Source organism: Alosa alosa, chromosome 10 (genome assembly GCF_017589495.1).
Source record: "Alosa alosa isolate M-15738 ecotype Scorff River chromosome 10, AALO_Geno_1.1, whole genome shotgun sequence".
Classification (NCBI taxonomy): Eukaryota; Metazoa; Chordata; class Actinopteri; order Clupeiformes; family Clupeidae; genus Alosa; species Alosa alosa.
Window position 1 is genome coordinate 16834581 of NC_063198.1, and position 72089 is coordinate 16906669.

General features: G+C 40.8%; 4 protein-coding genes and 1 long non-coding RNA gene across 7 annotated transcripts in view; 1 reads left to right on the forward strand and 4 right to left on the reverse strand.

Annotated features, from left to right (window-relative positions):
* Positions 1–1067: 1067 nt before the first annotated feature.
* Positions 1068–11588, reverse strand: LOC125301493 (protein phosphatase 1 regulatory subunit 12B-like). Of its 3 annotated transcripts, none has more exons than XM_048253958.1 (7): positions 11201–11582; positions 4599–4615; positions 4251–4368; positions 3402–3506; positions 3141–3191; positions 2841–2891; positions 1068–1803 (listed from the first exon to the last, which is right to left on the reverse strand). In XM_048253958.1, exons 1-7 carry the CDS (start codon positions 11291–11293, stop codon positions 1717–1719), a joined length of 522 nt encoding a protein of 173 aa, XP_048109915.1. In that variant the 5' UTR covers positions 11294–11582; the 3' UTR covers positions 1068–1716. The 3 variants fall into 3 exon arrangements, with proteins under 3 accessions (XP_048109915.1, XP_048109917.1, XP_048109916.1); XM_048253960.1 differs by lacking the exon at positions 11201–11582 and adding an exon at positions 6014–6372; XM_048253959.1 differs by lacking the exon at positions 2841–2891 and having other exon boundaries at positions 11201–11588.
* LOC125301494 lies at positions 6498–7939 on the forward strand. Its single transcript, XR_007194755.1, has 3 exons — positions 6498–6695; positions 6986–7116; positions 7734–7939. It is a non-coding gene; the product is annotated as an uncharacterized LOC125301494 (long non-coding RNA).
* Positions 11589–13344: 1756 nt separating the features above from the next.
* zgc:66479 (uncharacterized protein LOC327541 homolog) lies at positions 13345–16463 on the reverse strand. The gene is made up of 4 exons (XM_048253963.1): positions 16096–16463; positions 15073–15563; positions 14666–14813; positions 13345–14497 (listed from the first exon to the last, which is right to left on the reverse strand). Exons 1-4 carry the CDS (start codon positions 16357–16359, stop codon positions 13730–13732), a joined length of 1671 nt encoding a protein of 556 aa, XP_048109920.1. The 5' UTR covers positions 16360–16463; the 3' UTR covers positions 13345–13729.
* Positions 16464–18989: 2526 nt separating this feature from the next.
* On the reverse strand, positions 18990–38009 carry LOC125302304 (immunoglobulin-like and fibronectin type III domain-containing protein 1). Its single transcript, XM_048255436.1, has 21 exons — positions 37883–38009; positions 37237–37376; positions 33425–33524; positions 33271–33297; positions 33079–33127; positions 32797–32986; positions 32472–32585; positions 31174–31336; positions 30807–31066; positions 26858–27013; positions 26508–26649; positions 25824–25936; positions 25395–25575; positions 24215–24394; positions 23954–24082; positions 23240–23548; positions 22801–22886; positions 22128–22320; positions 20070–20366; positions 19317–19643; positions 18990–19093 (listed from the first exon to the last, which is right to left on the reverse strand). Exons 1-21 carry the CDS (start codon positions 37968–37970, stop codon positions 19089–19091), a joined length of 3249 nt encoding a protein of 1082 aa, XP_048111393.1. The 5' UTR covers positions 37971–38009; the 3' UTR covers positions 18990–19088.
* A 27357-nt stretch (positions 38010–65366) lies between these two features.
* LOC125301764 (immunoglobulin-like and fibronectin type III domain-containing protein 1) overlaps positions 65367–72089 on the reverse strand; it is an 18079-nt gene continuing 11356 nt past the window's right edge. The window contains 6 exon segments of the mRNA XM_048254492.1: positions 65367–65371; positions 67488–67541; positions 69378–69698; positions 70005–70298; positions 70398–70590; positions 70922–71001. Of these exon segments, the coding sequence (XP_048110449.1) occupies positions 65367–65371; positions 67488–67541; positions 69378–69698; positions 70005–70298; positions 70398–70590; positions 70922–71001 (947 nt within the window).

Genomic DNA, 72089 nt, shown 5'->3' on the forward strand with positions numbered 1-72089 from the left:
AAGATTCTAAAATATAGGATAGGCTTGGCCTAGCCTAGGCCAGGAAGTTGCCTGTTCCCTGCAGGTGCATATAAAAACAGAATATCGTGGAACAGTTAGTAATGTAGGCTATTTCAAAAAGTAAAAAATATATATTTTCTAATCTTGATGGAGTTTACAGCTCATTTAAATAATAAAAAAAAAAACAGGCCTATCTCAAAATATTAGAATAAAGAATTTATAATTCAGAAATGGTAACCTGTGAAGGGCTCTAACCAGCAAGTCAAAATACCGGTAATGGTTTCCTGAGTATTTGATCTCTGAGTCTGGGCAGGGCAATGGACTTTTTCACTATTCTGATTGTTTTAGAAGCACCTGTAGGCTAGAGCAAAGAGCCCAGATTAATTGTATTAATTTATTGATTAATTTATGCTCATCTGCATTTCACAAGTCTAGATGTCTGCAGTATCCTAAAAACAATAGGATTTTATTTTTGGATTGTCAGTGCCAGAGAATATCGACAGAAAATGCACATTAGAACACAATCAGGTTGACATGACTATCACAAATGGTCTTGTCACAATTAGTCTCTAGTCACTTTATGAGAGATATGTGGCAATTTACAATAAAGAGAGAAGTGTTTTGATATCCAAGTTGAGGTTGAATAACATTATGGATTAATGTAAAAGATTGAAAAAACTATGAAAAACCCTCGGTTTAAATAATGTAGTATGTTGTTTTGGACATAAGCGTCTGCTAATTAATTTAAATATAAGCATGAGCATAAACAAACGCAACTTCCTGTGCAATCGCTGACTGTGCCTTTAATATCCATCTCAGTGAGACAGCTAAAGTTGTTGCCGCTAGTTCCACTAATAACCATTAGCTGGCACTGCTGTGTGTACCAAAGATTTTAGAGCGCTATGCTCTGCTCTAGAATCTTTGGTGTGTCCCATGGCATTGGGTTTTACCCTCTGTTTATCCTCAGCATAATGTTCTGCTAATTATAATTCTAGATTCATTACCGCTATAATGCAACTACTTCAACATGTACAAATTTTGTCAACATTTTACTTGGTACTCATATGTATTGTGGCATACAATTTAATGAGTTTTCACTTGTGTAATAAATAAGATTTCTTTGATTGAAGAGAAACAAAAGGAAATCCTTAGCCTTACATATTAAGACAGCATACTCAAACCAGGAGGAATGTGATCAGCATCAAGACAACACACAAATCTTCCTCAGGTACAGCTGTTGATTCAATAACTCTTAAATAATCTTCAAATGAACATAATGTGAGAATGTGAGTATGATGGCTAAAAATGCAATACAGTACCGCAGACTATGGACACTGTAACCTACCAGACAAGTGTGATGTGACAGTAAAACAGTGTCTCAAATCAGACTACCAATGTAGACACAACTCTGTTAATCCAAGTTATAGCAGGTGTATATCTGAAGTTAATTTGAGTACATCAAATTCAAATGACTGCTAATTACATTCCACATACTGTGAAACAAAACTAACGTTCTAACAGTAGATGGCAGTAGAGTGAGACAACCGTAACCCCAAGATAGACACATGTTCAAACAGGGTCTGGACAGTGGTGTTTGTGTGTGTGTGTGTGTGTGTGAGAGTGTCCGTGTACACACACATTATTTAGACAGTAGGAACTCCTCAGGCGGAGAACTGGTTTGAGTCTTGAGGTTTTATAGTTTCATCCTCTTTGTTTTTATTTGGATAACTTGCTAATGACGCGGATCAGTGCTCCATTCTCATCCTTCAGCCGCTGGTTCTCATTCTTCAGCTCTGTCCTCACCTGTAGAGAGAGAGAAAAGAGAGGAGCATGGCTGAGGTCACAGGGAACAGAGGAACAACACTTTAATGGAATTGAGGAATTGAAACTCAGAAGAGGGAACTGAAATATGATTCAGACAATGATATCATCTAAAGCTATATTCAATTGTTTTTGCTTGAAGATGTCTGGTCATTAGTGTAATGCACCCAGAATACATTTACGGAAAATAACTATAGGAATCGTATAGTATTTCGGGACAAAATGTTATAGTAATTTGGAATACTGTAGAGGGTAAGGATATTATAGAGGTATTACGGAATATCCTTGAAGTATTATACACTACATAACTACTAATTTAGTCTTATAGTGTTACTATTGGTCTTTTTCATAAGGGACAATGCTGAAATCCCTGAAAAACCTGTCTGCTGTAGGCCTACTGTAGATGGCTAGTATGGTGGCTTTACAAGTGCAGCTACACTTGCCAGTGTAGTGTCATTCAATGCACTGCAGTGTCTGCTGTTTAGGCCTTTGTGTGCCAGCAGTTTCCACTGGACTTTTCTTTTTTCGTGGCTCAGTCTACGCAATGGAGTCTGTTTTTTCATGGATAGACAGACAGTTGTGCCTTTGTGCTTTCAGATTCTGGCACTTCATGTGGGGATAGAGCTTTGTGTCCTTAGGACATTTGTTGCATCTTCACCAGGATTTACTGTGACACAGTGCAAGTGTCATTGTCTACCACACTTTCAGTCAGTCCTCTTCTTAAAAGATACAGTTGGTAGCTTAAGCTGATACTGATACTGGTGAATCATCTTCATGATTAATCATTCATCTTCCATTTACTCCCAACATTTCATGAAAATGTAACCCACTGTATTGCATTTACCTCATGATGCAATGATGAATATAACCTTTTAAATTATTTAATCACTATACTTAGCTGCTCTGTAGTAGACAATGAGCTCTGATACCTTTTGAGCAACATGAGTGTCATGCGGGTAGCTTATCAACTGTGAGACTTGCACTTTGAACTGCTACATCTGCATAACAGGAAACCATACCTTCAGCTCATCCTCCATCTCTGATATCTTTTTCTCCAGAATGTGCTTCTCCTAAAGAGATGGATGGATCAGTATCAATTATCTTCAGTGCAGAACTGAAGATAATTATCAGGTATATAGCATGCATGCACAGCTCTACTGATGTGATGTGAGGGGGAGTGGTGAGTCAGACCAGTGGAAGGAGTTGAAGGGAGCACTGGGCTTCAGTGTATCTAATGGATGAGGGGGTGAGTCACTGGTGCACATGAATGGCCCTATAAGCTAAGGCAAAGATTTAAGACCTATAGGAAAAATGCATACCCCTTTGTCCTTGTCCATCACGTTGGACCGCTCAGACACTTTACCCTGTTTCTGAGAAACAACATCAGCAGTGATTGTACAGTCAGAACATGTCTGTAAATTCATTTGTTTTGTATACATGATTAATTGATTCAATGAAACTCAATTAAAGAATACAGTCTCACAATGCATTATGGAAGGAAAAAACAACCTTAAAATGTGCATTGCTTACAATGTAAATCCTTAAAATGGACACTGTAATTTCAGGGAAAATGGAGCTACCTGGTTGACTCTCTCTAGTCGTGCTTGGATCCTAGCCAGCTCCTTTTTGCTGTCTTCCAGCCTGGACTTCAGTTTCTCATTGGTCTGTAAAGCCTGCTCATACATCTGCAAAAGAAAAACAAATGTTTCACATTTCAATAGACAGCAGCATGTTTTATTGTGGATTTTATATGAAGATTTAAGACATTGCAACTGGAGATGATGGTGAAAAAATGTTGAGATGACAGGAAATTGGGATAATCTGGAGCAGATATCAAGTGTCGTAGTGCAGAGAATTTGCAGAGGTGTTGTTTAAATATTGTTTCTACTTAATGCGGATGTAGGCTACAGGTGAAATGCAAAATTTGATGTTGTTCCTGGTCAAATATTACACTAATTACTTGGCCAGTTTGATGAAACTTGGAAGTGAATTGATGTATTTTTTTCTGCATGTTTTAATGCCATTTTGTTTATCCTTGAGTGTGTTGGCAGTTTTTAAGCAAAGACCAGATAGTTCAAATGGAAGTGGAGCGGAGTGAAGAGGAATGCCAACGGGTGCCGACAGTCTACTGTACGAATACTGCGATTCCTTCCATGTATTCAACAAAACAGAAACCATAAAGCATTAACTATGGAAAATCAAGGGGTGAGTCACTGGGAAAGGTCCCAGGTTTCCAAAGCAATGTCCCATTATCCTGAATTTATGAAGCCAGATGACAATCGTTTTCTCCAGGGGAACAGTCAGCACGGCTAAATGTGGATTAGCGGATGGTTTTGTGATACAGTTGTCATTTTGGCCCTCACAGAATGAGTGAAATAACTGTTGGACAAACTGACTGAAGAACATGCTACATGTTGTGGTAATGTTACCTTCTTGTAGTCTTTGGGGCTGCCGTCATCTGCAGCCTGGCCTGCTCCCCTTGAGGAGTTGTCCCTTCGAGAAGAGAGAGGAGTGGGCCGTCCAGCTCCACCTGCTGAAGAGTCCAACCTGTTGCACAATCCAACGGCCCTCAGATTAGTCTTGTGGCTATCTGAAAGCAGTGCAACTGCATTGTGTCATTGGTGGGGAGTTTAGTTCAGACTTAGCAGCCTGTTTGAACTCATCAAATCAAGTGATCGCTCTAGCATGTCTTACTAACAGGTTTCTTGAATTTTTGGAACACATGGTGAAAAAAGATTTAACATGTTGCAGGTAAAGAAGAATAAAATTGAACTTACTTTGATTCTCTTTCATGCTAAAAAAGAAGGAAAGGAGTGATTAATAAGCAGTAAATGTTTGCCTGTAATAGTCTTCCAATAGAAATGTATACCGTCTATTCCATAACACTGAAGTATGGAAATTAACAAAGGATAGCAGGTTGGTTGACTGTATTAATAAGCATACAAAGACTTCAGTGGTGACATCATGTGCAATTTAAGATTATGAAGTTTTGCTTATGTACATGGCGCTTCTACTACTACGCTTCTTCTAACTTCAGCATGAGTGACTACTTACACACGGTTACACACGAGAGTTGAGTGAGGAGTTATTCTGGCTTGAAATGCTGTAGTAATGTTCTTGTGTGCATTCCTATACTGTAGGTTTTGTTTGTTGTGAGGACATGGAATCAGTCCATTGGGATGCACCCTGGCTTTGCTTAACTTCAGACACTTTTTCAGTCTTATACCTCATAGTTTTCTTAGCCTCCCCCCTTCTCTCTTTCTTTCTCTTTCCTTGTCCCACTCTTTCTTTCTCTCTCTCTCTCTCCCTCTCTCTTTTTTCTTTGTGTAAGTAATAGAGCCCCAGGAGATAACCAAACACATCCAAAAAAGGTAACAACTTCTGTAGCTGGTGAATGGTCAGAGTGCTGTTGCCTGCTCAGATTAAAGGTGTTTACAGGGCTCTGCTCCATAGACTCTCAGGGGGGAGAGCAAAAGGACTTGAGAGAGAGAAAGGTCCCTTCCCTTCCAATGAGCCAACTAAAACCACAGAATATTCAATAACTATTTAAGGTGAACGTGTAGTCAGATATGCATCCACACAATGTTAGAATGTCTAAAAACAGCACAGTCATGGCTTGATGACGTTTATACAAGCTTCTACTATATTTGTACATGTTGATATTGAAATGATAAAAATAAAATGCCCTATGAGTGGTATACTCTCTTCCTGGACAGTCAAACCAGGCCTTAAAACAGTGGTTCCACAAAGCTGCTGATTGTGAATTTATATTAACCATGTCAGGCAGTTTGACAAAACCAAAAGTTATTGTACAGCTTCTGCTCCACACATCCATGCACAAACAAGGCGTATAACCATGTTCCAGTTCAGCTGCAACCCTGATTTGATCCACCTGATTACACTAATCATCTGGGGAAGTGAAATGAATGCTAAAGCCAGGTGTAATTGATGGGAGTAGGAAAGTCTTTGTCTTTGTTAAGTCGTCATGCTGCTCCATTTAATTATTGTCTGTGTAACTTCAATAAATATAGCATGAAGTTTTCATATCTGAGATTGATGCTTGTTTGACATTGCAGGCATGGCATACTAAATTTCTCAATAACCAGGTAAGTACCGGTAGTACACTTCACTGTAATATATTTAGTAATATTTCAGCAAAACAATGTAAGGTGCTGTACAAAAGGAGGCTTACTTTCATGAATGCTGTTTCTTGCATGGGAAAGAGTAGAGTCAAGAAATATCCAGGCTAAGGCACCAAGAGTTACCTCATGAAGGCTAATTAATTAGGCAATCAATAAACAGCTGGTGAATGTTCAAAAAGTCTGTACCGGATTGAAGGAAATGCTTCCTTGAGGTTACCAACTATGACTACTGAACTTGAATTATAGTTACTGCACTGTTTGGCACATAATTAGATTGGGTCTTTTCCTTTCCAATAGTATATCCACTTTTGTTACAGACCAATTTCCTTCTGTATTTCTTGCTGTATAGTTTATACCCGTTCTGTAGCATTAGGGAACATGGTGTTTGTCAGTGAAGAGGGTCAAAAGAATGGTTCCCCTTCCCTGTGGTGATCAATCCTAATGTGGGGTTAAGTTGATGGACCATAGGCCACTGCTCTCTCTCTGGGTAATGGGCTGGCCCCAGTCAGCGTGCCTCCGTGGCTGTATGTTTAGTCAGTAACTCTGTGATGTCATACATTGAGTAAAGGTCCAATGTCAAAGATTTAACATTGAACTTTGCTCATACCGGACTCACACTCAGTCATATAGTGTACTTAGTTGGTTGGCACGCTTATAGCTACGGAGGGGACTAACCGTGTGTTTTTCAAATGTCATCAATTCCACATCATTCACGTCATGTGGGAATTGGAGGTAGGAAACTAGGGCTAGATTTTGCTAACAGAGTTTCCCAATTAGGGGCATTGTCACTTTTGTTGTCATGTTGTAGTTCGTTTGTAGTCCATGTGGCCTTTCATGTCCAACAGTTTTAATGTGAACTTGGGAATTTGTCGTTTTTGTCACTTGAAAGCTGTATATCTTTCTTCCACAAGCGTCTTACACTATATTTTTTAAGCAAATACAGTTGTTTATTTAAGATTAGTGAGCGTATGTTTTAACCTTTGTTGTGGCATCCATGTTTTTCACATATTCCGACGGCAAAGCACATGAACACTTGCGGTGGGGAAAAAAAACGTAATCACAAGGGCGGTCCTTGTCATTCCCAGATGCCATGAATGCACTGTAATGATGGGGTACAGTGGAATACATCCATATGCTGTAATATTTACACATGGTAGGTTTGCTTTCAGTTTGTCAGATACTGTACATGGGTTTGCTTTCAGTTTGTCAGATACCACCCAGACAAATCTGAATGAATAAAAACATTGCCAAGCATATTGAATTACATTTCAAAATCAGACTTTGGTGGTTTAAGGATCTTAAAATGCTGGCCTGTAGGGAAGATACATCTAGAGGATGTGCATGGCAAGCAGCTTGCGAAGTTGAACAGTGAACATGAAAGTTCTCTGTTGTAGCCTGACTCAGTCATAGAGGTGAAAAACTCCAACCACATATTTGATCCAACTGTTCACTAAACCAGCTGATCCTAATTGGCTCTTCAGCCAGTAAAACAGCTAATTATCGATATCACCTGTGTTAAGTGCACAGGCAGAAGAATCCATGGCACTACTTTTTGGAGTTTGTCCACCTGCTAACTCAACTCAACTCAAGTAATGCTAAATGGGGAACTCATCTCATCAATCAATAGCCTTTTTCCGAGCCACCCAAACAAACAAAGCACAAAAAAGATCATGGTCAAACTCCACACATCAGTTCCACACACAATCTTTTCATGCTTTTTTTTAACCTATACAGTGTGTTTTCAAACAAATTTCTGATTTTGGTTTACAGGATTTTTAAAGTGCTGCATGGGCAAAAATAAACTGTTGCACATGCTTTCAACGTCTCTATCCATGTAGAGTCACTGTTGGAAGGTTTTACGATGGCACTTGGACTGTCCACATTACCTTGCTAATGGAGTGGAAGTGGGCAGGGAGAAGGTGTAGGAGGTGGTTGTAAAATGGTGTGTGCATGATGGATCCAGCTAAAATCCTTCACAAATGCAAGCTAAGAATAAAAAGTTTTGTTCAATATGCCATGTTTCCATTTAAATAAATCTTGTTGGGGCCCCTGATGTCCCAAAGCCACCTAGACACCAGAAGCGCCACACAAGCTTGTGTAGTTGTCCAGCAAAAAGGGAAAGAAAGGGATTTAAAGACCCCTGAACAACCCTTAGCCAGTCTGGAAGAATGGTTTGTCCATGCAATGGTTTGTCCATCCAAATTGAAGCGTGAGGTCAAGACACAACAATAAAACTCAATTCTTTTCTAACAGCAAGGCTCTGGCTCACTGGTTATCCTCAGATATTGGTTTGGACACTGGACCGCGTCCTTCCTGACAAATCGGGCTAGAGTTAAAACTGGCTACCTCATGGCCTAATGCCTGTAGACTAGCATGTGGATCTCAAGGATGCAGGACAAATTGGTGGGTCGGGAAGTGTTCTGAAAACCTTGGGCCTGGCTATGTGGGCAGAAAACCTTGAGAAATATATCACAGGACGCATGTGCTGCATACATGTTCTAGGTCGTGAGTTTACACAGGGCTTGTGACAGTCTCATTAGAACATCTGGTACTAGCAGTAATAATTTTAGGGGAAAGGGGACAGTTAAAAAGATGGAAAATGGAGAGCAGATTTTGTTTTATGCAAGACCACCTGCTGGCTTTTCTCTCTGGATTGGGCCAGCAGACCCGATTTTCTAATTATGCTCTCCACAACCAAGTATGGCAGTCATATGGCTTGGCACACATCCTCAGGGAGAGAATAACAGCTTATCTTTGGCTGGAAAAAAGAATATGTGTATGTGGAGTGACCACCACTCACTCACACACACACACACACACACACACGCTCCAAAGCAAGACTGTAACAAAAATTCCCCCGAGTGTGAGGTTCACTGGATGCCGACCCATCATCATGTTGACAGCCTTAACACTAAGCCTCCTGTAATTACAGCTCATGAAAATGCACTGTTCTGTTATCCGAAGTCGTCTTCGTCTTCTTCTTCTTCTTCTTCTTCCCACCAAATTTCTGCGTCTAATTCAGCTTTAACCGTTTAACGTAGAAACTTCGTTCAAACTTTGTAACGTAGGTCTTGAAAAGGACACGTGGGGAATGTATTTTTCACTTTTGTAAACTTTATACTTTTTGAGATATTAATAAAAAACAAGCTTATTTTTCCCCATAGACTTTGCATTAGCACTATGACATCACAATGGACTAATTAACTTGATTTGCACCTGTATCAACTTCCAGCTGCTCACTATTATGACCCATCAAAGGGCCAGTTAAACTGATTGCACCTGTATCAACTGCTTTCTGCTTAACTAGGCCAACTCTCTCTGTGTCTCTCCATTCTACAAGGACATAAGGCACATTCCATCCAACTTTCTATCCATTCATCCTCTTCAAACCATTCACTCATCCACCCATTAAACTATCCATCAACATCCATTAAACAATCTGCCTATCAACATCCATTCAATTTTCTGTCTATCAACATCCATTACACTATCTACATTCAACTTTTAAACTATATACTCTGTCTCAGGCTTTAAGCATACAATCTGGCTCTCTTAAGACTACTATTTCCTCTGCCCACAACTGTTTCAAAATAAATGTCCTCACTACAATAATTCACTATTAAATAATTTAACTATTTAAACTACTCAACTATTTAACTGTTCAGCCATTTCAACTGTCAGTTATCAACTATGACTCCTGCCAACTGTTTCCAAATAAAAGTTTGTTTGGCATTTTATGTTAATATACAGTATGTTTATATTTTCATGCACTGGTAATTTCCTCGAAATTACATTTTCTAGTTTTAGTAAGCTGTCATAGCAAGTTTGCCTAACAATACCACTCTTGTGGTTTTCTCTGCCTGCAGAATAAATCTGTTCGTTCGGCTCTCTTTGTGTTTGGTCATCTTCAGCCTGGGCCTTTCCTCGCAAAAAAACCTCTGTCCCCCTCTGAACAGCATATGGGAAGTGTTCAGGGCTGTCATGTTGGCCTGGCTTGTGCTTCCCAGTGGAAAAAATGAGTGTGTCCCAGCGGAGCGGGGCAGGAATACAGCACTGTAAACACTCGGACAGCGTTCCCATGCAGCCTCTCCTGGCCTGCTCGTCCTCTCCTCACAGTCTCCTGTTCCCCTGTCACAGCTCGCATAAACACTGGGAATGTCTCTTTGGAGGCACACTGCTTCAGAATATATGAAAATAATATGTATATGGCATAACCATATAAGTAAGACTAGCTTGAGATGGGGTTTTAAATGTCCTGTTGATCATCTGAATCAGCTGGTCAGTGGAAAGCGGTTTGTTTTTATTTGGAAGTACTTTGAGGAGAGGTTTTTGTGTGTCTTGTGTTGAGAGACTTAAAGCAAAGACTGATAAGTGTTTTGGTGATGTGAGCTGCTGTGAAGTTCCTTTTGAACATTGCCCTGAGGGGATGCTTCCTCTTATTTCACTGAAATACAATGTACTTGTGGATTATCGATTGTGCTAATCTCATTTCCCTCCTCTCTTATCTTTCACTCTCTCTCACTCACTCACTCTCTCTCACACACACACACACACACACACACTGAGCATGTGTGTGTGTGTGTGTGTGGGGGGGGGGGGGGTTGTTGAAACCGGGTATGATTTACACTGTAATTAGTTTTACTGATAAATGTCAGGTCACACAACTCAAATCAAACGGTTTTTTCAGTTTTACAAGCTCATGTCTGATCACTGTCATATCTACATCCCTTATGGGAATTCATTGTATGCAAAATAAGGAACTGTGAAAGATAACAATGTCATGATCAGAAAATAACTTTTCTCAGTCATTTTGATGACCGATCACATGAGGCAAAGGCAAAACCTGAAGTTTAGTTGAACTATGTCAATTTCATACGAGCTAGATTTATGGTGTGCAGCACATCTTACTGGCATGAGCGTAAGATCAACATCTAGAATGTTAACAGACATTGTGGACACTTAAAGTCGCATCCTCTATTTTTCTTAATTTTAATATCTTCCATCGTAGTTCCATCGTAGTGAAGTCTACGCTTCATTGAGGCCTATGAATGAATCTTGAATGAATGAATAAACTCTTTGATTTCACTTTTGATTTGACTTGCTTTGAGTAAATATAAATAAAATCCTTTGCACTGATGCATGGCTAAACATATTGCCTGTAAGTCTACTGTATAGAGTCAGTGCTATGCATGCATCATTGATGTTGAATTATTGAATTGTAAAAGCACATCTCTTACCCTGCTTGCTCTGCTGCTTGAGGAGGGAGGCAGGTCGGATGGGGTCCTCCGTGCGCGAGCCTGCTCCCTGCTGCTGGAGGACAGAGTGGACATGGCTGTGTGGGTCAGGCAAGGGAGGCGTGCGTCTCTTGCATGGCCTAGGAAACGCTTGGTGGGAGATCAGCCAAAGGGCGTGAGTCAGAGGCAATGTCCTGAGCGCAGCTCTGCTGGGACGATGCAGCAGCAGCAGCAGCAGCAGTGGTGGGAGTCAGTTAGGAGTAGAGATGAGCCAGAGGTCCTGCTGCTTGGCTCCAGAGGGGACTACTGGTTCCACATCTCAGAGCCCTGCCCTGCCTCCCACCTTTCAGCCTCATATCTTCCTGCCCCCTTTTCTCTTCCTCCTTCCCCTTCGTAGTCTACTGTATGTCCGCCCCTCTCTCTCTGGCTCTCTCTCACCCTCTCTGCTGTACAAGTGTATAACCATACTACCATCCCCCCCAATCCCCACTCAGTGAGTAAGTTACACACACACTCCCACTCATCCACTCACTCAGTCTCATCCACACATGATTACATAAAACATCCTCCTTGTTAGCAATTTTCACTTGCTCTATCTCCTGACCATGAAGCAGGACTGGGGTTATGAAACTACAAATGTCGCGTTAGAGGCGGATGTAATTGTCTGTGTTTTTTCCAAGTTAATTTATCTGTACTGTTCCTGTGACTCCCCAAACAACTGTTGATATCAATTCAGTTGAAGGCCAGTTGCTTTCCCAAATAATAAAATCCATAGAGTTCACTCTATATTGTACATCAATGTACATTTTGAAATGGTAGCAGGGTATTCTAAGTATATTCATCCCATGAACAACCCCACTCTTTAGGCATGTTCAGTCTATTCACTGAGGGATTGCAACATATCTTTCAACACACATTACAATGTCCATTGGTCTATAACTTAATGTATGTGAGAGTTTAGTTAAAGCCAGGGTCTACCTGATGTGAACATATCTGGCGGAGAGGGTTTACTAGATGACAGTGAATGACTGTGACAGCAAAGACCACACTATCTCTCTTGAGACCTGACCACAGCCATTATGCTGTGAGCACAATAAATAAATCTTTTCACTCTGGGCCCACACAGCATATGGTATGTGATAGTGCTGTCACCCTGTGGAGATACAGAGTATTACCAGAGTGTGTACCTCTCAGATACTTCCCTATGGGAAGAGTACAGCATGCACTACAAACACAAGTAACATAACACACAGGACATCCAGGAACTATACATCCTCCTCAGACTTCATTAAGTAAAGGTCTTCTCAAAAGGTCACGCAATGAACTAGCAGCAGTTTGATTAATACAGTAATATGGTAACTCTGCAGAGTGCCTCCTCGCCATGAAACAAATGGAGTGAAAGAAAGACAAATTGTATTTGCCCTTTTAAAGTAAAAGAAAAGCAATTATTTTCACAGTTGAATGCTCATGAATAGGTAGTTACTGCTGCTTGTTATCTCTGTTTGTACACAAAAAAATAATCTTTAAAGATTCTTTAAAAGAAAGATTACTTCGATCTCATGCACAGTGAACAACAATTCAGAATCAATGAGACAATTTCCCTGGTGGCTCCTCATTTATATCCAGACAGTAATCTCCCTGCTGAGCTACCAGTGTGGTTCGTATGGCAGTGACATGTGAACAGCTGTGAGTGGCAGCAGACTGAGAGACAGTGCAGCCATAAATAACACTGTTGGAAGACTGGCTTGAGTTTCACTCAGAGGGGAGAACTGCAACTGCACATGAAGCACGGGGGACACATAGAGAGGACGCTTTACCAGCCGTAGCCACCTCGCTGCCCGTGCCTGCTTCTGTTAGTATGCTGGAGTAGGACTCATGGAGTTTGTCCAAAAAGGAGGAAGTAACATGTGAATTTAAGTGCCTTATTTCACAGTCATCTTGATAACCAAAAAAACCCCAAACTCTATAAATACATTTCTTAGAGGTCTGAATTAGGTACATTGGCTGCCATACAGCGGTATTCATAGGTGCTGCCAGAAATAGCTGTACCATATTAGTAACAGGGGTGTGTGTGTGTGTGGGGGGCAAGACAAGGATGGTAGCTAGGGGGCTGTGAGATGGGCAAACAGGCTAGGAAACTCAAATGGTACAAAACACACAAATAAGTTTTATTTCTGAAAGTCGATGAGATTAAATTATATTAAATTATTCCAGTCTTAGTATCTAAGGTTTTTCGGCCAACATTTCCAGTGTCTACATTATTTTATTTCAATGTTCAGGCTACTCATATAAATAGGTTGTTTTGTTTTATTATTTTTTCAGTCTTTTTTGAGGCAACAATTTCGTTTCATATTATTTCAGTCACATTTACCCAAATGAACATGGCAATCAAGGCAGTGCCATCATCTTGACTATAAGAAAAGTTTCTCTTGAAAACAAACATCAAAAGTATCAAAAGAAATGGCTGATTCAGCCATGTTTGTTTAACGCTTCGTTGTCTTGCTCTTTTGAAAAAGCACTTTATTTTGTATGCTATTCAAACTCTGCAAAATCATCATCATCATATTCTGCGTCCTTCTCCATTTCTTCTTCAGTGGTTTCCTCCATGAAATCTTCTCCGAATTCTTCCACATTTTCTGATGGCTCATCTTCAAGTTCCTCTTCAAGATCATCTTCAACTAATTCCTCTTCAGCGTCAGCCTCCTCATCAACAGATTTCTCCTCAATAGATTCTTCGTCAACTTCTGACGGTTCATCTAAATATAACTGACTGTCTGTGTCCTCTTCTGATAGCTCCTCTGTAGTTCCATCCTCTTCCTCTTCCTCCTCCTCTTCTTCTTTTTCTTCCTGTTCTTCTTCTGCTTCTTCTGTTTCCTCTTCTTCCTCTTCTTCTAATTCTTCGATTTCTTCCTCAGCATATTCTTTGTCAGCTTCTTCTGCAGTGTCTTCCTCTGCTATTTCATCTGCAGGTTCCTCCATCATATCCTCTTCTTCCTCCTCCTCCTCCTCCTCCTGTGGTTCTTCAGAAGCATCTTCTGTCTCTTGCAGAGCCTCTCCAGTTGCTTCCTCTTCAAAATCCAGGGATTCTTCTGTCTCCGAGGTTTCATCAGAAGCCTCATCTGGTGCTTCCTCATCAAGTACAGCAGTCTCATCAGTGGACTCTCCTGCTGCCGTCTCCTCTTCTGCAGCGGTTTCTTCATCAGATGTTTCCCCTTTTGGTTCCTGTGTCTCCTCTGGAGCTGTGTCTGTTTCCTCTTCAGCTGCTGGTTCCTCAGAGGCTGCCTCACTACCAGGGAGTAACTAAAGCAGAACATAGCACATTTTGTAATTACATTTAGCACACAAAACAGGACTATATACAATATATTAACTGATATTAGTAAAAGCTACTAATAGTTAATTTAATTTCCATTCACAAAAACTGTTGTGTGTATGTGTATGTGTATGTGTGTGTGTGTCCTTGATCACCTGGCTATGCACAACAAGCAACGGGGCCTCCAGGTCGGCATGGAGGCTGTGGGCTTGGTTGAGTTGCTCTGATAAGCTCTGCTGCACAGCTTTCAGTTGCTTATTTAGGGACTTCTGCCTCTTCATCCGTGCCATCACCAACAGGCTCCTAGTGGGCAGGGGTCACACACATGCAGGTCATTGGCAAGATTTGTAATCATCTTCTGACCAAATAGTCCAATACAATTTTAGTGACAAAGCATTAAATTATGTTTATCCATCTTAATATACGAATCCATAGTCATTATGCCATGCTTCACTGGAATAAAATGTGGGCTAAAGAACATGTGGAGTGTCTGTGCAGTATGGTGTCTGTGAAAGGTTTTCCTAAGACCAATTGACTTGCTGTGCTTTCCTTCTCTACATACTTCATTTCCAGCACCTCCTGACTGTTGGACTCGAGCGATTCCTGTTGACTTGAGAGAGATTCCCTCAGGCTGTGGATCTCATCTGCCTGCTCCTGCAGCTGGACGCTCAGGTCGTCCATCACAATGCCTTGCTGGTCGAGCTGGGACGCTGCACTAGTCACACTGCTGGCGAGGCCGGAGATACTGAGGGCAAGCTGAGAGTTGGAGTTCAGGATGTCACTGACACTCTGCTTCACGGCCTCCAGCTCCTTGCTCTGGTTCGTGATCAGCGCATTCAGGGAGGCTACGGACACGCCGACCTGTTGCAGCTCGGCTATCTTGGAGTTCAGCTCTGTGGTCATCTCTGCCTGTAAGGCCCACACCTGAGTGTGGAGGTCCGAAACCTTCAGCTGCTCGGCAGCTGTCAGCGCCATTTCTGCCTGCTTTTGGGCCTTGGATTGCGCCTGCTCCAGAGCTAGCAGCCTCTCTTCAAAATGGCCAATGCCATCCAACTGCAAGAGGATGACATAGTTTACATTTACAACAAACACCTAAAATATGATATTTCTTTAAAATACAATGCAGGACATAGCCATATGAGGGAATCGCAAATAAGTGTAATTCTTCAACTGTGCTGTAGGTTACATCATGCAGAACATGAGGTAGTGAGATAGTAGCCTACTGATTGCTGAAATAATACCAGCACATTGTATACTCCTGTTGGAGTGACATTTCAAGTTCTTTTAGTGTGATGAGTAGCTAAGAAGTAAGAGGATCCTTGGTTAGGACAAGACAACTATTAATAGCAAGAAATCCCACACCATTCTACACATCACACATGTAGTCAACCACAAGAAAGTACAAGGCATGGCCCACCAGTACCACCTTCAATGGTTTAAAATGTAACATATAGCAACCAGTCTTGAACAATTTTCCGAAATTCAAAAGAATACATATTACTACATTACAGAATATGTATTTTTGTACACCTGAAACTTCGTACCTGTAAGTAATCACATAGAATAGGCTGTAGAATAAACTTACTTGTGGGTTCTGTGTCCCTTCGTGCTGTTGGAACTTCACAAGTTTCATCTGCATGGACGTAAAGGTTTCTGACAACTCGTTAATGGATTGCTGTTGTTGAATACAAAGCCAGCTGAGAAGTGGTCCACCAACGACCACAACAAATAATAAAAAGCACATAAGAACATAATGGTTGCGCGGTTTGCTCTTGACCACCGGTGAATCCAGAATAAGAGGCAGTTGGTCTTCTTGCTTGACGCTGTTCTTGGTTTTGCGCTTGCCCATGTTGTTGTCCGGCAGGGAACGCTCGAGTCACAGATATCTGGGTGCAGTGCGTAATGTTCGGAGACCCCTCTCCCGTTATTAGCCTTTTGTGAAGCCCTGGTCATTCATTGGTTTTCAACAATCATCTGTAACCCGGCGCTTTAGGAGGCGTGGCTCGGGAGCACTTGTTGGACCTAACTGTCCATGAACGTATTTGAAGTGAACAACTGTTTTTTTTGATGTTGCAGTTGCGCTTTTCAGTGCGTGATCCTTACGATTGCAATGCCAGCACGTAGCCTATTGATTGCGTAAACAGGTAATTAAACCTAGGCTACTTTAAATTTGACGTGTAAGCAAATAACAATGATGTGCGTCAAAATGCATTATTTCATTTTGATTTAGTCAGAAAAGCACGGTGGAACAAACTTTGAATAATAAAGGAATTCTGATGTTTTCCTCATTTTTGGGACTCATGATAGCCTACAAATTGTCGCCAGTGAATATGTTAAATGTTGACTTGGTAGATGATTATTCCCTGTAGATAATGTAAATATCACAGGCCTATAGTAGGCCTACAAGACATTTATCTGTTGACCTAAACATGAACATAACATATAGTCTGTCACACCGTCTCCATCTACTGGTTTAAACGATCGTTGCAAGGACTGCTATCAGCACACAAATCACAGCACATTTAAATTGCATAAATGTTGTGCTCAGAGAACTTATTTTAGGCCTTAACAATTTTCATTACACAATACTAATGTTTGGATTGAAATGGGCCCCAAGAACACAACATACAGTTCACCTTTTGCATGTTCAGTGTTTAAATACAGAGGGATTAGTATAACCAGGTGTATGCAACATCATTTATAGCCTGTGATATTTATTTGAGAGCATTTTAAAACAGATATAGTCTGAGTTGGTCAGAGTAAATTTTAATTAGACATTACATTAGTGGCTTCCAGACTAATGAGCTTTCTTATTGTCTGAGTACTCTTTAAGCTATCTATTCTAAAGAAGTTGAATATCAAGGAATACATTCACATTTATGATGAACTGGTAAATGCACAATGGTTCATATAGGTTTCAGTTAAACAACCTACCCCATCACATCAAATAAATGCAGCAATGGGACAAATAATGGTGGCATTTCTGGTGTACAATGCAGAAGAATGCAGTTTCATATCCATGATACAGCATTTCTAAAAACTACAGTGCAATGTAGTTGCAAAGCAATTTTTTAATGTCCAAAATATTACATTCCTGCATTTAAACGGGAAAAAGTTTCTGAAAAACTGTAGTTTTCACACTAAAAAAACTACTGTTTTGACACTTATAAGCTGTAGTAGACAAATAACCTCAGGGGCCACTCCACGGCCTATTTCAGTTTCAACCTCCGCCATCCCACCCACGTAGGACCAGCGCACCTGTGGGTAATGCATCAGCGGTCAACATGAGTGGACAAACGCTGAGAGATAATGAGTGATCTGTGGGCAGTTGTTGAGAAATGTGGGTAGATAGCATTCATACGCACATACAGAGATACACAGATAAACCTATATAACACATAAATTCAACTTAGCTAAATATGTATAAATGTAGGCTGGACATGACTTACGCACACACATACAGTACACATGTCCACGCACACACAGATCACACAAGCACATAGTTGTACATACACACACACACACACACACACACACACACACACACACATATCCACATATGATGTTCTTATAAATCACAGCAACACAAACATAATATCACAAAATACCATCGACACCCACACACACACACTCAGAAACACATGCACATACACGCACATGCATAACTGCTCACACACATTCTCATTATGTGGTCATAAATATATCAAGAAACATCCACTGGCATAGATACTTCATCATATTCCACCTTGTGTTGATTTGTCAGTCAACTTATAAAAGCTCGTTGGTTGGGATTGCCTCACATGCTGAAAGATGCACCAAAAGGGGCTAAGGTGAGTGTGTGCATTATAAAACACTAAAGCACAGACAGAACAGAGGCCCCCTCTGCGATATTTTGCGTTTCCTAAATAAAAATAACCTTGTAAAGGCTCCATTTCACAAAAAAGACAGAATTAAGAGCTATAATATTTGGATCCAGTTCATCCATAAACTTACCTCACATTAAAACAAAACACATAGCTGATGCTGAATGATGAATGTTTTTGGATGCAGGTTTAGACTAAAGTCAGGGGGGTATGAGAGTAATAATTCAATGTTCTACTGCAGACTGTAGTTGCCCATTTGGAAAAGGAAGACTTGCTTTTGAATGCATTGGGGAGGTTTTTTTCTATAAACATAGGTGCCTGTGGATGCCTGGCAAGTTCTTTAAAAGAAAAGGAATGAGGGCTGTTCTAACATTTTGCATTTGTTAAGCTACTTGCAGCAGTGCGGATACACAATAAAAGGAGAAAGAATGCAGTGAACATATAGAATTCCTTCAGAAAATGTATTTATTTCTGACACAAAACCCTTCCTACAATCAAACATACAAAACCAGATGCTAATATCATATGCAAGTTTTATTCTCCTGTGAATATTTTCATGTTGTGCTTTGCAAGCATCAATAAAGCCATGGAGAAAAACAAATCTTGATCTATACATACTGGAACCTCCACAACATGAGCCAGACAGGGTATAAGTTATTATGCAGCGATCTTGAAATAGCTGCTACTTCTGCAGATCATCAGCGCAAAGCATCTTCTACTCTGTAAAACAAGTCATAAAAAGAATAACATTTAACAACAGCACTAGTCTCACACTAAGATTTTGAAATCTGCCAAAACAATGAAATGGCTGCTTTTGGCCAGCTATGAAATAAGAAAATACGACATTTTGGCAAGCAATGAAATATGAAAATACTTTCAAGCATCAAGTCAAACAGCAAACATGTGTATCCATCTAGTTCAGTCATGAGTGTAGTTACAGTACCTCGGACAGTGAGCTGAGTGGAGCACTCTGCCACTCCCAGAGGGTTGTCTGCAATGACCTTGTACTCTCCAGTGTCCTTGGGACCAACCCTTAGGATGAGCATGGAGCAGACGCCACAGGTGTTGGAGATGTAGTAGTTGATATTGGTGTTGAGGCTGACGTTGTTGTGGAACCATGTGACGTGGGGTGTGGGGTTCCCTTTCACGGCACAGCTCATGTAGCACTCGTAGCCCTGGGGTGCAGCGTGCAGCTTCAGAGGAACCAGGAACTTGGGAGGACACTGTAAGTCCAGGGGCTTGGACTCCGGCATGTTGAGGGTAAATTTCTCTGGCAGGGCAAATATGTTGAAATCAGCACTGAGGAAGTTTAAAACAGCATCTTAAAAGAACATGGCAACATTTTGGAAAATAAGCTGATTCGCCGCCTCCCCCAGAGTTACATGATACATATCTTTCTTGTCTCTGCGTGCAGCAACTCAGTAATGTTGGCGTGTTCCTTTAAGTTCCTTTAAGTTCCTTTAAGTATCTGTCATACATAGATCTGTCATAATAGGATAAACGTCTTGAGATGAACTGATTAAGACGTCTTGAGATGAAATGAAATGAAAGTTTTCAAGGAGGTCCTTAAAAGAACACAAAAACGTTTTGGGAAATGAGCTTTTTTCTTGTCTACTTCAGAGTTGAATAAGATTATAAATATCCTAAATATAAAGTAAACTCAAGCTACAACAAAAGCCATCCTCTGTCCACAAACCTTTCTTTACCACCGTGCCCCATGTCGGTGCCATCGCTGGCTCTGACATGCCCATGTCGTTTTTTGCAAACACCCGGAAGTTGTACTCTCGGCCCGGCAAGATGCTGGCCGCAGTGAACTGGTGGTTGAAGAGGCGGTCACCCACAATGCGCCAGGTGCGCTTGATGGAGTCACGCTTCATCACCAGATAGTGGAGATGATCGTCACGCTTCTCATCTGGAGACGGGACCCAAGAGATTGTCACCGTCCCTTGGACGTTCTGCTCCAGTTCCACAGGGCCTGGAGGCTTGGGGTCATCTGCATACACAACATGAAGTAAATGGAAATCAATACGAAAAAGAATAGGATTATAAGCATATACAGTGCTGCTTGAAAGTTTGTGAACCCTCCACACATGCTCAGTTGTTTTACAAACAAATAAAATAACCTTATTAAATGAACATCCAAACTCCAATTTGTAAAGCTGACCTTACAAATAATAGATAAAAACAAAAGAAAGTTATATATTTTCATTATATATTCAACAAAAGTGGTTTAGCTCACAAAAACAAAATATGACATGCAAAAGTATGTGAACCCATGTAGTTAATTTCTTGTTGCACCTCCTTTTGCAGCCATTACTTCAACCAAACGTCTTCTGTACCCATTAACCAGTGTCTCACATCTGGTGCTGGGGATTTTTGCCTACTCCTCCTTGCAGAAGTCTGCCAGTCGAGAGGTCGGAGGAACCCCTGGCCCACTTCAGATCTAGCCAAAACATTTCTATTGGATTGAGGTCTGGACTTGACTAGGTCAATCCAGAGTACAAATTCTTTTTATCTTAAGCTATTCCTTCGTAGTTTTGCTTGAATGTTTAAGCTCATTGTCCTGTTGTAAAATCAAGTTCCTCCCTAACTTTAACTCTCTGACTGATTACATGAGGCTCAGATCAAGTGTTGATACAGTAGGCCTGGGAATTCATGATTCCCTGGATGATATGGAGTCATCCAGGGCAGTGGCAGAAAAACAGCCCCACCCCTTCACATTTCCACCACCATGCTCCACTGTTGGGAGGGGGTTCTTTTCTTGGTTTGCACAGTTGGCTTTCCTCCAAACCTGACGATTTGGATTGTGACCAGATAACTCTATTTTGGACTCACCTGTCCAGAGAATGGACTTCCAGAAGGCCTCTGAAAGTTGAATTGGGTAGTTTTGTTCTTTCTTGAGAGCAGAGGCTTCCTTCTAGCAATCCTCCGATGAATATCATGTCATGTTCAATTTTGTCTGATTGTAGACGCATCTACATCTCTCTCGGATGCTGCCAGTGAGGTCTGTAACTCTTTAGAGGTGATGTGAGGATTGTCTTTTACCTGATTTATTATCTTTCTGGTGCTTCTTGGTCATAGTTTTGATGGGCATCCACTTCCAGGCAATGTTGCATTGACGTTGAATGCCCTCCATTTGCAAATAATTTGTTTTACAGTGGATGGAGAGAGCTGAAATCTTTTAGAGAGGGTCTTGTAGCTTTCCCCAGACTGATGGGCTGTCACTACTTTCTTCTTTTTGTCCTTGGATATCTCCTTTCCTCTTGGCATTGTTGATCTCTGTGGGTATGCCTTGGCACTACAGTGGTTTTGTTGGTTCTCTCTCTTTTTTAAATCATGGCTGCTCAAACCATTTCCAAAGGAAGTCTGTTTGATTGGTCTGCTAAAGTGATGAATTCAGCCCCCAAATATGTTTAATCAATTACCTTCTTGACTTTACCAATGCAGCTGCGTTCACACAATTCCCTTTAAATAATGCCATGCATTTGGTACATATACAGACCTGACAGTTCATATTTAAAAACTGGTGATGGTAAAATAAGAAAATAATGATATAACAACAGAAAACTCCAAACTGTTCATAGGGTTCACATATTTTCACAAAATCTTTTTTCCGGTCACAGTGTTGTAAGGGTCCTTCCCCTTTCCGTGAAATGGCTGACAGAGGATGAACTGGGGTGCAGTACCTAAGCGTTTACATTTCAAGCATTTGCAAAAAAATTCATTGTAATTTCACCTCAAGAGAGACAACTACCTGTCACTCTGATCTCAATGTTGAAAGTTTCCTGGCCAACGAGGTTCTTGACGATGATGGTGTAGATGCCTGTGTCTGTGCGCTCCGAGGTAGGGATTAGCAACTGGGAGCCCTTGTGTGAGTTGGTGATGGTGACATGGTTGGCCACTGGAGCTCCGTCCTTCAACCAGGTGATATCTGGCATGGGAGAGGCCTATGGCCATCACAGAACAGAGCAACTGCATTACTACTACCACAAATGAGGACCATTAATGTCTGGATTATTACTTATCCCACGGAGCATACACACTAGTTAACACAGCATTAAATCCACTGGATTACTGCCAAGGAACAATGGCCTAATAATTACAGAAGCACTGGATTTCCATTAAATATAGAGATTACATTTCTATTGATACAATAGTCACAACTCAAGTCACAAGGCAGTAAGTGACATGGCAATATTCTGTATATGACAGTCATTGAGCTATTACTAGCAGTTCAATCACTGAGTTGGGATTAGGCACTGTGACTGATAAGAGAAGCAGATGTTTTGGCAAACATTTACATATACAGGACAAAACATTTAGAAATATTAGTTGCATTTGTTTTGAAATATAATATTCACCTCAAAGCACACACATTATTATGTTTCAAGGGTAATTATGCATTATTTAAAATAAAAAAGTACTACCTCAAAGTTGATATGAACCCGCACTGTGTTTCCTGCCCTTATAACTATGAAGGTTTTCATGTTTTTATCTGTGAACTTCGGTTTCACTGAGGGGACAGAGATGAGAGATGATTGTGCAGGTGAAAGCAGCTGATACATTCAAAGCAGCAAATCCAATCACAGATGCTTCTTAGCAATGATTGCACAAAACACACTTTTCTGATGAAAAGCATCCTTTTGGGAATGGAACACACATTTACTAAAATAGCAAAAATTTACTAAAAATATGTACTTGACTGGAATAAATGTTGTCATGAGATGGCTTATTATCACTTAGCAACTACCAACCTAGTCCTAATCCTTTGTGAAACAAAATGTTTCTCTAAGAAATAAGAGGTTCAACTTTCCGAATTACCTATAATTCAAATCACATGCTGTGCAAGATCTGAGCAGTACTGACCAGGAGGAGGCATGGCGATGATGTAATTGTCAAAGCCCTGTGGGTCTCCCTCTCCCCCATCATTTGTGCCAATCACTCTGACCCAGTACATAGCCATAGACTTTAGGCCAATCACAGTGAAGGATGTCAGTATGGAGGCAGTGGCATTGCATCTACTCCATTCAATGTTGTCGATTGGTCGGACCTCCACAAAGTAGCCCTTGGCTTCATCCTCCACTCCTACCACTGTCTTTGGCTTGGTCCATGAGAGACTCAGGCTATTGTAGTTAGAGCCAGTCAATTTCAGGTCAATGACTTTCCCTGGGGGTTCTAGATGGACATAAACATTGTGGGATTTCATTATTTTTAGAACAAGCAACAAATACATACAACAAATAATGTGACAGAAAGAATACAATGGTACAGTTTTGTGATTATCTGATTTTAATTTAAATGGATATGTATGAAAACACCCTCCTTTTTCATTAACCAATGATGCTTTATTATACTACATATGCTATTGATGCAGTTTGCATTACTGGCACTACACTTGCAGTTTCACCATAAAGATCATATTAAACCAGCACTAAAGAAGATTTGCTCTCGGGGTCCCACTACAGTTGAAAAGCGCAATAATAAATTAACTACATGTGCGTCTGCAACATACTCTTTAAGCCTGTTTGGAACAGAAACAATTATAGGGCGTTAGAATACTGGAGCTGGACCCAGACTTACTCTTGGGGTCTCTGGCAAACACCAACTCAGAGGGACCACTGGGGTCTCCTGCCCCTGAAATGTTGATGGCAGCCACTCGAAACTCGTACTCTGCCCCCTCAATCACATCCTTCACTGCACACTTTTTCTCTGTGGACAAAAGAGGCATTGCAATATTACTATGACTAGCAGTATCATAAGCATGTTTCTCCCAGAGATACACCAAAACAATGCAAAAGCTGTTGTACACAGGACAGGAACTAGAGATATGGTAACTTTCACCTTTAATTGGCTCATTAGGGCGATTCACCATACTCCACAAGTTGCTTCCTCTCTTGCGTTTCTCCAGGTTGTAGCCAATAATGTTAGATCCACCAGTATTGGCTGGAGGAAGCCAGGTCAAGTTAATACACTCCTTATAAGCACTGACTATCTTTGGAGGAGCCGGGAGACCAGGGAAGGCTGAATAAAAATAAGAACAAAATTTGATTTGTTTAAGTATAAGTATATATAAGTATATATACTCTTTTGATCCCGTGATCCCCTTCGGTAACAAGTCTGAAGCGCTAACCAGTAGGCCACGGCTGCCCAAAAGTTCAATGCAAGAAGTTATGCGGACACACGGGGGCTAGGGGGATCTGTGCATTAGTTATCTTATGTGTTGTTGGATACATGATTTAATCTTAGGCATCCAGAACCTTTTAGGATAGTCAGGGTATGTCTTTAATGCTCCACATAAAAAATACTTTTAACACAATATGAAAATACCAGATGAGTATTGATATGTGAGACCTACATAATAAGCCAGCAGCAATGTCATCTGTCTCCATCACGTCACTGATGCCTTCAGTATTCTTTGCCTTGATGCGGTAGGTATACTTCCTCCCCGGGTCTACATCAGTGTCCCTGTAAGACGGTTTACCAGGGATATCCCCTAGTTTGGTCCAGGTGTTGCGTCCCAGTTGCTGGCGCTCCAAAACATAGTTGGTGACAGGGCATCCACCATCGTCCTTTGGGGTGCGCCATTTGAATTCAATAGTACTCAGTGAACTCTCAACAACTTCTATTGGTGGCTGTGGTGGGGTGGGTTTGTCTGGGAGAGAGAAGATTTTATCCATTTTATCATCTATTACACATCTATTAAAGCGATCCGTTTCCAGAGGGGTACACTGTTTTTTACAAATGTAAAAAAAATGAAGTTGCTATGAGAACAGAGTGCAAGAGTTCAGTCATAGGAACAGGAATCAAGGGATTTAAGAACCCCATTTAATAACCTTTTGCTGCTTTGTTTTGTCCTTATTTCAATTATGGAAAAAGCTTTGGCTGATCCAATTGTTTATCTTTCTAAACATTGATAAAGTGAGCTTAGTAGGCTATCGTCGTCGTCTGGCGAGAGTGGTTTGATCAGCACATTACAATATCTGTTGACCAACATCTTCCACAGAGGTAATAACGGACTTACCCAGCACTATGAGCTGTGTAGTGGCATCAATAGTGCCATGCTCATTTTTGATTTTGACTCTGACTTCTCCAGTGTCCTTCCGCTGACATTTACTCAAGCCCAGGGAAGTATACGTGTCAGAGGAGTCAGTCTTAACGTTCAGGCCTGGCAGCATCTCCTCGTCTTGCTTGAACCACTGCACCTGTAACCCAGAGAAATAGATTTTGTTTGAGCAATTATTAAGAATTATTATATTAGATAAAAATGGAAAGTCTGAAACATGGGCGACACTGAGCAGATTATTTTGTTTCAACTGTTGATTCTCCTAATTGAAAAGATAAATACTCATATCTCTTTTAAATACCTCTCTTTTATCTTTTATTGGCATTCCACTTCCATTTTACTAGTCCAATATTTAATCAGCATTGTAGTGAAGTACCAATTACATACCTTCATTGGCTCCTTCCCATTGAACTGCAGCTTGAACAATGCATTTTCACCTGCTTTGATGATGACAGGCTGTTGGAATGCTTTCAAAGAATCCAAGTCAATCTTTGGTGGATCTGTAGATTAGATTAGATTTAACTTTATTGTCATTGTGCAGAGTACAGAATAAATATGGCTCATTATTTATGTTCATATAAGTATGAACAACATGTACAGAATAACAATTCTGTACAGTATAAGAATAATATAGATATATGCAGTGTATTAACAGAATATATTATAAGAAAAACAGAATAAATATGGATATTCAGTAGGAACCGTAAAGATAGATATGTACAGTATGTACAGCTATGTGTAGTGTGGTAACAGTACCACTGCAGTGCAAAAACAGTAACATTATAAGAGTAGCACGAATTGCACTTTGAGATCTGTGATGAAAAGTGCATTATAAATAAAATATATTATTATTATTATTATTATTATTATTTATTATTAAGAATAAGTGTATGTGCAGGATGAATAATATGAGGAGCAGTAAAATATGGCTATTTATATATGTACATACTGTAATTTCAGCATGTACATTTATAAATAAAGGAGGGTAAGGAAGAAAAGAATGCTGGTGACATTCTAATTTGAAACACTGTATTTCCCAGCTGTCACAAGGATACAATGTTTCAATTTGACCTTCGATGCTGAGCGTTGCCTCCGATTTGCGCCCATCTGCCTCAAAACGGTATATCCCTGCAGAATCGTCATCGCAGCTGTGGATGATCAGTTTGTGGGTGGCCCCGTCTTTTCTAATAGTAGTACCCTCTGTTGAGTCCAACTTAAGTGGGACATACAAGTAAAAATGCAAATAAATAATGTGGCTGCAAAAATAGGTTTATGCCATATTATGAAAACACAATATATAATACATAGGATCCCTGGATTTCCACTTCATTTCATCACTTTGACATCACAAGGCCTACAATGAATCAAAACATTATATTACCATTACTGAACAAGTGAACAGATATATTATCAAAGTTCACCTTCCTTCCATCCTTGTACCAAATGCCCTCACAGCTCTCGCTGCTGAGAACACAGGAAAGCTCAGCTGATTCTCCCTTGTTAGCGGTGGTGTTTGTTAATCCACTGGCAAAATGGACTCCAGAATCTGAAGTAAGTGAGAATACAATTATGAATATCTATGGACAACAGTCAATTAAATACTGGCCAACTAAGATTTAAATGACCTCTGTATGTGTATATTGTAATACAAATTGAACCTGATTCTTTAGCATCTCTAAACAATACAACAGGCTATGAAGGACCTATGGTGGAAATGAGCTAGATGTGTTTACAGGTCAGCTTGGATTCCTCTACACTGAGATGTTATCATCAACATGAGCTGGTTTTGATTTCCTTGAGATTACACCCCCAAAGTCTTTGAGGATAATTGTAATAAGCGTTCACATTTTTCACATTTCTATTTTGATGTAAACTAATTTCTGACTAAATTCGGTAACTTTGTGCTGTCATTTCACGGTGGAAGAATTGTATGTGCTCACACATGTGTGTTACCTGTTTATTAGCAATGTGTCTAGAAATAAAATTGAACAACACCAAACACAAAAGAAAAAAAGAGTATTTACATAATCCACTGGCAAACAACATCCAAAGCAAGCCATGATGTAAATATCACAAAAGCAAAAGATGCACACGATAAACTATGAGCACCTAAAGTAAACCTGTCACCTTAGAACTGTATTACTGTAAATTAAAGGTAATGTCAACGATTCTGGATGTCCTGTCCATTGATATTTGAACCAAACACTAACAAAACACCAAATAGCGAACTCACCAATATCCTCCTAAAACTCTCCTTCCATTTCCCTACAATCCCCCTTTTTTTGTTATGTTTGTGTTTGTGGAACAGGCTTGCTACACTTAGTTAGTTTCCAGTTCACGGAGCCAGGGCTGTGAACGAAGACTGTTTTTTTTATAGTGGTCTCACAAAATGGATAGGTAGTGGATTATGATGAGATATTCGCTGAATGTGACAAAAAGTGTTACAGGAAATAGCTTAGAATCGCTGACAGAGCCTTTAAACTTTGAGGACATTTCCGTCTGAAATCAGTATTCTTTTGCTCTTCTGTTATGAAATTGTCTTATACCATAATACGGCTTCTGTTTTACTATATGTGTTTGTGTGTAGCTTCTTCTCTCTAGTGATACTGATAAGTGTTAAATTAATGAGTGAATCACATGGTGCTTGTTAAAAGTTTCTTTTTTTTTTTTTTAAATCAAGTCCATTTAAAGGGTGTTTAATTTTTAGACCACTCTTGGCCTTGACATTCCAAGATTTTCCCTCACACACAAAGAGGAGACCATTAGTTGTTTTATATGAGATGCAATACAATGTCTAGGGCTGTCCCCAACTGAAAATATCCGTTGTTGATGTTTGACTTGATGAGCAAACTTAATCAAACATGTTACATCTACCAAACAAAATTCTTAGACAGCATAAATATAAAAGCTAATCAAGCAAGATTATAAATATTTATAACCTTACATATTTTTACCATTCCAATACTATTATTATATATAATAACATAGCTTTATTGATCATTTTGCTGATAACCTCATAAAACAATGGATAAGTTACACATTCTTTGTTCCGAGAATCATATGAATGAATTGAGCTCACACAGCAGACTTTTTTTCTCTTGTGTTGCAATCACATTCTTTTACTTAGACAGAGAATTGAATAAGCTACAGTAGCTACTTTGGTAACTTCATCATGATTAAACAAACAGAAAAATGGCTGTGGATGATCTGTTGAAACTGACTGAATGCTATGACTGTTTAATCAGCCAGTGACTTGAATGGGACAGCCCTGACAATGTGGTTTTGCATCATTTGGACAATCTTAAGGGGAACATGCGATAGACAGCCTTTCAGATCACTTACCAAAGCAGGTTAAATGAGAGCCAGGAAGTGCCACAGACTCCCTGCATAGTTTGAAGTGATGCACAAATAAAAAATGAAACAATATCATTTTTTTAATTATAAAGCTATTAAAATGTAGCCTAGATCCTACACTCAGGTGTTATTTGCTGGTATGACACAATTACACTCATATCACTTATGTTGGACATGAGTGTCAATATCTATATGACTACAATAATATGTTGGTACTGAAGTGTCATGTACTGTATAACGTCCATTTAGACAACAATTCACACCAGTACAGATTCTTGATACTGATTCACATATGATATGATAAGCTGCTGTGTAAAGATAGGGTAACAAAAATAATGTCAGTATTTACAAGGTGATTACATTAAGCAATACACAAATACTTTGTTAATATTTTAACCCCATATCATCCCTTATGTTGAAATAACATTTCTTAAATAACAATGCTTTTTCTTTCATTAAAATGTTTCCATTCACAACATACTGTATGTTTTCACATATTAAGGCTGTATATACTTCTTGTTATAGTTTAAGGAAAAACTCATGTTACATGCTGGTAAAAAACCTTTGTCTTTTTGTCTGGTGCATCTTTCTAATGTTCATTATAACATATCTTTACATGATGGCTTGAGGTATATTCCAGAAGGTGGGTTTGGTGACTTATGTCAGTGTGTTAACTCATGGTAACAGATTTTGAAAATGTATTCTGGATGTAGAAATAGAAAAAGAAAAGCAAAACAATAGCTAGACAACATGCTTGATACAATGTTCACCCGTCAGATCAGTCAAATACTGATTTTACCCACTGATATTCTGTGCAAAATAAGTTTGGTTAAAGAATTGTTGCTAAATTCAGTGCAAAACCTTTTGTGGCTCGACATGTACACAACATAGAGTTCCTCATACAGGTATGTGCATGACTGTAGCTACATACATAGTATGGAATAAAATGGAACTGAAACCCTAATTAAAATATTGAATATGCCCAAAGATTGTCACACTCAAGTAAGTTTGCCACTTATATTTGCATTGATAAAAACGGACTTGTTCCAAACCTCACTTTTAGATTTTAATTCAGCTTGGCTAGAGCTCCTACGCACATGCTGACAGACAAGGACCATATAGAGAGGCAAATATGAGCATCGTGCACACAGGAAAACAGATATTGGGGATGTTAGTTCACTTCCTCGCTGCTGATGTTAATTTGGCACTGAGAATGACAGAATAGGCCTAGAGCTTTGCATGCTAATTATTACTGCAGGCTCTTGAGCATGCTCACCTATTTTGGTTTCAGGCACCAGAGGGCCTGTCCTGTTGCGCTTATTTTTGCCATCCCCGTCCCGAGAGCCATCACCGCCTGATCCATCTTTTCCAGAGCCATCACCGCCTGATCCATCTTTTCCAGAGCCATCACCGCCTGATCCATCTTTTCCAGAACCATCACCACCTGACCCATCTCCAGATCCATCCCCCAAACCTGAACCGTCGCCGAGTCCAGATCCATCTCCTCCAGATCCATCTCCTCCTGATCCATCTCCTCCAGATCCATCTCCTCCTGAGCCATCTCCTCCTGAGCCATGTCCTGCTCCAGCAGCTGCTGCTGCTGCTGCTGCTGCATGCTGCTGCTGCTGCTGCTGCTGCTGCTGCTGCTGCTGCTGCTGCTGCTGCTGCTGCTGCTGCTGCTGCTGCTGCTGCTGCTGCTGCTGCTGCTGCTGCTGCTGCTGCTGCTGCTGCTGCTGCTGCTGCTGCTGCTGCTGCTGCTGCTGCTGCTGCTGCTGCTGCTGCTGCTGCTGCTGCTGCTGCTGCTGCTGCTGCTGCTGCTGCTGCTGCTGCTGCTGCTGCTGCTGCTGCTGCTGCTGCTGCTGCTGCTGCTGCTGCTGCTGCTGCTGCTGCTGCTGCTGCTGCTGCTGCTGCTGCTGCTGCTGCTGCTGCTGCTGCTGCTGCTGCTGCTGCTGCTGCTGCTGCTGCTGCTGCTGCTGCTGCTGCTGCTGCTGCTGCTGCTGCTGCTGCTGCTGCTGCTGCTGCTGCTGCTGCTGCTGCTGCTGCTGCTGCTGCTGCTGCTGCTGCTGCTGCTGCTGCTGCTGCTGCTGCTGCTGCTGCTGCTGCTGCTGCTGCTGCTGAAACAGTGATGTCATACTTTGCTTCGTTTTCCATTGCAACATCATTTCCATACCACATGATCTTATCAACTGGAGTAGACAGGACACACTCAAATGAAGCTGCCTCGCCTTCCTTGGCTTCGCAGTTTTTAAGTGCGGAGGTAAATTCAACATCAGGAACTGAAATTAGAAAACAGTGGAAATATACATGCATAAGAAACTGCTGGACTGACCTCTGAAAATTATTATTGTAAACTGAGTATGGAGTATTGTGAGCATGACAATACCTTTGAAATTAGTTGAGAGCACATTGGCATCTTCTACATCCACTTGATAAAGGCCAGCATCATCTGGTCCAAGATCATTGATGCTGAATATATACTTACTCCCTTTTTGCTCAAGATTATGTTTCTTATCATTGTTAGTTCCATAATCAACCATAACACCATCCTTTATTATAGAGAAAGAAAGAGGACAAGGTTACATTACTCAAAATATATCAAATTCATTAACCCTTGTAAGGTGTTCATATTTTTGTTACACAGCCAATGTTCCCGGGTCTGGTGGACCCACCACATTATTAAGCTTTTAAATCAATACAGCCATAAGAATTTATGTAAACATACTTAACAGATGTTTATTTTAGCTCAATAACCAATGATACAGACATAATTTATGGTTCATATTCGCCAATTAGACACCTACACTCAGACATGCACACATACAGACACACACAGAGATGCACAGAAACACAGACACACACACAGACACAGACACACGCTCACACACACACAGCAGGTCCAGTTAAGGTACATTGCACCTACAATTATTACACTCGGGTCCAGTAGACCTGAACACCTCATATGTAATAGTTATGTGTAGGGGGGGTGTACCGTGTGCAGTCATTGAAAATATATATATTTTTATGTTCTTCACAGAAAATGAGCAAAGGCCAATGAGTTTGAGTTAGAAAAAATAATAAATAGCAAAGGGGGTGCCTCTGGCATCGGCCTAGCCATGCAAATAAATCACTGTTTTACACCATTTACGATGCTCAAAGTAGCACTTCATTGGTAGACTTCCGAGGGCCCTGACATTTAAAATGAGACATTGAGAACTTTGAAAAAGCACTGGTAGTTTATTTCAAAGACGATTTATACAGACAGTACCTTCAGGAAGATTACCGTTCGCCACCATCTTGAATTTAGTCACGATAAGTCGAGCGACGAGTACGAATGAACAGGTATGATAAGGGATCAGATTCCAAAAATAATTCCGTGGAAATGCATGGATTCCAGTTGCTGATACTGGCTGCTACTGGAAGCAACTGGAATCCATGCATTTCCACGGAATTATTTTTAGCCATATAAATGCTCTACTAATAATACAGGACTATTTTTTTACCATCAACTTATAACCTGACATCATTAACACCACTACAATCACTTTCTAGACACAGGTATTACAAGGTCTTTGTTTGAGAGAACGTTGTGTCGTACCATGGTGGTTTACTGCACTCTAACTTTTGTAGAAACACACCCCAGATCAATTCTGATCATTAGTGTAAAACCCCAGAGTATCTCACCTTAAAGAGGAGCACTTGACTGTTAGGGTCCAACAGCTGCATGGCAACCTCAAACTCAGCCTTTCCGTCGGTTTTCACTTCAATCTGTTTCACACTTTCCACTTTCTCGACATACTATGTAACAAGAGACAACAGCAAACAGCAAATCAGTGTGACTTTAAAGTGTACCTACAAGGCTTAATAAATCAGAGCTTAAGGTAGTAGTACTTGAAAGGACACCTGTATAGATTATGTTAAAATGAGAAACAATATCCAAAAGCCTAAGACTTTCAGAGTTCAGAGTTTCAAACCACAAGTCAAAACCAAAGCACAGTTAGGTGTCTACCTTTGCCTGTTCCTTCTCTCTCTCTTTCTTCATTAAATTCAATTTCTTTAGCATCCAACGGAAGTCTGTCACTCCATACTCAAAACAAACGCGTTCATAATCTTTCTTGGGAGCGGACAACAGAACTTCCCAGAAAGCTGGATCAATTTCTCCTTCCTTTTGGACCTTTTTAGGCTTTCTTTTCACAATTCTGATTAAGTAGAAATAGCAATATTTCACATTTTATTTTCCTTGCAATAACTCATTTTCAATAGAAAATATTTATATATGTAACATACTTACACTGTTTTTTTTAGAAGTTTCCTGAAATCCTCTGGATCATTTTTGACAACTGGGATTGGAAATTAAAAACAAAAATGAACAGAAATGTCAGAATCCTATGTTGCATGAGACATTTTTCAATGGGACATCATAACATGAAAATGAAAGTTAACTCAACAAGTAGTCTGCAATTTAGCATTTGTGCACACATACCAACTGGCTGCTTCTTCTTAAATCCAACTGAAACAGGACAAAAAATCAACACCAATTAATTATCAGTGTAACATAAAGTATGTCAGTCAGTTAGAAAATTAATTTGGGAAAAGTGATTAATGTAGATTAATGTTTAATTTGTATACTTGCTCACCTTCAATAACATTCAAAGTGGCCGTACACACAGCTCTTCCATAAGGATTTGTAGCAAAAAATCTATAGGTGTCTGCTTGGTTTGTATCAACACTGATGATCTGTCATGGTAAAAAAAAAAACAAATACAAAAAAAACAACGTTATATCAGATCCCTGAACAAAAGGCCTCTCCAACTCTTATTGGAAAATATAGGTGATTTAGGTGATAGGAGATGTATTGCATACTGTATTTAAGGGGAATTTCTACATGATGATGATATCACTGCAAATGCATAAAGCATAGGTAGTAAAATCTATATGATTGTTGAACAATGTTACCATGACCTTAAGATAACCGCATATCCGCATCACATAATTTCCCTATTCATTAAATCCATCATCTGATTTAAATTTTTAAACTTTTAAAAAAAATTTTTTATTTTTTTTTATTTGCAAACATCATTGACATTACAGAAAATGCAACACTACGACATGCACAAGAATACTACATACGACAAACAGATGTACATTACATAAACACATACTGTAACTTAACAAGACATCACATTGACTTGGCTTCCACAAACATAACACAACATAACATTAATAACAGAAAGGCTAAGGATGATTTGCGTCCAGGATGATTACAGATATGATTATCAGGGATGAAATTGATGACCGGAATGAAAAGAAGGGGGGATGGGGGGGTGCGGATGGTAGCTCTGAGAGTGGGAATGAGGTGGTGTTGGGATGGAGGTGGGGATGGGGGGTGAGGGGTAGTGAGTATGTGAGGATGTATGTGTGTGTGTGTGTGTGTGTGTGTGTGTGTGTGTGTGTGTGTGCATATGTATAAGGCTGGCTTGCTGTTGGGCCAGGAGGAGAGAAGCTGGAACATAGAGAGGGAGGGTTTCAGAGGAGAGGAGTTGTAATTATTCTATTAAAGATAAGTATAATAATAGGAATAACTGATTGCCTGGTTGATTGCCTGACTGATTGCCAACCTGGGCACCCATTAATGGCCACAGTTCCACCCAGCCCCCGCTGTTATACTGCGACGAGCTGACAGAGGGGAGGACCTGCGTGCCACCCACCCCCCCAGGCCCCCAGCATATGCACACATCCCCCACTACCACGGCCAACCACACCTCGCCCCCAGACCTTCACCCAACACGCCACTCTTGACCTAAATATGTACAGTATGTGAATGGCTAGGTTGAGGGATCTATCTAGAGTGTAGCATTAAAAGAAGTGGGCATGCATGGTGAATATCTGTCAGGATTTCCCCATGCACATCACACTTACCCTGTGTAAGATGTGTGTGCATTAAAATAAGTGAGGCATGCAGATAGACACCTGATGAGGCATCTACCTGCACTCCACTCTTACCCTAGCCTGTTTTGTAGTTTTTGTTTATGTTTGGTGTATGTCACCTAACATGTAGTGCAATTAAAAGAGAGTAAAGCGTGCTGTGTGCTTCCAGGACAAGGCCTGTGCATGAGCGTATGAGGAGGGTGCACACCGGGGGCCCAGGGCCAATAGATAACCCACAGGACCCAACCAATGCCAAAACCACACAGCGACCATGGGACCGAAGTCTCCCAAGCCATCCAATGGGGCCCCGTCAGAATAACGATGGGAGAGGCAGAGAGAAAGAGTGAAATTAGAAAAGTTTATCAGAGAATGTAAATAAAAGGGGGAGGGAAAGAAGGGGATGCTATTTATATTACTACTACTACTAATAATAATAACAAAAATAGTTCCAGCTACCCTCCCCTGCCCAGTGTTCGATGATATGTGTATCTGTTGATGAAGTTTGTTATGATGGTGTGGAGATGGAACTCAGGCAAAGAGGGTCAGGACTGTAAGTAGGTGATAAAGGGGTACCAAGGAGAGGTTGTATCCTGAGTATTGATTAAGTTTGTAGTTGATAGGTTTTCTAATGATATATAGTCTGTTAACAAGTTTTTCCAATGAGTGATGTGAGCTTTGTTCTTAGATTTCCAGTTCATGAGGATTGTTTTCTTGGCGATAGTCAAGCTTACCAGCAGTGTTTTATTGCAGGAGTTGCTTAAATTGACTGTGGATGTATCACCAAGTATGCATAAGGAAGGGATGCTGGGATGTGACAGCCAAAAATGGAAGAGAGAGATTTTGTGACACTCACCCAGAAGTGGTTGATTGGAGTGCAATGCCAAACCGCATGAATGTATGTATCTGGGTTATTTTGTGTGCAGTGAGTGCAAAGATCCGAGCCAAACCCCATTTTAGCCAATTTATGTGCAGTGAAGTGGAATCTGTGAAGAACCTTGTATTGTATTAGTTGTAGATTACTATTCTTTGTCATGAGGTAGATGTTTTTGCACATTTTGGTCCAGAAGTCGGCACGGGAGTAATTGATAAGTCTGATTCCCATTTGTGATATGGCAGGCCAATTGTTTTTCTGAGCGAGATATAATTTTGTAAATTTGGGAGAGTATTTTTTTGGGAGAGGGAATATTAAGCAGCTCTGAGATTGGTGGGGGAATGTCAAGGTTAGCTGTCTGGATGTTAATTTTTCCTAGGATAGATGATTTAATTTGCAGGTATTGTAGGAAGTGTTTACTCTCGATGCCGTGCTTCTGGACCAAACAGGAAAATGAGGCCAGATTATTGTCTTGAAGAATGTGTTGAAGGTGAGTGATGCCCTTTCCCATCCATGTGTGAAAGTTAAGTGTTTTTTTATTGATGGTGAAATCTGAGTTATCCCAAATCGGGGTGCGAATTGATGGTGCTATAGGTGAATCAGTGATGTGGTAGAATCTCCACCAGGCTGTCAGAGTAGCTGAAATTGTTGGGGCTTTGAAGGATGGATGTTTTTTGACCGACTGACTGCAGAAAGGGAGATCTGAGATTTTAATTTCTTTACAGATTGTTTGTTCTAGGTCTAACCAGGTGTTGTCTGAGGGGGTGGGGTGTAGCCATTTGTGGATGAAGTGGAGCTGGTTGGCCAGGGCATAGTGCTGGAAGTGTGGGGCCTCTAGTCCTCTCATTGCTTTTGGTTTTTGGAGAGTGGTGAGTTTGATCCTTGGGGTCTTATCTTTCCAGTAGAATTTAGTGATTAATGAATCGAGAGACTTAAACCAGAGTGGGGTGGGCTGGGTTGGAATCATAGAGAATAGATAGTTTATTTTGGGCAGTATTGTCATTTTGATTACTGAGATTCTGCCCATGATGGATAATGGGAGGTTCTTCCAGCGTTGAAGGTCATCATCTATTGAAGTGAGTAGAGGGGAATAATTTAGGCTAAATAAGTTTGACAGCCTGGGGGAGACTTTTATCCCTAAGTAAGTGATATAGTAAGAGCAGAGTGGGATAGATAAAGAGTTGGCTGTCACATCCCAGCTGTTGGGATGTAATGGGAGAACTGCAGATTTATTCCAATTGATTGAGTATTCAGAAATGTTAGAGAATGTGTCAATGAGTTTGATGGTTTCTTCTACTGATGTTGTGGGGTCTTGAAGAAAGAGAAGAATGTCGTCAGCATAAAGGCTGATTTTGTGATGCATATATGGAGTCTGGACACCTTTGATGAGGGGGTTCTGACGGATGGCAGCTGCTAGGGGTTCAATGAAGATTGTAAATAGTGAGGGGGAGAGTGGGCACCCCTGTCTAGTTCCCCGGTGATTTAAATCTTAACAAGAGTAGGCCTACAGTATGTACAGCTGGTGATCTAAACATGACTACCATGGAGGAAGGTCTGTCTATATGCAGAACTTATGAATGGGTAGTGCTAATTAGTTTCCCCACAGCTCTTAGATCAGAGCTTCGATGCTTCATTTGTAAGCTGTTTTACCTCAAAAATGTACTCTCCCATCTTGTCATCATATCGGGCCTTGAATTTTTCCGTATCAGCAGTATCTCCTTTACTCCGAGACCAAGTCACATTTGGAGCTGGTTCTCCTGACACAATTGCTTTAAACAGGGCTAGTTTTCCTGAAAGACAATATTTGTACACAGCAATATGCATGTTTTATCATAACCTTTTACACAAACTGATGAAATAAACTAATAATAATATTATATATATATATATATATATACATATATATATATATATATACATTCAACATTGTAATGCTTTCTTGTGCACATGACTTAGTGTGATTCAATAGCATAGCTAGATTATTAGATATTAAATATACTATACAATTCCACTATAAATTACCGTAATCTCCCAACTATTATCCGTGGTTTATACCGGTACATTGATTTTGCAATGTCTCCAGATATGAGGTTAATATACGGGGGCAGTTAATATGGTATTTATATGGTTTTGTTTTTTTAACTTGCATAAAACACTGTCCTGCGGTTTATACACAATGCGGTTAATATACAGGAAATTACTGTATTCTGTTTTGTTGAAATGTTTGGCAAACAACATTCAATATGATGACATTTTTTCTAGACATCGACTGTAAAAATGGAAGAGTATCTCTAACCCTCTGGAATGGTCACTGCAAACGGCTTGCGGGTGAAGTCTGGAGTGGTGCAACCTGATGGAATCTCCTCCACAAACTGTGTGATCATAACACCGGGGACCCTGGAGCGCCTTTTGATTTGCACTGGACAAATTAAGAGAAAAGAGTAAGAATAAGTCAACTATATATTAAACACAACAGTTGTTGCTGATATTATTGACTCTTAAGTATAAAGATAACAGGTTTTCTTAGATTGGGGGATACCACTTATTACCTTCTTTGCCTGTTGTGACCTATTGGCTTTAAAACCAATATGAGGCAAAAACATTCAAAAGATTTTTGATGTTCCTTTTAAAAAAATATTATTATTTCCATGCTTTTTGCATTTTGCCATGTTATCAGGGAGAAAGTCATAATTTCCTTACTGTTAATGAAAATGGTGCCTATACAATAGATTTAAGTGAACCACAAGAGGGCACCATATCACTAAGTCAGCAAGAAAAGAATGAAATGTTGATGAAATAGAATGCACACACACATCTCCAGTTATTGATCTGAAATAATTGTTGCCACTTTCCTGTAATTGCTGTTTGTCCCATCAATGACAACATAGATAGTGCACAAAAGGGAAACGTATTATCAGGTAAAACATGTTATCATTGATCATCATTCACTCAGTGTGGTTACACGTGTAGAACAATCTCATTAAAGCACCAATCGGATCAGAGTATGGAACATTCCAGTTTACATGCTCATGAGTATAAAAATAGTGAAATAGAATACTCAATAATACAATCTAATAACACAATTTACATGACTTCTTTAAATCAGACTGAAGAGTATAATTAGACTGAAATCGGATCATTTGTTTGCATGTAACCACAATGACTGTGCAAGATTGGCGCACGTAGCATTCCACCAGGACAGGAGGTCAGTGGTTGAACTCACAGAGAAGACATCCTAGACTGTATATCACCTCAGGATACAGAGAACGGGAAAGAGGTGGACAAACTTGTTCAAGGAAGCAACTACACATACCACATTGCAAGCATTTGTAATATGAATGCAACTATTTTTTTTTTACACTTCTTGCAATGGTTTGAGTTACATAGTTTGCTGTATATGACATTAGGAAGTGTAGCTTGTGTATGATGCCATCAGATCTGAGGGTGCGAAGTCCAGTTACATTATGTGTGCGCTGGCCCTGATAGCCACATTTTTAAATATCTGACTGCTTCAGCAGCTGAAAGACCATAAATGTGCATATTTAAGTAAGGATTTAACCATTACTGCGCAATATTATGGTTTTGTAGAACACCAGATTTAAATATTATTCACTAGGTGGTGCTCTACAAACAAGTCATAATGCTTCAGGTTTGACCCATAGACTGTAAAAAATAGGTTTGACCAGAACTAGGCCCATGCCACAAAAATGCTGTAGTGCAGTGCAGAGGCAGTCATAATAATTGGTTTACTCCTTTCCCCCACAGTACACAGGTATGTAGAACTGAGGAAGTGAAATCAGCTGTTCAGCATAACAGCTACACTAGTTGTTATACTCAATCTACTTTATAAACAAGAGTGTCCACCTCTGAAACCACAAGGACAGCTATTATTACCGATTCACTGAAACCAGAGGTGTTACACAGAAAAACAAAAAAATCTTCTTTTGAGTTATTTATGTTGTTGAGTTGAAATGTGGTGGTGAAAACATGCACTGTTATAAGATAGACACACATTTTGTGAGATCACATAAATGGTTACGTTCCACAACCTACCTGCACCGGGAGGCAGGTCTTCCTCATCTGATAATGCACATGGAGGCACATAAAGGGAGGCGAGACAGCAACGTTATGACATCAAGCTGAGACATAGCTCTGACTGCACAAGGGAATTATATCGGGAAAAAGAACATGGACAGAAGGGCTGACAATGCACTAGCCTAGAGGGAGCTAAACAGACATCAGCAAAGGGTTTCTACTAAAACAATAGCCTAGATCAAAGCAAACACCACAGTAGCAACACAGTGAAGGACCCATCATCTCCCTGTGATTTCAGAAGATAGTGGACACTCATAGAAATTAAATCCACCTTCTGTTTCTTCCAGGAAATGTCCTCTTTAAGAACATGTACTTGAGGAAATGGTCCAGCCATGATTATAATCTTCAAACTGATGTGGTGGCACAAATGGTATGGTATCAGTAAAGTAAAGTTGTTCACTTTAGGTGTTCGCTGCAATGAATTGTTCAGTTTATTGCCACTGACTCTTGTCCATTTTACTGTAGTTTGTACTGTTGATAGACTTGGATTGTAAAACAATATTGATTGCCTTCCATTTTGTCCACTGGTGAGCATAAATATATAGATTGGTTGTAGATTAGAAACAAACAGCTATGCAGCATCGTCCTGGTCCAAGGATAATTGTCGCTGCACAGCTTCTTCCATCTTCCATCTTCCAGTCTTTTGAATCCCCATTTACTGTAAATCTTCACTCCAGGACCACACATTTCTGCTCTTTAAATTGTAATATATTTCAATGAAAATAATCTCTGCAACAACTGACAAAAGTAAGAATTTTGATTTTGTCCATAAAAAGTGTAGCATTTAAAAATGCAAGTTATTCTGGATAAACTGTAAATGATTGATTTAAATCGCAGCAGGTGCTGTACAAAAGGACCCTGTTTGTAGGGCAACAGGTCATTGGTTCAATTCAACATTTTAAAAGATCCACAGTTTTTAATCTACTATTTACAACCTGAATCCTAACAGCTGAACAGGACTTTGAGGAACTGTAATCTAAAAAAAATGATTACAAAAATGTGTTAAATGTGTTGACTCAACACTGTACAAAGAGGAATGGAAAATGCTACTCCCATGCTCCTAAGTTACATCATAAACTCTCTCAGTGCAAAGACTATTTTTTATAGCAAAAAATAAAATACAGGCTATTATTCTCAAGCATATTTCAATCAGACACAAGACACTATTCACACTAGAAACAAACAAAAAATGCCAAATTTGTTTTGTGAACAGCTCAATACTGGTATTATTCCTCACATAACATAGACTATTCTTTGAAGCATGTGTCAATTTTCTATTGTATTACTGATCATGTAAATGCAATATTGTACTTACTTGGCCCTGCTGGAGTTGGGTCTGGTTTGTCTACCATCTTGTTTACCTCTAAAAATTAATGCAAATATGTTACACCTGAAACACAAAAACTAAAAAGTAGACTTGAGATAGGGGCCTACATTTCCAAAGGTTAAACCAAATGTAGCCTAACAGTGTGACATTAGGTTACAGATTACATTTATAAGTTACCCTTCTAAAAAGAAATAATGTAGGCTAAATATGTCAATTACTTCATCAGTAACCAATTGCATTTAACTACTTTTTGATTGACAAAAAATGACCCTTACAAAAATTAAATGTTTGTCCGTTCTAGCCTACTACACTTGGGTGGGCTGGAAGACATTTTGGGTGGGCAACATAGCAAAGCGCTCAAATTGGATGAAAATTGACATACACACAAACAGCATGTTGAGATGGGTATTCAGGCCTATGTGTTTCAGAGCTTGACAACAATGATGTTGAATTTACAGAAAGTTTCAAAGCTTAAAGCCTGTAGTAGCGGTTTGGTCTTATCAGCAATCTAAAGTTAGGCATGCATCTCTACACATCTTTGGATATCATCTGGTAAGTATTTTTATTGGATTCTAGGCCTACTTGTTATTTTACATTGCATTCAACCAAGCCTACACAGAAATTATGCATCAATCTATATTCCAAATAAAACTCTTTTACAACTGCTTTCACACAAGTGGACACATGTGAAGAGTGAGTGAGGCAATGGCGAATAAGTGTAGGATTTTGATAGGTTGTGTTTAAAAAAAAGAAATCAAGTAACCTCCTGTTAGATTTTTTTGTGTTAGGTAGAGAGTTGTGCGTGGTGTTTTGTGAAATTTATAACTGAGTGAAAGGCTGAGAATTAGTGTATGGTTTTGCAGATTTCGTATGGGGTTTGAGTGATAGCTTTCACAAATTGTTTGACATGCAGGTTTTTGTTTTGTGTGTGTGTGTGTGTGTGTTTTTGGTGTTTTTTTTTCTGTTTTTAGTGTGTTGGTGTGTGTGTGTGTGTGTGTGTGTGTGTGTGTGTCTCTGTCTCTTAAGGCATCAGGAGGGATGTTTACCTAACGTACGTACTGCACAGTTATGTACCCCCTAGCTACCATTACACTCAACACCAACTCATCTACATCCAACCTGGGTTTGAGGCTGTTTGGGTGGGCAAGATACAATGTCTGGCCCACCCCTAGATCCTGCCCTGATTTGCAGCAAACTTGTGGGTGATGTAACATACTAACAAGTATGTACACTATGGGACACCGTAGTGTCACCAGGTCATGAACTCCTGCGATGTTTGAATATGTTGTGTGATCCAAGATGGTGGAATTTAAATAAGCCAGCGTTGTGTCAGTCCGAGTGAAACCATTTAATAGTAATAAACATATAGCCAGAGGGCAAACTTAACATGGTGTCAGAGTAGAGGTTCATATACCCTCAAATCTATGAAAAATGGAGACGTACGGCATTCCAACACCCGAATTCACCGAATTTACTGTGAGGCATGGCGGCGTTTCAAGCAACACTCGGAGCTAATGTTCTCAGGCCCTCTACCGGAGAAGCGTAAACAGGATAAATGCAGCTACCTTCTTTTATGGGTTAGGGAGAAAGGACGAGACGTTAACAACACATGGACGCTCTCAGAGGATGACGCTAAGGAGCTAAAGACTTACTACGATAAGTACTCAACTTACCTCACTTCCAAGTCCAACCTGATTTATGCTAAATATCGTTTCCATGAGAAAATGCAAGGAGCTAGCGAGACGTTCGAACACTTTGTGATGGAACTGAAACTGTTAGCCAAAGACTGTGGATATCCTAACAGCGACGAGATAGTAAGAGACTGCATTGTCTTTGCCACTAATTCACCAATTCAGGTGGTGTATGAGAAACTGCTTAGCCACCGTAACAACGCTGTGCACACCATAAACAGGAGATCGGAGAGCAGTCGGCCGACCAGCGTTAAAGCTAAAACTAAAGCTAAAGAGTTTGCTATAGCGACCAAAGAGTGCTACCGTTGCGGAGGTCTACACAGCACCAAGGAAGGCGCTGCCAGCCAAAGGTAAACAATGCATGAAATGTAAAAAGCTCAACCGCTTCACCAAAGTATGCACATCAAAGCACCCAGCAGAACCATCAAAGCCCTAGCGGAGAGCAATGCACACAGTGAGCGAAGATACAGAGGAGGAACAGGTAGAATTGTACATTGATGGCCTTTCAACTGAAAACACTGGACAAAGTAATGAACAAGCTTATGCAGAGATAGAAATGAAATGAATACTGGCGCACAGGCCAACGCCATTCCAGGGTATGTGTTCCGCAGTCTGTGTAAATACTCAGAGATAAAACCAGCAACCCAGAGGCTTACCACCTTTGGAGGGGAGTTTCTGAAGGTGAAGGGTACTGTACTTGTCGACTGAAGTGCAGACATAAAGAGACCTCCATGATGCTGGACTTCCACATTATCAACATTAAAGCACTGCCCATCCTGGGAATGAGAGCCAGTCTGGACCTGAACTTGATCAAGCTAATACTGGCAGTGACTGAGGAAGCTAAGACAGGTACGGACACTTAGAGTTTACTGGAGCAGTATGCAGATGTTTTCCAAGGCATAGAGTTCCCGGGTGAGTGTACCCTCCACGTCAATCCAAACACAATGCCTGTGGTATACCCGCAGAGTTCCCATCGTGCTGCGAGATAGGCTGAAGCAAGAGCTGGAGAAAATGGAGGAGAATAGCATAATTTGAAAGGTGTCTGAACCCACAGAATGGGTGAATGCATTAGTTGTTGTAGAAAAGCCCCACACAGGTAAATTGAGAGTCTGTCTGGACCCCAGATACCTCAATAAGGTAATCCAAAGGCCTCACTATCCTCTACCTACACTGGAAGATGTCACCACAAAACTCGCCGGAGCTCGCTACCTCAGTGTCCTGGATGCCAGGTCTGGCTATTGGACTATTAACTTAAGCACAGTCATCTCTTTTAACAATGTTTAACACACTGTTTGGCAGATAGCCTTTGCCATCAACTCCGCTCAAAATGAGTTCCAGAGGCAGGTTGATGAGACGTATGAAGGCCTCAACGGGGTAGCTGCCATCATCAATGACATCCTGGTCTTCGGAAAGTCCAAACAGGAGCACAACAACAACCTCAGAGCAATGCTGAAACGCATGAGAGAGCGAGGGGTAAGACTGAATCTTGAGAAATGCCAGATATATGAGGTCAGCTACTTTGGCACAGGTTCTCATGTGATGGTGTCAAACCAGACCCACAGACAATCAAGGCAGTCCAAGAGATGCAGCCACCTAAGTACAGATGTGAGTTAGAAACCATACTGGGGATGATCAACAACTTAGCCATGAACGCACCACTGCGCCAGCTGCTGCGTATGGGATACGAATCACGCCAAAGCATTCATGCGAATGAAAGAACTGATAACACATCACCCAGTGCTCTCCTATTTCAACCCCCAGAAAGAACGGGCTCCAAGTAGATGCTTCAAAATGTGGCCTCAGTGCAGTCATGCTCCAGGATGAAAGACCCATCGCTTATGCAAGTCACTCAATAGCACAGAAGAAAACTACACTCAAAAAGAGAAGGAGCTGTAAGCAGTCCTCTTCGAGTGCAAGGATAGTGTAGAATCTGACGACAAGCCTATTGAAGAGGTAATCACCAAATCACTAGCTGCTGCTACCACTACGCTTACAGAGGATGATACTACAGCTCCAGAAGTACAACATCCACATCATCCACTGCTACTGTAAGGAAATACCGGTGGCCGACACGCTGTCTCGCAAGTCCATCGAGGACAAGGACCGCAGCCTGATGGACTGTGTCATGTTCAAGGGTGAGAAAATCATAATCCCTCAGAGTCTCAGAGCCAACATGATACAGCGCATAGACACTGGACACATATGGGCATGGAGAAAAGTAAACACAGAGCACGGGATCTCTTCTGGCCTTGGGAAACAGATTGAAGCAGCAGTAGATCAGCACAGCATATGTCAGGAAAGATGCAGTGCCAACCCAAAGGAGCCCCTGCTGTCATACGACATACCGGAGAGACCATGGCAGGTAGTAGACAAGATTTTTTAGTCATAGTAGACTACTACAGCAGATTCTTCAAAATGGAGAAGCACCCAGGCTGCATGTCATCAGCAGTAATCACCAAACTCAAGTCTGATTTTGCCCGTCACGGCATCGCATCATCAGCGACAACGGACCATGCTACAGCTCAGCAGAGTTCCGCAGTTTCGCAGAGGCATGGGACTTCAACCAAACCCCCACAAGCCCGCGCTACCCACAGAGCAAAGACCTCGCCGAAAAAACTGTCCAGACTGCAAAGCGCATCCTGGACAAGGCAAAAGCCGACAACAAAGACCCCTACCGTGGTCTGCTGGAGTACAGGAACACTCCAGTGGACAACCTGCAGTCACCTGCACAACTCCTGATGAGCCGACAACTACGCTCAGTCCTCCCCATGACTGCAAAACAACTGCAGCCACGGGTAGCATCCCAGACCGCCGTTCACGAGAGTAGGAAAGCTTGCCAACACCGCCAGCAGACATCCTACAACAGGTTTACAAGGCTCTTGCCTCCCCTACCTGTTGGCAAACCTGTCCGTTTCTGGCAGGAGGATCGATCCTGGAGACCAGCAACAAGACCTGTAACACAGACTGCAGACATAAAAAGGAGTTACAACATCCAAACGTGAAAGCACGGAAAATCCCAGCACCAGGGACGTCCAGCAGACACGCACACACACACCAAGAACACACAGCCCCTACACCCCAAACCGGTGGACCACACATGACAGAACAGCTACAGCCCTGCTACACAGCTAGATTCGGCCGCACCACCAGGCCCAGACAAGTCCTTGACTTGTAAACATTGTAAAAAAAAAAAAAAAAACACTCACTTGTAATTCACCTGTTGTCTCTAATCACTTGCCTGTTGCCATAACTTAAAAAAAGAAATATAAAAGAGGGAGAGAGAAAATGAGTTTACATACCTGTTGTTACTTACCCGTTGTCCTAGAAACCCAAATAAATTAGTTTATATACCTGTTACTTACTTGCTACCTCAAAAACACTCTTACTACAAGGCCAGCTCGAGCCAAACACTCTCATCCATGGCTAAATGATACCCTCTGATCCCAGCGCACCAAACCAAGAGCCGCGGAGAGGAAATGGCACAAATATAAACTAACTGATGACCTCAAAAGCTACCAGACACTCCTATCCTCCTTCTTAAACGTTCCACATACTCGGCCGCGCACCGACCGGGTAGCGACAATGTGGCGTCACAGAAGCGGCGTAACCATTTATGCGGCGTCGTGGTCCGACACTAGTTGCAATATTCTCTGAACAGAGGTGTCGCTGTTGTGAAAAGATTAGCGCTAACTATGTTACACAGCAGAAGAAGCTGCATTAAGAAACACTAGTAGCAGAGAATGTAAGCGGGCTCTGCTATTAGCTAGCCTCTGTGATGGTACTTCAGACTTTGGTTGCTACTATTCACAACTACCACCATCATTATCATCTAGTTTCCAAGGTGTGCGCTGGGTAGATAGATGGATGGATATATAGATAGATACTTTTAGTCATCGAGGAAATTTTAATAATTTAAACAGTTTAGTTAGCTGGCTAGCTAGCTAGCAGCTGGCTGAGTTTGTGTAATTTCCTGAAGTGGAAAGAGATTTTGTTCAGACCTTAATAGACATCCTTTGTTTGAAAATAAATTGTTTCTGTTCTTTCCTCTTAATTCCATGTGTTGCAACTCTCGCTGGTAACTTTGTTAACTTATCCAGCAAACTATTAAAAATTCGACTGTAACAAAACACTGCAACTCTCGCTTGCCCTCGAACTAGTCCCATCTTCCTGTTTCGCTTTTGTCGCTCGTCTGAAAAAAAAAAATGGTGGTGCGCTACCTCGCTACCTGGCTAAAATCCTGGCGCACCAGCAAGATCTCACGTCATTTTGATGTCGCGATTGTGCGCTACCCGGTTGGTCGCGTCAGTATGTAGAAGCCCTTAGTCAGCATCACTGCTGCTAAGATGGCTTTCTACAATGACAAAATCAACAGCGCTACAGACACTTGGAAACTTTTCTCAACCTTCAAAACGCTACTCAACCCTCAGCTGCCTCCTCCTCCATCCAGCCTTACTGCGGATACCTTTTTTATCCTAATTTTTTACAAACAAAGTGGCGGCAATTAGCAGTCAATTCTCTACATGCCCACAAGACGCGACAGACTCAGATACTGCACTCCCACAACCTCTGGGGGCTGCTGGAACATCCTTTTCAGCATTCGCGCCTCTCTCTCTCGCTGTCCTATCACATGCTCATTGGACCCTATACCTACGAGCCAGCTATCACACATGTGATCAATTCTTTGCTAACCTCTGGCACATTTCCAACAGCATTCAAAACGGCCCGGGTAACTCCGTTACTTAAGAAAACTTCTCTCAACCCTGCTCAAGTCGAGAACTACCGCCGTGTCTCACTCCTGCCTTTCCTATCCAAAGGTATTGAACGAGCAGTCTCCAAACAGGTCTCTGATTTCCTTTCACAGAACAACCTTCTGGAACCAAATCAGTCTGGGTTCAAAAGCGGCCACTCTACTGAAACGGCTCTGCTGTCTGTAACAGAAACCTTAAAGGAAGCCAGGGCGACCGCTCAGTCATCAGTACGCATTCTGCTTGACTTATCGGCTGCCTTTGACACGGTTAATCACCACATCCTTCTCTCTACACTCTAACATGGGAATCTCCAGCTCTGCTCTCTCCTGATTTGAATCCTACCTCACGGGATGCTCGTTTAACGTATCATGGCTTGGACAGCTATCTGCACCTCACTATCCCAGCACAGGGGTGACACACAGCTTTATCTGTCCTTTCCACCTGATGACCCCTTGTACTCGGCACAGATCTCGGATTGCCTCTCAGACATATCTACATGGATGAAGGCACATCACCTCCAGCTAAACCTCTCAAAAACTGAACTGCTGGTCCTCCCAGCAAAACCTACCATACACCATGACATCAACATCAAATTTGACTCTGTCTGTTTCACCCACCAGGGCTGCAAGAAATTTAGGAGTTGTTCTCGACAACCAACTAACCTTCTCTGATCATGTTGCCTTGGTCGCCCGGTTGTGCCGTTTCACACTTGGAACATATGGAAAATCAGGTCTTACTTGACTCAAGATGCTACCCAACTCCTGGTAAAGGCAATAGTCATCTCACGACTTGACTACTGCAACGCCCTCCTGACAAGTCTCCCAGCCTGCACAGTGAAACCCCTTCAGATGATCCATAACGCGGTGGCGCGCCTGGTCTACAACCAACCCAAAAGGGCACGTTACCTCGCTGCTCATCCAGATACACTGGCTACCTACAGTATGGCTGCCCGCATCAAATTCAAGTCTCTAATGCTTGCCAAATTTGCAGCAACTGTTCGCCAGAAACCGGAAATTTCTGTAGCCTAAGGGTAGCCTACATATCAAACCTCTCGTTGTATTAGGGGTTTGCACGGCGTGTCATCAGATCTGGACGTCGCCATATTAGAGATACTCACCTCATTAGAAAGCATTAGGCACTGAAGTAAATCCCTCACATCATCAAGGAAAATGGTTAATTATTGCCGTGTTTTAGGTTATATCAATAGGTCAGACCGAGAAAAACATCTGGAGTAGGTATCGACTTCCAAAAGTCATTAAAAAACCAGGGAGAAAGGAGAATAATGCCAGAAGTTATTAGAGGAATGGGGGCGCTTGTGGTTGGACTTGGTACTGCGTCTCCCTCACCCAACTCATATGGATCTGCGCTGCCTATAAACTGTAATTTCTCAAAATATCGCACCTTTTCTTGTGGTCCAAGTCCTGCCCTATATGCATTTGCATCTTGGACGCGTTTTGATGAGCTTTACTGTTGTTAACACTTAAGGTATCCAAAGTGCATAATACTCCATTGTAGGCTACTTCATTTATCGGAACTCCCCCTATTACCGTCGGTCCCGTATTTCCGCCGTCTTGCGTGTATGTGTCACTTAATATCCATTTCTAAACAAACCAAGACGGCGGATTCCTATAGAAACTCAAGCACCCACACCATAGGTGTATCTAAATTAGCTATGTACCAAAAATGACATTTTACTGTGACTCGAAGAGCTGTAAACAGTGTTGTAAGGCTGCGTGTACACATCCGCTTGGAGCTCCAGTTGAATTTTAATTTCATGACGAGAATTCTTGGTCTAACCGTTCATGTGCCATTGAAACGGCGTAAATAGGCGACCCATAAGGCCAGCACTAGAACTCCGAGCGTGGTAAACAAAATCAGAGACTTTCTAATGTGGAGACACAGCACTCAAAAGATCCTCCATAGAAATGCATGGGGTTAGTTTGTAACACCAATATGGCCGTTGTCTACACATATCCCACCCCTTCCTCGGCAAAACGTCGACATGTGAATACATTGAGCCAATCATGTGGTGTGATGTGAATACATTGAGCCAATCATATGGTGTGTTGTGAAGACAATGTTGTGAACATGGAGGTATTATGTATAACTGGAGAGAGTGATTAAGTCCCGCCCTCCATACAAATGAATGGCGGAGGCTAGGCTAGTAAATCCGGCCAATTCATAGTCAACGCCATATTGAACACTGAGGCAAAGATGGTTGATTACGAAGATACTTCCTGAGAGGCCATTTCCTGTCCCTGGAAATGTATGCAGGATCAGTTTACAGCACAGAGGCAGGCTAACGAAACGCTAGAGATTGTTGCAAACGTGTGTATAATGGCAGAGCCGGCGAAGAAGCAGCGAAAACCCTTGACGGAAGATGCAAAGAAAAGGAAAAGAGCTTCAGACCGAGTGAGGGGGAGTTTCGTAGAGAAAAAGCATCAGGCTTGCCTGGTGTCCCTTTAATTTCATTGGATGACAGTGGCTCTAACTAAAAGCGGTCTGCATGGAGCTGGTTCCAATGCTCCATGCAGCGCCATACTTGAAAATGGCGTATGCTAACATGCCGAAGCTAATCTGCACGCTGTTGACCCCCTGGTTGTGAACTCCCGCTGGAGCAAGGTTGGTGTCGTGAAGCCTTGCGCACGCACATTTCTGCAGAATAGGATGCCCGATGAGTGCCCAAAAAGCGTTGCAATATGGCCGCCGAGTGGAGGGACTTGCCTAAAAGGACTTTGACATTTCAGGCAGTAAATGCTCCCGTTAACTCATTGCTCATTCATTGTTAACTCATTCCTTCCCATGCGTTGAGTGCCAAAAACGTAATATTACGTTTTTAGCTTTTTTTTTAAATTACGAAACTAGACACTCTAACACACCTTATATGTGATTTTGGGAACTCTGTGATGAATGGAAATGAAATATATGACGATCGAAAACTCATGAAAACGCACAATCTGGACATTTTATCTGGACATTTTATCATAACTCTGTTGCCGCTTTGGATCGAATCAGTGACGCATTCACGTCATGTCAAAACCAGGCCATTTTCGTGGGTCTATCACTAGGTGGCAGTCTCGCCAGGTCTCGCTGATCACTTCCCGGAAAGTTTACACAAGTAAGGAACAGCAGGCAACACTTCATATTTCATCAAAGACGTTAGGCCTATATCTCCATTTCTAGAAGAAAAAAAAAACAGCGATGAAAACTAGCCACTGTTTAGCTTGGGATTTCTCAGGAACAGAGGCGTGTAGAAATACACGGTTTGCACCCAGCGAAAGCTTAAAGTTTCACCTTTTAATCGAGCCATTGTATGTGTTCATAGCTATAACACAGAATATGCTGTGGCTGTACAAAAATCACCAACAATGGTCTAGATTGCTGGCACTCTAGGACAAAGCTCCCGAAAACAGCTTGGCATTCAATGAGTTAAGAACCAAACCAGATTTTGTTCAAACCTACACACCTATGGCTACTGAAAAATGTAAGTTCATTTAGCAAATGTTATTTTGAAGTGTTAAATAAACATCGTTGTTTTAGAATTTCCGAACAAAAGTGGTGATAATGGGGGGTGTTACGATAATTCTTTACGCCGACTGCCTCCACATGCAGCTGGGTTACCGCCCAGAACGTGACGTCCGCTTGCGTGTACCAAGTCCAACACAAGATTGGAAGCAGGCTAGATCAATCCTTTCAAGTCAAGTCAAGTGAAGGTGAAGGCCTGTCATATCTTGGCAGATACTTTCTGTTGAAAATGAACCAGGCTATTTAATTTTGTACACATTTTCAGGGCACATTTTATCTGCTTACAATAACGAACAGCATAGAGAACAAAATAACTGGACACATTTTCAAGTAGCCTAATGTTTTGGAGTAGCCTAAGTTAATGTAATGTAGTGTTTCTATGACATATTTTTGTATGTCTCTTAGCTTCCAGTCGTGGAACAAAACATACATCTTCTGTTTGCTGTATCTCTGGGACCCCCCCCAGACAATGAGGTAAGAGAACGTGATTACGTATGCTAATCACCCTTCATGTGTTAACGTTAAATTAATAGCATAATGCTAGACGAGGGACTTCGGTTTGCATTCCTATAACTTATTAATATTGTTGAGATATCTTTGTCATCTGTCTACATTGCAGTCATTATTCCTGCGGTTGACTAACAGGTATATGATACGTTTGGGTAAAATGCAGCTATAAGGTTACTGTTGCAAAAATTCTCCAATGATTCCCCTTCCATCTGTTGGAGTCAGGCTAGGTAATAACTGTACAGCCGTTAGCATAGGAATTCCTGTTGACCTTGCCCGAGGCAAAGAGTATAGAAGTAAACTATTCAGAGCATCACTTTTCTTCATTGTAGGCTGCTATGTCAAAAGCAACTTTAACTTTTGTTTACCTTTCTAATGTCTTATGTTCACTTTCACGACATCCATCGTTATTGCACACAACAGTGCATCATTATTTCACTGTTCACTCCCTGCACTGTTCACTTTTTAAGGGAAGGGTGCTGTCCTGTGAGGAAATTTATTCTCTGCATTTTACCCATCCGGGTGTTAGTAGTCAGTGTGCACACAACATCCGAGTGTAGTAGTACTAGGGCGACCATTTCCATAACACCAAAAAGCAGGACATTATGCGCCGTATCAATAAACTAGATGTACCGCAGAGCGGTACAAAATATGACCGCCGCCCAGTCCAGCACATGTTTTCCACAAAAATAAGTTATGCTGAAAGGCATATATGATTCTAACTGTCTCACTGAATTGCATTATGCACACTCAATTTTCACTGGTATCTGCTAGACAACAAGTACCAAAACATGATTAGTTCATAGATTTCACATGTAATATACATTTTATACAACCCCACCCCCATCTTGCCTGTTCATAATTCTGAGAAATTCTTGAATTGTGTGCATGTGTGTGTGTACATGTTTATGGGTGGGTGTGTGTGCGTGCATGTGCATGTGCTTGTGTGTTTGCCTGTTTATGTGCCTGTGTGTGTGCATGTGCATGCATGCTTATATATGTCTACTGTGTGAGTATGTGTCATACATAGGATTACTGTGAATGTATGTGTGTGCGTGTGTATCTGTTTATGCACATGTGTGCATATGGAATGGGTTTACATGACCCCTGGAGGCAAACATACGCAAAAAATTGGTCATCCTAGGCCCTACGGTTCTCAACATATTCACAGAAAACTCTGTGTCTGCCCTACCCTCCTTTTGGGGGGTCCAGTCCAGTGGGGGGGCTACAGATCAAAACGAAAAGCGATGGTTCCATACTATCCATGTGGCGTTACATGCCCACCAAGTTTCGTGTACCCCGGTCTTTCAGTGTCCCGGGAATCCTTGTTGGTGTACGGTCACTAAATGTACACATACATTATTTTATTGTAAGGCCCCCCATGAACGAAAGTCCACGAAACTTGGCATGGATAATGATCCTACACTTTCAATTTCATGCAGTTTTGACCATGTCAGCCAGAGATATTGTGATGAAAACACCTAATGTTTTGCTTTTTAATTTTTAACTAGGTGGCGCTATACATGATATAAGTGGTAATGGGATAGGTTGACATGCCCCCTTAAGACCAACATAGAAAAAAAAGGTGGACCTCCTAGGCCCTACGGTTCTCGAGATATTCACAGAAAACTGTCTCCGGGCACCTACAGGCCAGTTGGTGTATAGTAACATAAATTAATTTATTGTGTGGCCCCCCTATGAACGGAATTCCACGAAACTTGGCGTGCATTCAGAGGGTGTCATAATGATTTTGACTATGTTAGGTCACAGATACCTGCAATTACAACACCTCATTTTTACTTTTTTGTGTTTAACTAGGTGCCGCTATACATGAAATGAGTGGTTATGGGTTGACATGGCCCTTTGAGATCAACATACAAAAAATAATGGTCCTCCTAAACCCTACGGTTCTCGAGATATTCACAGAAAACTGTGTCTGCCCTACCCTCCTTTCGGGGGGTTCAGTCCAGCGGGGGGGCTACAGATCAAAATGAAAAAAGGAGGTTCCATGCTATCCATGTGGGGTTACATGCCCACCAAGTTTCGTGTACCCCGGTCTTACAGTGTCCCGGGAATCCTTGACGGAAATTTGGACATGCGAAAAAGAAAAAATCTGACTAAACCTATATGACCACCACTTCGCTGTGCAGCTGTCATAATTACTATGGAGTGTACATAGGACTCTGGTATACTCTCATTTACAATACAATTTTGTGTGGTTTAACTACTACGGACGGGCCATCTCTAGGCTTTTACCCCGGAATCTCACTATTCTTATACTTTAGAAGCCACTGTTCTCACCCAATTTGGCCCACCATCAAATGCTTGACCTCTTTGGAAAGCTGATACACTAGTTTCAGTAGAGACCATCAGTATAACTGTGTGATGTACTGACACAGGGCTACAGAGGTTATAATATAGTTTTTTCTTCCTGCCGGATTGCAAGCTTCTCTGAACTGACCACAATTCAGCCCTCTAGGTCACTTGAATGGACTTAGAAACACAACTGAGCTCTAGCACAAGGTCTTGTTAAGCTTTGTGCAAAAGTAGATCAATATAGAATAAAAAATATGTACTTTAGACCATTATTTACCAAGGTATGCTCATGCGTTTTGTAAAATGCCCTATGGAAACTCCCCATAGGACTTTTGGTTACCCAAAATGCATGCTGACAACAAAAGCCTTACTGTGTAGCAACCTCTCTAGAAGCATAATCTGGATTGTATGTCAGGTGTTCTGATATAGAATGACTACACAAAATACGGAATAATTACACAAAAGTCTCTATTTTTGCATTTACTTTGTTGGTTCAATGGTTGTGTATAAGATAAACTATACATCTGCACAACTAATATTCGATAAAACAACATGAAGATTCAATTTCTATGGATTCTTGTGAATATTTCAGTACCCAATATGTTGGATCTACTTATTGTGCTGCAGCTACACTGCAACCAGAAGTCACTGTAGCACCAAAAGCGGAGGAGGGGGAGGGCAGCAGGGATTAAATTTAATTGAGACATATTATCAATCTGACAATGTAAAGCACTATACAGACTGTACATAAAAAAAATGGTCATTTTTGGATTCTCAAGAGTCCAAGCTTTCACATGGTGTATAATATTACTATGCCACATAGCAATATGGTGCATACAATTTTGAATGTTGGGGGGAGGTGGGGATTGGGGAGGGGGTGTCCGTTAAAGTTTAACGATGATGTTTGTGTAGCTGAATAGGAAAAAATATTCATGAAAAGTGTTTGTTCACGGTATTTGTATTTATTCAATACCTTGTGGTGTGTGTGTGTGTATAAAGTATAAAGTATACACTGTTTTGATCCCATGAGTGAAACACAGTGAACACACAGAGAGGTGAAGCACAAACTAATCCCGACGCAGTGAGCTGCCTGCTACAGTGGCGCTAAGGGAGCAGTGAGGGGTTAGGTGCCTTGCTCAAGGGCACTTCAGCCGTTCCTACTGGTCGGGGTTCGAACCGGCAACTCTCCGGTTAGAAGTCCGAAGCGCTAACCAGTAGGCTAACTTTCTGTCAATGAAGCCGGAATACATATGACGTAGCAGCACATAGAGCCTTGTTTACGTTTTTAACCAATGATATCTGCTCAGATATTTATCTGACATTGCTCTTAGTCAATCATTTGTTAGACTAGATATGTTACTGCATTGGACGTTGTGCTGCGTCCCAGTAAAGATTCTAGAACTCCGTTCTTCAAGCCTGTCTCAAAAAGCAGGACAAATGCGTCCTGCTTGATGTTGCGCAGGACGCAGGACAGGGCACTAACAATCAGGACTGTCCTTCCTAAAGCAGGACACCCTAGCCACTGGCCACCCTAAGTAGTACTCATACACACACACACTTGGAGCAGTGAGCTGGTAGCCCACACACACATCCGGAGCAGTGGGCAGGCCTTAATCCGGCACCCAGGGAGCAGTTGGGGGTTAGGCGTCTTGCTCAAGGGCACCTCATTCATGGATGTGGATGTAGGGGAGCTGTTTTTTTAATCACTCCCTCCACCCACATTTTTCCTACCAGTCAGGGATTGAGCCGGCCACCCTTCGGTCACTTATAAGCTACTGGATGCCTAAAATTCCCCTCAGAATGAATAAAGTATCTATGTACCTACCTACCTACCTACTTACTTACTTCCCAATCTGCTAGACTAGGGAATTAAGTTATAGCCCGTCTATGTATAGTTCGAGGTTCGAGTATTTTTTTTTTTTAAGTGGAGTAGAAGAACTACTAAGCCTACTCTGTATGTCGCTGCTTGTTGACATCTTATTGATCACTTAACATTATGCCAGCCACATTAGCTTGCATGTACTGTCTACTAAGTAGCTCCCTAGGCTTTGCAATATGAAGTTCTGTGGTCTTCTTTAGGCTGCTATGGGGAAATGTAAAAAACTTTTCACAGCACACCAACTACAATGCCAGTAGTATGTAGCATGCAAGCAAGCCTTTATCAGGACCAACTCGGGGCTTATCAGTGGCAACAACATCAGTTGTTTGCTAGTATTTTGCATGCCTTTGAGTTTGTCTAACAACAAGGGTAAATATAACAACTAGGGTAAATATCTACTGTAGATGATAACGAGTCGTTGGGAATGTCAAAAATTTTAATCGGAGTAGTTTTGAGTAAGGCCGGAATATGCATGCACAAAGGACTGTTTGCACAGTCAGTGCATTACCTGAATTCTTCTTCCAGTTGCCACCATCTTGCCACGTATGTACATACTGATAACCAAATGCAGCACAAAAGTCAGAGGACACAAAAGGAAGAGAATTTGGCATTCAACTTTCTTCTCACAAGATGCCATCGATCGGAATACTAGTAGTAGCAAGTAATGCATTGACTGCACAAAGTATTGTAATGCACTGCACAAACAGTCCTTTCGATAGATAGATAGATAGATACTTTATTGATCCCCATGGGGAAATTCAATTCGGAAATTCAATTCTGTACACTAACAAAGTTTAAAACACTTCAGTTTGTCTGTAGGGACTCTCTCCACAGTATCACAGAAGTGTAAAGATATGTTGAGCCTTGTTGAGGCTTAAAATAGTGGTTTACTTTGACATAGCTAATTTGCTCCCAAGGCTAAGGCTATCACTATATTGCTATATTGTTGCAAATGCATATTCCGGTCCTGCTACCTCGATTAAGATTAACATCCCCAACGACAGTTTTATACTGGTTATCCAAAAACCAAAAATAAAGCCTAGAAATCTAAGAAATCTTAATGTGGGTCTGGCTCATCAGGCTACCAAAAATAGACCCTAGGTTGTTGCTAGACTGCATTTTCCCTTTAAAAATGCCTAGTTTCCACCAAGACTCTGCTTGCTGTTTTAAATCATTATGAAATATGCAGACAGCTGTCTCTTCCCACTAATACTTATGCTTGTACACACCCATTTAAGGGATTGGATTCCAGTGTCTAGGCCTAGGCTACAATGTCTAGAGGGTATCAGAACATTGTAACATCACTCAGCAGCTTTAAATTAATCACATTTACAGCATTTCACAAATTGCCCTCGGTGTAGGCTCTGCAAGACAACACCAGTCAGCTTGACTGTGGTTTGAGCAAGATTGCCATCATCTGCTGTGATCATAGCCCACAGTACGTGACATGGCTAGGGGTGATGTTGTTATTTATACTGGAGTCTCCGTGGCCTAGACATGACTGTCACAGATCACTGACAGCAAGGGAGATGTAAAGGTTGAAGAAGTAGTTATCTTCCATGCAGGACATGTTTCTGTGTGTGTTAGCGGCTGCTATATCAGATCTCAAGGATTTGTCACCATTTCTAGACCAGTCTGTTGACAGGCTGCAAAATGGCTTTCACTTCTACATTGGAGAGTCTCTTTGGTGTCTTTGGCTTGTACTTGTCACGCAGTGTATTCTAAATATGTTGTACAGATCTTGTGTTTACACCACCTAAAAATGCTGAAGCACATTGATTATTACTGTTATGATTATTATTACATATCATTATTTAAGAAATATTAGCATATTAACTTCCAAATTCATGTAGGTTTAATTTCTGTATGTGCTAGTAGAGAACCCTTGTGGGATTGTTAGCCACACATTCACATTCACAAAACATGGATAATATTCAGTTATTATTTGGTGAGACGCAAGTGCATCATCCATCTATTTGGGCCTTGCGAGTGCAAACAAGGAATGTGAAACTCAATCTTGTTGTCATATTTTCCCAACTACTCTCTGGAGTCAACTGGGTGTGCCAGTAACACACAGTCTGGCTCCCATTCCGGTCGTAAGACTGAGGCAGTACATCTTCCAAAAGAATCTGATGTTGACATGCTTTAAGTAAATCACATGCTGCTGTTTCTATCCCTTTCCTTGAAAGGTCTTGGAGAAGAAATCTTTTAAAAAGAAAAGCAAAAGGTTTTTTTAGGAATTTTGATATTTTGTCTAATATTATTTGTCTTATGTATTTGATAATGAGTTTAAATGGTCTTACGAAAACAAATAAGTTCTAAAGAGAATAATAATGTTAAAATAATGATCTTGGATGTCAGACCAAAGGAATCAGACAATGATAATAATAGCACAGTGCATTTCTTCTGTGCTCTAAACACTATGCTCATTCCACCAAAAGACAACATTTTTTTTCCCTAGGGCTTTGTACAGTATGTGCTTGACCTTCAAAACCTCATTCTTTAACCAATAAAAGATATATTAAGAGGTTAATCTGATCCCCATAGCATCTGGGGTAATGCAAAACCGATAGTAAACACATTTACAGTGTTTGAGGCTTCACAAGATCCTTAGCAATGCTTTTCCAAGCTGTGGGAGGCCATCTCCCTCATGCAGTGTTTGATAGGTCACATACCTCATGAAACTATAGACCTCCTATCGACCACATATCATCCTGTCAATCAGGGTTCACTTTTGGATGTTACCTCAATAAAATACTGATGGAATTGGTTCATTCAGCAAATGCTCTTATTTATAGACTTGTGAGCATAGTGACTACAGATTCTAATGAGCAGAGATGAAGAAGTGCTAAGTGTCATAAATTAACCTAGCTGCTATTGTTGGAATGACAGCCGGCTGAAAGAATGCTATGCACAGCTATGACAGCCTGTGGAAGGCTAATGTTTAACGTGTGACTTCCACTGATCTGTCTCTCACTCATTTGGCAGAGGTGTTGTTGGGACAAGTATGGTCATGATTGTCTCTGTGTAATTCCATATATAAAAAAAAGCACTGTAACTGTGAAATTCATGTGTGGAATAGTGTGGGAGGGTAATTATGGACTTAGCGACTAGCCATAGCAATATGGCAATAAAGTTTTAATTCAGAAATGATTTGAATTATATTTTTTTTGACAGATCTTCACGTCTACAATCAGTGTTTGGATATGCAAGACCATCAACTTCAAAATTAGTGAGTAGTGTCTAAGCAACTGTTGATGTAAAGAAATATGTACAGGAATGAAACCATATTGTATTGAATCAGCACTGAATCAGCACTGATTTTCACATACAATACAGTATACAACACATACAATATCCATTTGCAGTTTCTGACAACTGCAAAATGTGACCGCTCTCTATCAACAGCAGAAGTAAGGACTATCTTCTGAGGTGGGCTGCAAAATATATTGTTTGGGGGTGTGGCATATATCTAGTTTACCATAGAAATGTTAATGAACAAACACTGGAACCCTGGAAGACTTACTAACAGTGTAAGCTAATAGTTTTAGCATGATGCTCCTGTGATATCTTGTGATTCCTTTATTTAATAATTTTGTTTTTAAAGAACACACTACCACAAAGATTCCCAAAAGTGCAATTACAGAAGCAGAGTGTGCATAAGATATAGCATGTGCATATTGAATGTGAAATCACATCCTTACAAATAATGTTATGATACATTTAGTTGAGATGTGTACTCATGAAAAATGATAATGCTAACATGTATACAGAATAAAAAACTGACATTATATATATTATGTAGAAAGTAGTGAAGTAAATTAACCAAAATGGAATCATGTATGTAATATTTTCTGATATAGATGGGTGACAGTTCATACATCTGATACACCGGAGGAGTGGTTTTGAAAGTGTCAGTCATTGTAATGTGGTCAATACAACATATATATATATATATATATATATAGTATATTTTCTAATTTACCTTACCAAAGGCCAGTGAAAATACCGGCAGTAGTACATTTTAGTAGGTCTGATGGCAGTTTGTTATATACCCCTTAATTAAAAAATACATCACGTTAGATATGACTCACACTCCACATCCAGATGTGCAGTAGGCAGTGCCTTTCTGTTCATGCAGAGAAACAAAGCCAGTACAAGGCACTCACCTGTGGGTCGCTGGGATCTTGCTTCTTCAGTTCTTTCTTCTTCGATGTTGGGGTTGCTATCTTAAGGATTGTGATATAGCCTGCCCCCTTTTGTTAGGCAATAAAACATTTTTGCAACGAAAGGAAACCCTACCTTCGTGCAGTTGGGATCCATCAGCTGTCACATCGTGACTTTTATTTAAGTGTGGCACACATTGGCAGAGGGGCGGAGGGCACTCTGCCCACAGTCTCGGGCTTTCAGATGACTGAACTGAGAAAATCAATGCGTTGTATCGTTGCGATCTGTTGAAAATCAATTCGTCATGTTGCGATGTGTAAAAAATCAATGTCACATGTTGTCGCCCAGTTGTTTGATGCCTACATCTTACGTGGTTCCTTTTTTTTTGGTATCAGCATTTTTGTATTTTTTGTTTCACTTCAGCATTAAACTTGTGAGCATCAAAGATAATTATCATGAGAGGATAAATACATTATTTTTGGTTTGATTATGGTTGTCATGAGAAGCTATGTATTTTTCATGTCTTCTTACAGTAAATATGGGGAGCAGAGGTTGCTACTGTGTTGGCTATGAGTAAGGCTGTTCCACTTAAGTTGAGGAACTGGTAACATGATCACTCTAACATAATGTTTATTGGACAGTTAATCTGAAGAAGGTCTTCAATGTGGCATGTATTGCAACTGCAGGGCGACATAGGCATTGGTTAACTATGATGCCTTTCACTGGCAGGTTCTTCTTAGCCAGATAATACCCAGCTATGTTTTTTCTTGTTCCTCTGTTTTGCCTGATGGAAATCAATGGTTTGTGTCTATTTCTTTCTTGGTCTTTTTAAAAAGATGCTTATGTCCTGGTATGCTGATGTGTACCCCTCAAATCCACACTGGATTAATTATGACCGCCGCGCAGTGAAGGTTTAGTCAGATTTTTTTTTTTTTTTTTTTGCATGCCCAAATTTCCGTCAATGATTCCCGGGACACTGAAAGACCAGGGTACACGAAACTTGGTGGGCATGTAACCCCACATGGATAGCATGGAACCATCGTTTTTCGTTTTGATCTGTAGCCCCCCCGCTGGACTGGACCCCCCGAAAGGAGGGTAGGGCAGACACAGTTTTCTGTGAATATCTCGAAAACCGTAGGGTTTAGGAGGACCATTTTTTTTGTATGTGGATCTCAAGGGGCCATGTCAACCCATTCCATAACCACTCATTTCATGTATAGCGCCACCTAGTTAAACACAAAAAAGTAAAAATGAGGTGTTGTAATTGAAGGTATCTGTGACCTAACATAGTCAAAACTGCACGAAATTGGAAGTGTAGGATCATTATGACACCCTCTGTATGCACGCCAAGTTTTGTGGAATTCCGTTCTTGGGGGGCCACACAATAAATTAATTTATGTTACTATACACTAACTGGCCTGTAGGTGGCCGGAGACAGTTTTCTGTGAATATCTCGAGAACCGTAGGGCCTAGGAGGTCCACCTTTTTTATGTATGTTGGTCTTAAGGGGGCATGTCAACCCATCCCATTACCACTTATTTCATGTATAGCGCCACCTAGTTAAAAATTAAAAAGCAAAAAATTAGGTGTTTTCATCACAATATCTCTGGCTGACAAGGTCAAAACTGCACGAAATTAAAAGTGTAGGATCATTATGACACCCTCCGAATGCATGCCAAGTTTTGTGTACTTTCGTTCATGGGGGCCTTACAATAAAATAATTTATGTGTACATTTAGTGACGTACACCAACAAGGATTCCCGGGACACTGACAGACCGGGGTACACGAAACTTGGTGGGCATGTACCCCCACATGGATAGCATGGAACCGTCGTTTTTCGTTTTGATCTGTAGCCCCCCCGCTGGACTGGACCCCCCGAAAGGAGGGTAGGGCAGACACAGTTCTCTGTGAATATCTTGAGAACTGTAGGGCCTAGGATGACCATTTTTTTCCGTATGTTTGCCGCCAGGGGTCATGTTAACCCATTTCATGTGCACACATGTATGTGCACAAACAGATACACACACACACACACATACATTCACAGTAATCATACGTATGACACATACTCACACAGTAGACATATGTACGCTTGTATGCACAGGCACATACGCAGGCAGACAAGACACACACACACACACACACACACACACACACACACACACACACACACACACACTCACACTCACACTCACACTCACACTCACACACACACACCCACACACATAACATAAACATAACACAAACAATCAAGAATTTCTCAGAATTATGAACAGGCAAGATGGAGGTGGGGTTGTATAAAAGGAATTTTACATGTGAAATCTATGAACTAATCATGTTTTGTTACTTGTTGTCTAGCAGATACCAGTGAGAATTGAGTGTGGATAATGCAATTTAGTGAGACAGTTAGAATCATATAGGCCTTTCAGCGTGATTTCTTTTTGTGGAAAAAATGTGCTGGACTGGGCGACGGTCATATTTTGTACCGCTCTGCGGTACATCTAGTTTTAACATGAGGCAGGATGTACCTACGTGAGCTCAACATACCAACCGGGCAGTATGTGGTTGAGAGGCCAGTGCCAGCTCACCCATTTTTGGGGACTGTCAATTTGGCTCTTGAGATCCATTGCTAAGGAGAGTGGCATGAGAACTGGGCAAACAAGAATATAACCTCTGACCTAAAGGCAGGGCTCTAGATGGGGACTTTGCATCCCTGTTGGACAGTAAATCTGCATTTGTCACTCGTGAATGTCAGGGACCTCCATAAAATGGCAACTAAACTGAACACTGAAATACAAGTGAGAGAGTGAACGTGTGTTGTTAAACTGCTTGTATGTTTGTCTGTGGACTTAAATTGGTAAAATATGTCTTGTCTTCACCGTGGGATAGTGAGAAACGTAATTTCGATCTCTTTGTATGTCTGGAACATGTGAAGAAAATGACAATAAAGCTGACTTTGACTTTGACTTTGACTTTGACTTTGAATATTGAAAGTGTATTAGTCTATATTTTATAATATGTACACTATTGTAGACCACTTTTGTCTTTCCTGAAGCTGCACTGAATACAACAGGAAAGCCCTGCAGCGCATAGTGAACACAGCTGGAAGGATCATTGGTGCTTCACTCCCCTCCCTGAAGGACATTTACACCACCCACCTCACCCGCAAGGCGACCAAAATTGTGAGTGATGCAAGTCACCCCGCTCACAATCTGTTTGATCTACTGCCCTCTGGGAAGAGGTACAGAAGCCTGCGCTCCAAGACTACTAGACTCACCAACAGCTTCATACACCAAGCTGTAAGGATGCTGAACTCTCTCCCTCCTCTCCCCCCTCCACCCTCAGCTACATAACATCCTGGACATGGGACCCACAATGGCCGCCTGCACTACTCCACTTGCACACTGAACACTTGCACACTTGCACACTTTACAACTTGGTGTTGTTGTCCTGAAAACACAACACTTCTGCTGCTCTTACATAACTTGCACCACTATGCCACTTTCTTTATTACTTAGGTCAAACAGAACTACCCAAGCCTTTTATTGGCCTGACTTTGCACTAGTATTTTATTGACTGTCTATGCACAATTTCAACCAAATTTTGCTGCTCTTATTTTTTCATTATTATATGTGCCCTCTTATTTACTTACTTTTTTGTTTACTTGAATGTTATGTTTGTCTGTGGACTTAAATTGGTAAAATATGTCTTGTCTTCACCGTGGGATAGTGAGAAACGTAATTTCGATCTCTTTGTATGTCTGGAACATGTGAAGAAATTGACAATAAAGCTGACTTTGACTTTGACTTTGACTTTGAATAATGAAAGTGTATTAGTCTATATTTTATAATATGTACACTATTGTAGACCACTTTTGTCTTGGCTAAATGCTATAGTCAGGTACCTTTACGCTTAGATAATTTATTTCATGACTGGAATGAATTTATTACATGACTTTATGATGTTGACAGCTAATGTGCACTGCTTAATGGTCTGCTGTCTAAATAGGAATGTAGGTGTAGATATGTTTTTGCTGAAACACCCTACAATGGTTTTGCTGCTTGTTACTACATACTGTAGTGCAATATACACTTTCCAATCACTAGCATCCCCTTGTGGTCAGATGTTATACTAAAAATATAGGAAGAGTTCAGATGCAAAACCCTCTAAATCTGTCTGACCACTTTTCTTTTAAATGAGCATTTAAAATGAGGCTCCTATAGGTTTTTGCCTATAAATCGATATTTCAGACCAGGAAGAGAGTGGTATTTAGTGGGTTTTGAAGTTATTTGATTAATGTATACTATGTATGGAGAGCATTCACTCACCATCTTTATCTACTTTTTGACGTAGGTGGCATTTAGAGGCTTTTGCATCTGAACCCTTCGTCATATATACTTGTGGACATTAAATTTAATACAATTCAGATACTGTTTTTTTCTTCTCAGTGTCAGTCCTTTCTATGTAGCATTTGTATGGAGATCCAGTTTATGTAATCTTTCCTGTAAATATCTGTGTCTAGACATTCAAGAACATTCTAATGGGCTTTTTGTCCTTTCCTGAGCACCTTACTGTGTATAATTTCTTAGATAGAAAGATACAAATCAGTGAGCATTTGATAAATATGTATTTATTGAAGAGCAAGAAATTCAGTAACATTTTCCAGGCACCATCTCTAAAAGTACAGTTCTATGGATGTCTGCTGCAGTTGTGTTTCAGGATTGCCTATATGCTATATTTGTTTTATGTATTAATTCTGGTACCCTCAGCCATGATTTATTATTGGCTTACAGTGATATTTTGGGCAATGCAATGAAAATGTACACTTGACATTTGTCTGCAAACTGTTGAGCTGAGGCAGACTTGAGATGTGTGACGTTACTGGAGCCATTGAATAGACTGCCCATGCTGAACAGAAGAGCAATATAAAAAAGTGACATCTGAATTCATATTAGCAGGCCAATATGAAACATATTCTATGCCAGGAGAGTGCGGAGAATTTGGAATAAACCCAAGAAATTCAGAGTCTTGTATAAAATGTAGGCTGCATAAAAGTATGATATATGACATATTCTACAGTTTATAATTAGTGTCCAGTAGTATGTGTACTGTGGTATAGCCTTGTGATACCTTGTGACAGTTTTGCAGGTTTTACTCCTAGCATACCATTATGTCCCACACCAATTTCTTGACAAACATGACTCACTTCTGTTCCTCAAAGTAACATATTCATACGTTTTACTTCATGAAAAAAACACTTTGAGAAAAAAAGGCCTATTCCATTATTTATAAGTAATAAGTGGAAAGCAAAGTTGGATATTTTACTCCCTGTTTTTTTATGATCCAAAAACGTCTGATTTGTGACTCATACACCATGATACAATCCAAACTGTGACTTTTGTGATTTGTTGCATGCCTATTGCAAACACACAATGTTTTATTTGTCATGCATATTTACTCTAGTGTGGATTTCTATAATGAAGGTCTGGACACATTCCTGCTATTGCTGCACTAGTGGTGTGGTTCAATCTAAAAATGAAAGAAAAAAGACAACAATTTCACTTACAAGTTCATGTGAATAACATCTTGAGATATAGTTATTGTACTTGATATGTTTAGTTTTCTCATTGAATGTTTTTTTTTACCTTCCTTGTGTCTACTTCATACACTATATTACTGCTATTATGTGTTATCATGACTTTTTGCATAATTCCTCACTATCTACCTATCCCTGCCCTTTTTATAACTCCTTGTACAGTGGGCATTACTTCAAATTGGCCAGCTTCCCTCACGGTCCGCGCACGGGATCACGCGGCATCACGCGACTTTAATTTGTATTTTTTCATTGACGCTGCAACGCCGCTGCAACAACCCAAACAACCGGCAGATGTCTCTTGTGAGCAGGGTGTCTTGTAAAAAGAAATGGAGCCTGGAAAACCCTACACAGACTTCACTACAGACTTAAGCAGACTGGTTTAGAAATAATTTAATAGCCAGAAAAATGCCTGCCTTGCCCTAATAAAGAAATATTTGGTTAACTGCGAGTGAATCCCGTTTGCAGCTGTAGAAGAAACGCAGGACGAATGAAACATGCCGGTTTTCTCCGAGTGCAACGATGATAGACATCATTTGGGCAAAATATAGAGCATATTAACCTCCGTTGCTCAGCCAAATGCCTTCCTGTTACGTCCTGTTATCACGGAGTTACAGGCGATAAACGATTTTTGATGGTCACAAGTTTACTTCATTAGCGGTTTATTTTTTTGATTATTGAGTGTTTTTTATTTAAAGCCCAGCAGCAATCTATCTAAAATAACACATACTTGAAGTACCATTCATGATATGTTGTCAAATATTGAAGTCGTGGGAAGTTTACATAATTTAAGCTGTAGGATGTTTCGTTATAGGTACTCAATTATGCTATTTCAGCTGACCACCTCACACATTTCTCTAGATTTTGCAACGACCTTACATAAAACAATGCCATAAAATATGCCAGTTTTTAGGACACAGAATAATGTTTGTAATGATACGTGATAATGATACGTGATGATGAACAGTAACATAAGTGTAATAAGCTATTCATTGTCGAAGGTGCATGGTGAAGTGAAATTCTTACTTTGGAAAACAAACATTTGCCGATATCATTGGATGGGGGATACTTGTTTATTTTTACGTAGCCTACAATGGCCAGTTCAGACAAAGCCGAAATTACTCCTTTTGAAACAATGAGTGAGCAGGCCGCGCATTTGTATGGTTATATTGCTTGACTTAAATCCCAGAGAGGCTACCACACCCCACAGTGATGGGCCTAGCGGTCTTACGCGTTCAGTGTGGGGTATAAACAAGCTGAGAATTTAGCAGTGTCACGTCTGCCTGTCACAGACGTGGGGAGCTCTTTGAAGCTTGGGATAATGTGGTACAGTTACTACAGTAACAGTATTTTATTTTACTTCTTATGGAATATATTTTTTTCACTTTTATAAAGGCTTTGTTTGAATGCTGTTGGAACAAATAGTAGTTGATCATAAAGGCAACTTTCTGCTGCAATATTCTGTGTGTTCTGGACTGCAGGTAACTTGTTAAGCCAGTGGTTCTCAAACTTTAACGTGTTATCCCGAGGCCTTTGCAAGTCAGCATCTCCGACGGTAGTCTACCCTATTAAAAATATTAAAAAAGTTTTCGATGTCCCAAACGGAGAGCCATACTTTATTGTTTTTAACGATCTCTATGCTACTCACCAAAATGTAGGCATGGGAACATGATGAAGTATCCAACTGTCATGTGTTAAATAATTGTGATTACGAGCCAGTGGTTTTCAAACATTATGCGTGACTCGGACATCTAACGAAATGCAACAGGCTCACATCGTCCTTGCATTCGCAAAATGAGGACATACATGAGACTGCTCAGATAATAACAGGTGTACCTCCAGTTTTGCACGGTTTTAGTCAAGTTATAGGCCGGTTTTAGTCAAGTTATAGGCCTATTTACCTTTTAAAGGTTCTGCATTCTACATTTTGCAATGAGCAGTGCTTTCCCTTTTGAATTGGAAATGCTCTGTGTCATGGTGTGTGTGTGTGTGTGTGTGTGTGTGTGTGTGTTTCTATGAATTGTTAATCCGGCCCTGCCCCCAACAACTCACCTTTCCACCTCTCCACCTCTGGCCTATTGTCCAGGAGGAGGAGGGGCCTGAGGCCTGGACAAAGTCATCAACAGAGTTATAGCACTGAAGGGACAGGCAACTGGCATGTGATCTCCCCACAAGCCAATGGATGTACAAGTTTTCTCCTGTGCCTACGATATTTAATCCAGTGTTTTGTCAAGTTGCAAATTGCTATTCGTTTTAACTAATTTTTATGATAGTATGAAGTACTTTTTGTATAGGCTACTATCTTAATTGCTTTATACTCAATACTTGACCAATGGCTATTGCATCTGTCTATTGCAAGTGAGAATGTGGCAGGTGATCTACTGTATAGGCTTCATAAAATAAAATAAACAGATTGCTAATGGCCTACAAGCTGATCTGGGGTGTGTTTCCCGTACAACTACGGAGGTTAGCTTTTTACTAACGTGGTACGATGCATCGTTCAACTAACCAACATGTAAGTTATGACTGTTTCCCAAAACTGTCGTACTTACATAGTACTTTGTAAGTTTGGACCATGATAGTTTCCAAACTTCAGTAGTCTGGACTAAGGTGGTTAATGACGTTTAGTAGCACGTGAACGGGCACACCTGCACATAACAGAGACTTAATGATGGACTACCTTAGTTTAATCCGTGAAATCTGTTTTTCTTAGGGTCATCAAGTTAATTCATTGGTTCATATAGACTGACCTTGTAAATTAACCACTGCTTTGAATTAACGTTTAACACGTGTCATTTAAATGTGCTGGTGAAACAGTTGTGTACTCTATTGTTATTTATCCCCTATTCACCCATACACGCCGTCAATTCTGTGGCGCAGTGCGTTAAGGCCGGCTGATGACAGCCGCCGTTGCGCAGCAGTTATCAGTCCCCTGTCCAAGAGTTCGAATCTGGGTTAAGCGTAGGTAGCTTTTGGGAAACGCACCTCTGATGTCTGATGTGTGATCAGTGGAATCAGAAGTCAGCCAAATATGAATGTAATTCTGCGGCATTAAGCAGATGTATTTGTTTATTGTACAGAAAAATAAAAATGACATGTCAAGCAGTCAATTGACTACATTGCAGTCAAGAAGTAAGGCAAATTAATTTACGAAACCAAAACGTGGGTCATAGTTGTCTAAGCCTCTGTTAAAAAACGCCGTAGCCTGTTAAAAACGCCAACAAGATAGTTTTTAGAATACCCAAGGCCAACAACATTTCTTTTCTGCAAAAGGTGCCTACCCTTGGCTACAATTAGTAGCAGGTAGTTCCGTATAGAGACGTTAGAATAAATTAGCGTTTGCGATTGACAACGTTGTGATAAGTAGGCTATAACACTAACTTTGCAAAGTTAACTTGAATGCATCAATTTTGAACAAAGTTGTGTAGGCTACACCGCGCCAGTTGTAGTCTGCATGAACAGTTCTTGCACAAGACACTGTTTTGATTTGCGTAGTTGCGTTACCCCCAACACTGACAATAACGTAGACAGCAAATTAAGATATTTGTTTGTTTTGTGGAGAGGCACCGGTAGGCTATCAAAAGAAGATTTCGATTTTCGTTACCACTGTGTAGCCAAGACTTAAGCCATACCCAAGTAGCCTAAATCGAGGTAATGTTTAATTATGCATGATTTATTTTGTTATAGAATTCGTAGGCTGGGATTCCTCTCGGCAACAATTATGTTTAAAGGTAGCTTCCTGCTTTTTCAGAAGGGGCGGCAGGCAGGCTACTGACAGAGCAATGTACAGTGGCAGAGCGACGCACAGTGGCTGAAAGTGGTACTAAAGTTTCACGCAGCTTCACGCCGCGTAATGCACGACTAAAGTGGCCATTTGAAAGTAATGCCCACTGTAGTCAGTTTTATGTATAGTAATGTTGTTATTGTACGGTAAAGGCCTACCTGTAACGTTGACGATAGTGGAACACTCCGCAGTGCCATATGAGTTGATTGCCACCACCTTATACTCTCCGCTGTCACTGGAGCTGACTCTGAGGATGTACATGGAGCAGATACCATGGGCGTTGGTGATGTAGTAGTTTTTGTTGCGGTTGATACAGATGCCATTCAAGTACCAGAAGATGTATGGCTTTGGGCAGCCACGGACAGCGCATGTCATGAAGCACTGGTAGCCTTTTGGTGGAGTATGGACTTTCAGAGGAACCATGATGGATGGAGGCCTCTCTAAGGACACTGACACTGGGAAATTTGTTGTTGCTGCAACTGAATAATGGAAAGCGATGAGGGAAAGCTTAGTTATTGCCTAATTTTTTACATTTATTTATTTATACTGAAATTGTGTTTTTAGCGTCTCTATAGCAAAACGTGTGAAATGTTTCACGTCATCAATTTTTCATTGCATATGGTGATCATTCTCTGACTCACGATATGTGTGAAAACAAATTACATTGCCCTTTCCGATATTATAATAATAATAATAATAATAATAATAGCAAGAAGAAGTAGTCAGGTTTATAGCATTGCTTAAAAACATATAACACAAACAAAAAAGATGTGATATGTAGTCACCTTTGTTGCTATTGACACCCCAGGTGGGTGATGGGGATGGATCTGACAGACCCATGTCATTCTTGGCATAAACGCGGAAATGGTACTCTCTCCCAGAATGTACGTTTGCAGTGAAAGTGTTGCAGAAGAGGCGATCAGCAATGGTGTGCCAAATACGGGTGTTGGACTCGTGTTCAGCCACCATGTAGTGCAGGCGGTCATCCAACTCCTGGTCAGGAGAGGGTTCCCAGGTGATGATTACTTTCCCATGGACAAGTTGTTCTAATGCCACTGGACCTGGTTGTTTAGGTTCATCTAGGTTGCAGGGGAAGTAGGCATTATCGTTATTGTTAAATTGTTAAGAGTGTTGGCTGGTTCTATTCTTAGTATGTATCTGTTTTTTTACATTCTTACCTGTAACTCGAACCTCAATATCAAATGTGGTAGAGCCACTGGAGTTCTTGGCCACAATAGTGTAGAATCCAGAATCTGAGCGTTTCGATGAAGGAATCACCAGTGTTGATGACCCCTCAACATTTATGATGTTAATCCATGGAGATATGGGTTCATCGTTTTTTAACCAGGTGATATCAGGCTGCGGCTCAGCCTGTAACAGAAGGAAAGAGGCACTGTGTGCATACTACTGGTACAAAGAATATTTAAAAATTGGAAGGTATTTTTGTTGGACAAATTATCAGGAAGTTGTAAACAGCCTTCATGTACTGTATTTTGGTACGTGGCACACTGAACTGCACTGCACACATTGTGTTTGATATCCACGAGCTGTGGCTTGTGACGGTAACTATATCCACTATCCAAAAGACATTCCAAAACCACGTGTTACATGTATTTCATTTTGTAATGGGTAAGGTAGGTAAACTGTCTGACCAGTAGGCTATATCTTATGCTGAATGTAGTCCTGTAGCTGACATCCTCACCTCATAATTGATCTTGATTCTCAGGGAATTTCCTGCTCTTATGACCATAAAATCCTCTGTATGTTTGAACTGTGGTTTCACTGAAAAAAATCATGAGAAAGGAAGAATCATGTGACTTTACAGGAATTATTATTTTTTACAGTAATTTCCTGTGAATTAGCCGCATTGTGTATAAACCGCATGGCGTTTGGTGTTTTATGCCAATTAAAAACAAAACAAAACCATGTATTAACCCTGAGGTGGGCAAACTACGGCCCACGAGCTGGATCTGGCCCACCACGCACTTTGATCCGGCCCGCCGAGCATTTAATTTGGTTATCATAGGCTGCTCACATTTTTTTTCCTGCTATAGATGACATTGTGGTTAGCTTTACTGCAAACTGCTTTTCACTCTTCTTAGAGAACGTTTACAATGTCAATGTCAAAACAGCATGTTACATAGAGATCATTCTCTTTGTACTGTAATCTCCTTTGCAGCAGATCTAACTTGAACATTATGCTACTCCATTTACCGTATTTTCCGGACTATAAGTTGCTCCGGAGTATAAGTCGCATCAGTCAAAAAATGCGTCATGAAGAAGAAATTAAAATGTCAGTTCCTGGTTGCACAGTTTGTTGTGATGATGTCTCCTTTCTGCCAGATGTGGAATATTAGATGTTTGTTTGCTCACCCTTGTTTGAACTGCCGTTGTCCTTTGCTGTGTATTTTTTTTTAGCTAGATGCTAGCGATTAGCGAAATGCTAGCGGTTGGCTGTGTTGAACATGGGAAGTGCCTGGGAAGCTGAAAAGGCTAAATTAACATTACAAGCCAGCAAGTCACAAGCCTAGAGTGCCGTCTCGCGGCTGTAGACGGTAATGTTACCTTGGTTCATGCAGAGATTCATGTCAGTCAGCAGGAATTAACATTTAACAACACATTCAATTATTTTCATAAGCCGCAGGACCAGCCAAACTATGAAAAAAAGTGTGACTTAAAGTCCGGAAAATACGGTAATTGGGAGCACGTCTGAGCGCGCACAAGCAGGTTGCAGCTGGCTTGTCATTGTTAATATTGATATTGAATTGATATCTCCTTTTTATAAGAAACTTAAAAGGAAATCATGAAGGCAACAGTAGTTCCCACTACTGACCATTTATAAACTGTGAGAGGGCACAGCTGTAGACACA

Bases quoted from the DNA above. Each gene is read 5' to 3' on its own strand.
- LOC125302304 (XM_048255436.1), bottom strand. From the start codon at position 37,970: ATGATCACACAGTTTGTGGAGGAGATTCCATCAGGTTGCACCACTCCA. The intron at 32,987-33,078 runs GTAAGTATGTTA...CTACTTAATCAG, and splicing joins AAACTTCTAAAAAAAACAGT to AATTGTGAAAAGAAAGCCTA. The intron at 20,367-22,127 runs GTAGTTGTCTCT...TTGTGTATGCAG, and splicing joins CATTGAGATCAGAGTGACAG to ATGACCCCAAGCCTCCAGGC.
- zgc:66479 (XM_048253963.1), bottom strand. From the start codon at position 16,359: ATGGGCAAGCGCAAAACCAAGAACAGCGTCAAGCAAGAAGACCAACTG. The intron at 15,564-16,095 runs GTAAGTTTATTC...ATCCTCTTGCAG, and splicing joins AAGGGACACAGAACCCACAA to TTGGATGGCATTGGCCATTT. The intron at 14,814-15,072 runs GTATGTAGAGAA...CCTGCCCACTAG, and splicing joins CAGGAGGTGCTGGAAATGAA to GAGCCTGTTGGTGATGGCAC.
- LOC125301493 (XM_048253958.1), bottom strand. From the start codon at position 11,293: ATGTCCACTCTGTCCTCCAGCAGCAGGGAGCAGGCTCGCGCACGGAGG. The intron at 2,892-3,140 runs GTATGCATTTTT...CCATCTCTTTAG, and splicing joins TGATGGACAAGGACAAAGGG to GAGAAGCACATTCTGGAGAA. The intron at 1,804-2,840 runs GTATGGTTTCCT...CTCTCTCTACAG, and splicing joins AGATGGAGGATGAGCTGAAG to GTGAGGACAGAGCTGAAGAA.